General features: G+C 45.1%; 2 protein-coding genes across 5 annotated transcripts; both read right to left on the reverse strand.

Annotated features, from left to right (window-relative positions):
* Positions 1–2300: 2300 nt before the first annotated feature.
* On the reverse strand, positions 2301–27189 carry NSFL1C (NSFL1 cofactor). Its single transcript, XM_004061668.5, has 9 exons — positions 26876–27189; positions 24517–24614; positions 18367–18441; positions 15146–15311; positions 14391–14483; positions 13206–13315; positions 12668–12805; positions 5805–5969; positions 2301–4047 (listed from the first exon to the last, which is right to left on the reverse strand). Exons 1-9 carry the CDS (start codon positions 26978–26980, stop codon positions 3885–3887), a joined length of 1113 nt encoding a protein of 370 aa, XP_004061716.1. The 5' UTR covers positions 26981–27189; the 3' UTR covers positions 2301–3884.
* Positions 27190–30929: 3740 nt separating this feature from the next.
* SIRPB2 (signal regulatory protein beta 2) lies at positions 30930–51623 on the reverse strand. 4 transcript variants are annotated; one of them, XR_008674360.2, is made up of 7 exons: positions 51423–51565; positions 39887–40252; positions 38453–38794; positions 37524–37589; positions 32892–34058; positions 31995–32168; positions 30930–31313 (listed from the first exon to the last, which is right to left on the reverse strand). XR_008674360.2 is itself a non-coding variant. In XM_004061673.5 (5 exons), exons 1-5 carry the CDS (start codon positions 51505–51507, stop codon positions 36353–36355), a joined length of 1029 nt encoding a protein of 342 aa, XP_004061721.3. In that variant the 5' UTR covers positions 51508–51568; the 3' UTR covers positions 34112–36352. The 4 variants fall into 4 exon arrangements, 2 of the variants coding, with proteins under 2 accessions (XP_004061721.3, XP_018872372.2); XR_010132293.1 differs by having other exon boundaries at positions 31995–34058; positions 51423–51623; XM_004061673.5 differs by lacking the exons at positions 30930–31313; positions 31995–32168; positions 32892–34058 and adding an exon at positions 34112–36522 and having other exon boundaries at positions 51423–51568.
* Positions 51624–52173: the final 550 nt, after the last annotated feature.

Consider the following 52173-nt stretch of genomic DNA (forward strand, 5'->3'; position numbering starts at 1 on the left):
GCTCTAAGCCTCAGTAACTTCTTCCATAGTGGGCTAACCACGGTACCCTTGGGTTGTTAAGGCACAAACGGCCTGGCACAAAGTGAGTGCTCAAATGATGGCAGCCGCTATTACGATTAGTAGTAGCAAGTCCTAGTCCTGGCATTGAGGTTCTCAGGTGCTCAATACGGAGGGTAACTGGCCGTTAATAAACCTCTTTGTCCAGCTGAGACAGGGCAAGAAGGGACTGGGGACATTCCTGTCACACCTGCTTCCTACCCCAGACACATCTTCTTAGCACCTGTTGCAGGAAGATCCTGCGGCTCCAGGTGCCCTTTAGGACGCCCCCTCATGGCTGAGAACCTGCTTTGGGAGGAGGGACTGCAGTTCCCAAGCAGGCACCACATGGGGGTGCTTTAAAAGCCTTCTTGCCTTCCATCCTTTTATATAAGGTCTGGTCTCCATTTCACAGGTTCATCCAAGCACGCACTTGTTGAGGATCTACTATGCGTCAGACACCATGCCACCTGCTCCGGATACAAGAGTGAGGAACAGGCATTTCTGCCCTCATGGAGTTTATAATCTAGTGGGGGGACCAAGGAAAGAAGCACGTTAATAAATAGAGTACATATTAGATGGAGCAGAGAGAAGAAAAATGAAGCAGGTCAAAGGGATGGAGGGTGGTGGGAAGGGGCCAGGGCCTATGGGGCTCTGCAGGTCTTAGAAGTTTCCAGGGGTAATGGAAAGCTCCCAAGGACGTTAAAGGATGGGAGTGGCAGGCTGTGGTTAATGGTGCCAAAGAAGCCCTTTGCCTGGGTGGGGCAAGGGCAGAAGCTGGGGGACTGATGAGATTCTGCAGTCATAGATGAGTGACTATGGAGGCTGGCCCAGATGATCGTACGGGAGGGGTGACCAGGGGCACCCAGAGGATTGCTGATGGACTGGACATGGCATGAGATGAGGCCACTGAAACAGAGAGGCACAGTCACAGTGCAGGAGCTCAGACTGGGACCTGGGTCAGATGCTACAAGTCAAAAAGTGTTTTCTACTCTGCTTCCCTGTCCTGGCCTGGGAAGAGTGTGGCCTGGAAGAGGGGGACTGGGATCCCCAGCCACACACCCTAAACACAGGAGCCCAACCCCATTTAAAGAAGGAAGGCCTTTTATTTGGGCCTGGGAATCAGGAGTTGGCAGTTCTCTCTGAAATGCTGGGAGTTAGCAGACAGGGAGCAGCAGGGAACCCTTATTTCTGTACCAGCTGCTTCCCCTGAATGAGCTCTAAGTCATCTTTAAGCTCCTGGCAGGGAAGGGCATGCTTTGTCCTATGGATGGGTGTGAAAAGGGCCGCTGCCCCTCTGGAAGACACTTTGGAATGCCATTAAAGCCATGCCTAGCTCTTGACCACATGCCTGCTTCTTCCCTGGCCTTCTGCTGAGGAAGCAGCCAGATCTGTGCAAGACTCTACCTACAGGGTTGCTGGGCATGATTGTTAACAAGATCAAACAACCCACATCCCACAGCAGAGACTAGTCAAAACTGCACTTTTAGAAAGGGCATCATGACAATTACTTTGCCTATTTTTCATTTTAATGAGTTTTGGGCATCTATCAAGGCATGTCCAATGAACTGACATGCATCCTTGGCCTGGCCCATTTAATGCCAGGAGTTTCTCTTACCAACCAGTTTTTGGGGAGATCCAAAATGCCCCAGTTGAGAACTGAATTCAGAAGCCCCGGAACCAGTGGCTGAGTATCCTTTTTCTTTTAAACCTGTGAAAGCCTATCTGGGTGGATGGGCCTTTCCATCTGGACTGCCCAAAACAGAAAACTAGGGCTGGGAACATCCTTCCCCAGCCTGGAACCAGACCAGTGTGATCCCTGGTCCAAGGTCAGAGGGACTGTCTCTCAACTGTGGTGGCTGCATCAACAATATAGATAAGAGTTAGATCACCTGCCTCGCTTACTTCCCAGAGGTGCTGGGGGCCCTTTGCAAACTACCGTAGATGATACAGGTTTTAAGTGGGTGTTTTTACAATCTCTTCTGCAATATACTAATTAATTAAGCAGACACTGTGAGAAGGAGGTAGGGGGAGGTCAAGTTATGTATACGGGCCTGGCAGTTAGGGATGGAGTGTATACTGCACTCCATGGTGGCTGAACGTGGGCTCTGGATGGGAAGAGGCAGTACCTTACCACTGACTAGCAGTGTGACTGGGGCTCAAGGTTTTGCACTGTAAAGTGGAACCTTTGTGAAGCACTTAAGTACTTCTGCTGGCTGCTGTAGTTTCCATCAAAGCAACCCATTAGAAAGTACAAAACTCCATTGTCCTCATTCTGGTTTTTAATGGTCAAGGTGACAACAGTGTACAGTTTTTCCAGACCCATATGTAGGTTCCATAATCTCCACCTGCTGGAGAAAACACCGTGACAGATGCCATTGCCCCAGCAGGCCACTGCCGGTGTGGGAACTTTGGGATCAAAAGCACCAAGCCAAGTCCCTTGCTCAGGATGGGTCTTGGTTGAAACCACAAGCCCTTCTGCAGTTCTAGGTGGATGTAGTGTTGGTTCTTGGCTCATTGCAGGGGTGAAGCAGGAAAGAGAAAGAGACTGGTGAGGCCTGCTTGGAAAGAGGATCGAGGCACATTACGATTCCAAACCAGGAGATCCTGAGTCAGCACTGATTCTGTCTCTGGTTTGTTTAATACGGGAAAGGGTTCCATCCAAGAGCCCGATAGGCCTCCTCTCCCAAACCTGCATAGCAATCAAACTTATAGGGGTGGTGGAGGGTCTTTACCAGGCTAGGACTACTGCCTATGTTTCTGCAAGTCACAAGTCAGCAGGTCAAAGAACAAGTGTGAAGCAGAACCTGCTAAGCAAAGCCAAGTAGTGACACTCACTTCCAAAACATACCCAGCAGAAGCCTCCTGCAAGTACCAACAGTGACAGGTGCTTGTAGCACAGGAAACTCACCCCTTCCTTCAACAGTTGATTTGATTTGCCACACATCACTAGTGAACAGCTCAGTGGCATTTTGACTGTTTATCTTTTAGGGCAAGATACCCTGATTCTGAACTCACTTAGGCTGGGTTGGCATGAGCTGTATCCTAGTGAAAAGAAATATCCCACCTACCTCCTAGGTCCACTCAAGACTTCTGCACGTGGAGTCAATCAAGCCATAATGGAGCCCATGAGAATCCCCAGGAGGTGAGCAGTCTGGATGGTAACGGAGGAAAGGGCCAGGCAGGCAGGTGGAACAGAATCTCAACTGGCCAAGGCCTGGCAAGATTAGATATCCCAGGGGTTGAGTAAAAGGAGCACAGGGAAATATTTATTTTCACCTTCTGAAGACACTGTGTGCATGTAGCTCTGACTTCCCACTTTAGGGAACTCTGGCTGCCGCCCAGTTTTATCTGGGCAAGTGATATATTCTCGTGGGAACAAGTGGTGGCGAAGCCTCTTTCTACACATTTCCCCTCCTTCCTCCAGTCATCTGTGGGGCTGGCGGGTGGGACACACTAGTGAATAAGCATTGTGTGCCACAAGTTTTTATGCAGAGAAGATGGAAGGAAGTTTCCTCCCACAGGCCCCAAGACAAATATAATTTTAAAGCAATTAAAGCCTGCTTCAGTGGGAGAGTTTCCGTACAACATGCTGGTGATATTCCTTCAATTTTTTTGGTTGTTTTTATTTTTTTTTTCATTAAAGTCCATTGATCGTCACAAAAACCCAGGAAATGCAACTAAGGAGAAAACAAACGTCCAACCAAGATCTAAGAACCCAGAGCTATGGAGGAGACGTTGCACTGGACTGCTGGGTGTGCACAAGGGGGCAGGAGGGGCGATCCCCATGGGGCATGGCCACTGGCCATGGGAAACACAGGAGGGAGGCCAGGCAGCTGGCTGGGCGGTTATGTTAACCGCTGCACGATGACAGCATTGAGCAGGTTGGCTTCCTTCAGGGTCTGGCTCTCATCAGCCAGCTCTTTGTTCGGGAAAGTAGTCATGAGGATAAAGCTGGTGGCAGCCATGGCTGGCCGGGCATCCACGATGAAGAGTCGGATGTCGCTGATCCTGCAGGAGTTGGGGAAGCGGTGAGCAGTGCCATCCTCTGCTGTCCACACCCCTGCCCTGTGGAAAGCTAAACACCTCACGAATCCCCTTTCCTGACTTTCTCCACAGAACAGCGAAAGCTACGCGCAGGCATGTGGGACCGAGTCCCTTCCTTGCCAAGAATCCTTCACTGTTGTTTCCATTTTCCTTGAGCTAAACACCAACAACCCTACTGTGTTCCCAAGGACTACCTAATTTCATACCACCCTCTTTCCCTCGTTCTCTTCTGCCCACTTTTAGTTCATCAGGCCATACTCTCTTCCCACATGTGGGTCCTTCTTTCCAGAGGCTCCCCTGCCTGATCCCCTTTCTGTAATCCTAATCACAACTCAGGCCTCGGATCAAATGCCACCTCCTCAGGACAGCCTTCCTTAGCTCCTTGTCTCCATCCCTGACCCTCCTTCCACGTTTCTGGGATGATCTAATTAGTGTCTCCTCCTGCAGCTCATGAATTTCACAAGGACAGTGTATGTCTGTTTTGTATGTCACAGGAGGCACTTAAACTATCTGTCAGAAATTAATGGTCAACTTCTCAGGGCCAGGAATCGTTTCTCCAGACACTGCCTGCCTTCTGAACCTGGAGATCGTATGACAATGAAACCACCTGGAAACAATGCCTCCTTCCCTAGAGCACTTAAACATAAGTTTCCTTTTAGCCCCAAACCCCTAAAATCTATGCAACTTACAATTTGGCACATCTAAGGGCGTGGACCTGCAGGATTCTGCCTGTGACTTTTAGCAAACCAAGCTTTTTCACCTAGCAAAGCCCTCTGCATGGGCTGTCCACCCTGGGAATGGGCAGCAGTGTGCTGAGCCTAATGAGTGAAATGAAACTGAGGCAGATAACTCACATCACTGGGATGGGTCACTCCCTTACCCACCAGGCACTTGAGTGGAATGAACGTTCCTCATGAAGGAGGTATGAATAGGCTCTAGATGCACCTGGCTCACAGCTGGCGCTTGTCTCCCGCTTTTACCCACAGGTGAGCCCAGTCAATACTCAATGATTGACAAACAATTCACTGATCCCACATGTGGGTGCTGGCTTAGTTGGCTCATGACCAATCAAATTTAGACACTTCTGTTCTACAGAAAGGAGGTACCAAATATATTTACTGGCAACAGTCCTCTAGCACCTCTCCTACTAGTCTCTTCACTTTGCTGTGGCTCAGTTTCCCCATCTTTAAAATGAAGAAGGCACTGATCCAGCCCAGATGGTCTGAGATGTAGAGCAGGCATTCCCAGAATTCTTGACAGCCAGATCTAGAAGAGATCTTCCTGGCCCAGTAATTTTCACAGGCCCCTTGTGGGGAGGGAGGTGGAGGAAGCCAGGTGAGTGGGACACTGACACTGCACCCCCTTCTCCTCCATCAACCACAGCAGTTCTAATTTGATGTCTTCATAGGACTTTAGCACGGGACTTACTCTGAAGTCTGGTAGCTTAAAAAAAGCCCTGAGAAATCTAATACTCTAATTTTACAGATGAAGAATGAGACACACAGGGGGAAGTGAACAGTTACTGGCCACACTAACGGAAGAGTGGGGACCAGAACTTAAGGCTTCAGACTTGTAGTCCTTACCACCCTCGTGTCTGCTTTGGGGAAAGCATGGAGTGCCTGCTGGTATTTAGGAGGAAGAACGGCTCTCTGCTTCCCACACATTTGCGTGAGGCCCAGAGGACACTCCTAGAATAAGCTAGGCCACACAATGCAAGGTACCTGTGGCTGTGGTTAAATTTCTGCACCAGCCTCCCGCCGTCTGCAAGCCGAATTTGGATGTTTGTGGTAGGCTCTGATTCGTCGATTAAGATGGAAGAGCTGGCTTTGGCTTCATTTTCTGCCTGTTGGGCTGGAGAGCTGGTACTCAGCACCTGGGGGGCAGTGCTGAGGAGAGAGGATGGCATCAGAACACAAGCAGAAACAAGGCCCCTAGCAAGAAGGGAATCCCTTCTTGGACTGTTACTGAGCATTTGCTATGCGCCTGGCATTGTTTGGTGCTGCTGATCTATTGACCCAGACAGGGAAAATCGTGCCCTTATGGAACTTACAGGTCCAGCAGAATTCACCTCAAACCCTGAGTCATATATTTCATACGTTATTGCTAGCTCCCTCGCTCCTGAGTAATGTGGGCAAGTTACTCGGCCTTTTTCCTCCTTGGTGTCTTCAACTGAACAAGGGCTTGAAGGGAGGAAAGCAGGACAGCCTAGGGTGGGAGAGACAGGGTCATAAGGCTGGAAGACACAATAGAACAGGGTCAGTTTTAGCCTCAATGGAGTGGTGGAGGGGAGTGTTCCAAGTCTGCAGCTGAGGCAGCCTTGGCACAGCCTGGCAGGTGAGTGGCAGGATGCAGGCAAAGCAATCCAGATTCTTCTTCTGTGATGGAATTTTCAGGCCTGCATTACCTAGTGCACCTCACTCACATGTGTATCTGTACTCATACATCCACTATTGAGGGCAGGGGAGAGAGTTCTAAAGGGCACTGAAAAGCCAATCAAGTGCTGGGTTCTGCTGGGATTCATCATACAATGAACAGGACATGGTGTCAGCCACAGTGTTAGATTTCATACCTCAGAATCACATGGACCAGGGTTTGAATTACTCAAACACCCTTAGTTTCAACAAAGGTAGTAATTAGATTTTTAAAGGGTTAAGGCTATAGGCCTTGCTCAGTTTTTGTTAGGATTAAAGGGGAAAATTGCATAATGCACTCAGGATGGCTGACAAACACAAAATGCACATAGGACTCCCAATTCTCCACAACTGTATGGAGCCGCCTTCTCTCCTCCAAACTACCTGTCCACTTCACTCCCAGTCTTTCTCTTAGCAGATGACCTGACCTAGACCTTTGCAAAGAAGAAAGGCCACTAGATGAGCGTTTGCTTCCCCTCAAAGCCTCTAATTAGATCAGTTCTTGTAACTTACTCTTCCCCCTTCACAGCCCCAAAAATGGTACTGAGAGCAAATCCAACTGAAAGTGCTTTCCAAAGTGTGTTCCATAGGAAGGAAGGTATAGGAAAGGCCACATATTACACCAGCAGCTTCAGAGGCCATTGGCACATTAAAGGTTTTGAGAGATTGCACAGTTAAATATTGCCCTGAAGCATATAATTAAAGAATGACTGAAAAGTGAACTTACTGTTTTCTGTGAATGTGAAAAACATGGACTTACAGAATTACAAAGTAGAGCTCAGAGGAGAATGTCACCCACATTACTAGCACTAGAGAAGCTGCTTCTATGCATCAGCCTCAAAGCATGTGGGACTCAAAAAGTGTGGGCTGGGACACACAGTTTAAATGACACTATGATAGGCCACAAGAGTTGCTTGGAAATAGTGAATAGGTAAATCTCATACACCTGTAAATGCCTAAGCTCTGCACCAAGCTTGTCCAACCACCCATGGCTCATGGGCCGTAGGCGGCCCAGGACAGTTTTGAATGCAGCCCAACACAAATTTGTAAACTTTCTTAAAATGTTATGAGTTTTTTTTTTTTTGCTTTTTGTTGTTGTTGTTAGCTCATCAGCTATCATTAGTATCAGTGTATTTTATGTGTGGCCCAAAGCAATTCTTCCAAAGTGGCCCAGGGAAGCCAAAAGACTGGACATTCCTGATCTACACTATCTCGTTTTGTTCATTAGTTTCACAGACATTAGGTCAACTCTCCAATTAGACTTTAGGCAGCCTGTCCCTCAACTATTTATAATAATTCAAAGTATATGTACTCATTGAAACCACCGCCTGCCAGAAAGAGAACTATAACATTTTCAGGCAGGCCTAAAATGAGAAAGAAGCTGTTAAGCCAAAATAGCTGATATCTATTCAGGCAAGGGGGTGGGGAGTAGAAAAAACAGGAGTGACATTTACACCGACTTTGTGCAGGTATTGTCTAAAGGGGCTTTCACAGCCACGACCTCACTGAATCACCACAACCATCCTTTGAGATGGGTGTATCTCCATTTTATAGATGAGAAAACACACACACATGCTATGGATCATTTTTAAAAACTAATGCAATAAACAAGCCTTCTTTCAGTATATATTCTGTGTATTCCCACCAGCCAGGATTTTGTCAAGCTTTACAATTACGATGGTTTATTTTAGAAAAATAATATTTACATTGAAAACACTTTCTCAAACTTCTCCTTGAGTTTCATTCCTCACTTATGAGCTGATGACCCTCAGCAAGTTACTGAGCATCTTGGCACCTCAATTTCCTTTTCTATAAAATGGAGATACTCTCCTTACCACACCTCCACGCCTTTTAGGGGAAGCAGTCTCTACTGTCCCTATTATCAAGGAGAGTTGGTGTGATGCTAGAGAAATGGCACAAGCTTTGGAGCTGTGCCACCTACCATTTGGCCTCCGCTCTGCCTCTAAACTAAACAAACAGTGTGGCCTTAAGCAAGTCACAACTTCCCAGGGCTTCAGTGTCTTTGTGTGTAAAATGAGGAGCTGTTCTGTTGTGAGGATGAGACGAGATAATGTGCACACAAGGCCTGATATTTAGGAAATCCTCCACACAAGGAAGCAGCTGCTGTTTGGGTTTGCTTCCCAGCATGTCCTGTTGCAGACTGCTGGTGGGTCATCACTGGAAGAGATGAGGAAAGCCTGATGCCTGGACTTGGCTGTGTAGCCTCTGACTGGCTGTTTCTCTTACACACTCCCTAAAAATTAGGTGAGGCAGGGTGGCCTGATAAACATGGTGACTATTTATGAGGGACCCATTCCTCCATTCCTAAGCCAGGCCCTGTGCTGAGTACTTCACATGTATTAACTTACTTAACCCACAGGCTTAACCCCCAGCCTATGAGGTAGGGATTCATTACAGATGAAGAAACTGAGGCACAGCAGGGTTAAGCAACTTGCCCAAAATCCCAGTGTTGGTTCACGGTAGAGGCAGTATACAATCCAAGCTATTTGGCTCTCCATCCTGTGCTCTTCACACTGTCCCACTCTCCTGTTGGGCCTTACACTCAGACAGATATAGGCCTGGATTTCAAGACCCAGTTTCCTCATCAATAAAACAGAGTTAAAACTTCCCAGATAGTTGAGAAAATAGCTAAAAACATGCACTGTACCCAACACATACTAAAAGTACAAACAAATGTCTATGTGGCTATGCAAGACTATCCAGGATGCTATGCAGGTTGGCAGGTAAAGGCAGAGACTGGAGGGACCCAGCTCTGCACTGGCCAGCAATATGGATTTCACCAAGTCTCAGGGTCCTTCTTTGTAGAATGGGGATTAGAACAGGATTAAAGAAGATAAAATATATGAAATACTTAGCATAGCGCTTAGCTAACAACATAAAACACTCGCCTAACTAATTACTATCATTCTTCAAGGTCATGCCCCACTTATATTTGCCTCAATTCTGGACCAAAATCGACTAGAAATGCTATCAGCTGCCATGGGCTGTAAGTGGAAGGTCACCTGACAGGCATTCCCAGTCTGTACTGCTCTCAAGGAGGATGGGGAGTGGAAGAGGAGGGGAAACCTGAAGACCAGGCCTCCTGATTTTTCAAATAATAAGAGCACATCATTCAAAGAATATTAGTTCCATAGTGCTCTAATCATCCCGCAGGGCAGCCACATGCATCTGTTCAAAGGAGCTGGCCTGTCACCTCTTCCTGAGAACTGCCAACAGCTGGGCTACTGCTCCCAGTGAGCGGCTGGCCATCTGCAGCTGTGAGGGTGCTTGATTCACAGGCAGGAAAGGTTAGAGCAGACGTCTATAGATAGTGTTTTTTGGTGTCTCCCCGCAAACATCGTAAGTTATGGGGAAAATGAGTCTCAATTCAAGAGCCCGAATCACCCAACTCCTCCTATCTTTACAGGGGGAATAAACTGGCACTAGGTACTTTCTTGCCACAGTTACAAATCCTGAGACCAGCCATCTTCTCCACAAAAATAACCACTACAGAAGGCACGGGAGCAGCTAAAGCTCACTTCCAGCAGCAGTGACCCCTCCTCCCAAGTGCACTCTTGCTGTTTGCAATTTGAACCTTCAGATCAGCTCCCAACTCAAACAAACTAACGTAAAACCTAAAACAACAACAAAATTCTCCGGTTTCTCTTCAGATTGTATACATCTTTTGCCTTTTACTAAAACAACAAAAAAAATTTAATACAACTGAATTTTCTCAAAATATTTTAACTGAGACAACTTATTCATTCACTTGAAGTATTTTCCCAGATAATTAAGATTTCGAAAAAGCCCAGTACTGACTGATTTTTGAAGCAAATCTGAGAAAATTTTCAGGAAAAAATTTCAAGAAAAGTTCAAGACTTTTGGCTTCTGATCATTTTGGTTCACAAGACAATGAAAAATGTAGTAAAATTTATGAGAAAAACTAAAGCAGCTGTCCTGATTTAGACTGAAAAGCTAAAGTCCCATCTCACTTAACTTTATAAAACTGTGGCTGTTTTTTTTTTAAGCTAAGTTTTCATAAAAAGCCAGAACTGAAATAAAATGCAAGTGGAACTGGCAGTGAACACTTTGTTGATAAACACCATGGTGATATCAAGTTCTATCTTGTGCTCATTCTCCACATTAATATTTATTCCTATCATGCTAAAATAGACTTTAAAGATATTTTAATTTTCTGAGATGCAGAGTTTCACACACATAATATGGTTAGACTTTCCAATAGTAGAAACATTTCCTGTTAGTATTATAAAATCATACCCAAAGTGCATGGTGTTCTGAAGTTCTGAGCCCTCCCTTGTAACTGGTGGTGGGCATAAAAAATATAACCTTTTTGAAGGGCAATTTGACATCTTAAAAATATGAAGCCCTTTTGAAACAACAATCATATGTCTAGCCCAAGATTAAAAAGTATACAAAGATTTAATCACAGAGATATTCACTGCAATGTTGTAATTCTGGTAGCTGCCTAAATGTTTAACAGCAAGGACTGGTTAAATTATGGCACATTTATGGGCTACAAAATTATGTAAGCATTATAATTAAAAGTGTAGAAATCAGCTTACTGATAAAGGATGATAGCTATACTTCACTGATAAAGTAAAAAGCAGGTGATACAACAGCATGTTTACAAATACATGCAAATGAGTAAGAGAAGAAAGATACACTTGCCAGATATTTCTGGGTGTTAGGTTCAGGACAGCTTTTATTCTTTACCTGCACTTTCTATTAAGATGAACATGTATTACTTTAATAATCAAAGAAAAAAAAATTAGGTGCCCTATAAAGCTCATCACAACTGACAGGGACACTCTCTGTGAGAATAGCTGTCCTGGGCTAGTCCACAGCCCTTGATGCAGTAGATGAAATGATGAGAACAGGGATGACTTAACTACTTTGGGCCTGGTAAATCTAATACCCTGAACTCTGACCCTTGCTCCTGATGAGGCATGAATGGTCAACAGGCAGGTAAGGGATTCTAGGAGAGGGCCAGCCAGAAGCTCAGAGGGCATGGTTGTTGGAAGACCAAGCTTTGATCTCTGAAGACAGAGAGGTGAGCAAGGGCAGTAGCTACTTTGAGAACTGCCAGATCTAGGTTAGAAAGGATGTCTCATTGTGCAGGAGTGCAGGAAGGAATGCCAGTCAGAAGGCCTGGGGTCTTGGCTCTAACACACACCAGCCATGTGCCCAAGGAAAGGCCCCTAATATCCAAGAGCCTCAGCTTTCTCTCTACAAAATAAGGATCATATTGGCAAGGAGGGTCACTATGCTCTAAATGCCTATCATGTGCACAGTTCCCTCCGAAGAACACTAATCAGGTGACCCCATGGCCATGGCCAAAGCTAAGTGGATCCTGAGAGAAGGCAGCCTACCTATGGGCTGGCCAAGAGTCTGGTGGGAGAACCGTATGAGGGATACCAGTAACTATGAACCAATCAGATATCATCAGAGGGTTTGAATGGAAGATAGAGAATGTCTGTTAGTAGAGGGTACAGGAGTGAGAAGGCAGTAGCAGAGGACACAATGCAGAAAAAGTCACAAGTGACAGAGTGAGTGTCAGGAAGGGCCAAATAAGTAGAAATAAGAGCTGCTGAGCTGTCATAATGGTGGCACACCAGCCTGCAAAGGGGCAGCAAGGTTCCTGAGTGTCCCTGCATCCTGAGCAACACACTGTGAGGCCTGGCTAGGCGAGAGTCTGTAATTTCTTATTCCCCTTGGAATCCTCATTTCAGCCTTAAGCCATCAAGGAGATGACACCTTCCCTGAACACCCTAGATTACTGAGCCACAGCAGCAATTACATACACTTTCTGCTTACATTGACTGCTCACTATGGAACAGTGTTCTACATGCATCAGCTCACTTATTCCTTGCAACAATAATCCTAGGAGGTATGGACTCTTATTAGTACCAATTTATAGTTGAGGAAACTGAGGCTATACAGTCCAAGGTCACACTGCTAGAAAGTGAAGCAGAGATATAAACTCAGGTCTGTTAACTCCAGTCCATGTTCTCCACACTCTTCCTCCCATACAAATAAAATTTGAAGTATTTTGTAAACAGTAAAGAGCTAATAACCAAAATGAGTGATACACAGGGTCTGCTGGGCTTGGCAGGTGTGATTGGAGTCTGGCTCTCACCTGTGCTGCCCCTTACCTGCCCAGTTTCTGACCCTCGCCAGTGAAGGCTTTGAAGGCTCCTTTGGGCTTCACAAAGTCCTCGTCCCGATGGTCCTCCATATCCAAGTTCACCTGTCCACCGTGAGCTAGCCTCCGAAGCTCTGCTGGCACCTCTCTGTGGAAGAAAAGGCCATGCTGGGGTCCACAGAGAGAAGATGGAAATGACAGTGATGGGAAAAGGGGAGAAGAAACCTCTCAGTCCCGTGGTGAAAAATCGCTGGGCCTCCAAAGGGAGCAGGCTACTCTGGTGGCTACCTGTCTGCCTCCACCTTTTCTCTTGTTTGTTTAGCCATGGCCGACACCTATTTCTTATTTGGCCACTTAGGTCTGCCTCAGGCCCAAAGGGGAAAAATGGACATACAAGGTTTTTGGAGCAGATCTATGAATCCGTATCTCAACTATGCTGAATCTGCTTCAAACAATTTACTTCTCAAATAATAAACATTCTGCCTCCTCCTTTCCCAACTGCTATCCACTCACTGATTTGGGACCTACAGGAGGGCTTTTTCACTCACCCTCTGCGGATAGACTCCAGAAACTGGGCATTGGATGGGTCTTGGTAGCTTCTGAGTTCTCCATTATCCAGGCTGAATCCACTCTTCCAGAGTTTCAATACTACATGAACCTGTGATGACAGGGAGTAAACAGTTACCAGGGATCTGGCAAGCATACCAATTTGAACTTGCAAATTAGCAGGTTTTTACTATTTCTCAGTGTTGCTACTATTAAAACACACATAGAGAGACACACATATATACATGTGTGCACAAGCAACTCAACAAGCAAACTAAATAAGCATTAACCTAGAATAGGAAGGTGGCCTAGCACGGACTAAGAGCAGGGGTTTTGTTTTAGGACACCTGAGGTTGCATCTTGACTGTGCCACTCACTAGCTATATGGCTCTGGGCAGGTGACTCAATTGACGCTTTGCTTGTGCTTGGTATGCCGTGAGTGTCCGACTAAACTACCATGGCAAATCTTGCTCATGGACTATTCCACAGTCATTAAAAATGTTATCTACAAGTTCTGTTCACAACAACTCCCATACACATTCACAGCAAAGGGTCTAGAAGGCTAAAAACCAATGCATTAGCAGCTGCCTCGGAGGATAAACTTTTTATTTTCTTCTTGCTTGACTTTATTTTGGAATAAAACCCAAAATGATTTAAAACATATTATAGAAATTAATGATCACAAGACTACAAGAAAATGTTTGTGGTATAATACTGAATAAAAAAGACTCAAAGTTGTGTGTATGATTACACTTCTGGGGAGGGAGACCCTATGCACAGGGCTAAAAAGTAGTGGACAATGAGGAAAACTAAAAAAAAAAGAAAAGAAAAATTGGTGTTAAGTCTTCTCTGGTGGTCTGAAGACCAAGTTCTTCAGCTATACACACATCACTAGAGAACCCCAGATACACTGTACCTCTGCCTGAGATCCATTGGCTGCTCAAAAAACTCCTTCATTTGCCCATCCCCTTTCCCCACCTGTTCTCACCAGCTCTCTCACCCAGCACCCATGAAAGCTCCTTTGATTTTCCAGTAAGCATCTTTGTTTGTGAACCACAGCAAGGGCACTGTCTCTGTTAGCTTCCCTTTCAGAGGCTGCTGGTTAATGCACAATATGTAACCAATCCCTTCAGAAAAATGGCAGAACAGTCCACAAGCTTCCCTCATGGGAAGGTGGATGCACTCACATCTTGGCTGGAATGCTGCCTCTTTTCTCCTGCCACATAGGCAGACTCTTCCTCTGGTGCTGCCCCAAGGCGGTAGCCACCTCCTGCAAATGGCTATAAGGGACAAGTTCATACACATTTAAGGGGTTGGTCCATGGTACAAGGGTTACTCAGATACAATGATATATATATCTTAGGTAAGAGGAAGAAAGAGGACAGGGTTCCTGATCAAGCTTGTTAGCTACTAGATGCACTTTCTCTGATATCAGACTCAGTGCCTACATGCCCAGGCAGTATGGTAAATGAATTAGGTGGCCAGAATTGGGGTTAAGAGCTGGAAGGGGCAGTGCCTGGCTAAAGGAAACAGATGCTACTAAACTCTCATTAACCGTGACCATGTAGGAATTTGGGTATAAGACAATATCAAAGACTTTTTGATTTTCTCAAAGGAGACAGAAATCCCGATTTTATATAAAACAGATGACTATTAATTCAAGTAAAACAAAATAAAACACTAAGTAAGTCAAATTTGATAGGCCAAACAAAACATGTATGCAGAACCCAATCTAGACCATAGGCTGTAGGTTTGAAAACTCTGCCCCAAATCTTGGTTTCACGTTAAAGGGTGAGATAAACTACACTCGTGTTCCGCACAGAAGACCAAGTAAGTAAATGAAAAAAAAGAAAAAAATCAGTCACTACCGGGGTGAAGAAGGTGGCATTCCCAGTTCTGGAATCTCAGTCCTGTGGGCACAGACAATGACCCTTATACTCACTCTCGGTTTACTGGTCTCTCCAGGGCTCTTGGTCACTCGCTCCACAGCTACAGCTCCATGCTCTTTGGCACCTTTAAAGAGATCATCCACCAGCTCGTTGGGACTTTTCTTCCTGGGAGGGCCAACAATCTGCTGTCCACTTCTCTCTGAGCCCCCAGCATAAAACCTGTGTACAAAATACACCTCTAACATGAAACACTCATGGAAAACATGAATAGAGCATGTGCCAGGTTGGTGCTGGGCACACTGAGGCAAAGGGTACAATGCTTGTCTTTAAAGAATTTACTGGCTAGCTGGGAACACATGGAAGGAGGCAAGCAGGTAAAATGCAGTGTGAGCAGCAACAGAAGTCAGTGAGGGAACACTGGGTGGGAAGGACAGCCAAGGCTTCCTTTAAGGGTGTCTTCTGGGCTGAATCTTGAGGATAAGGATGAGTTTATCAGGTGAACAAACTGGGGAAAGGCATTCCAAGCATGCAAAACAGCTTATCAGCTCAGGAGAGAGTCTCAGCTGGGAATATCAATCTGGTGGCCAGGCTCCTCTCCAGGAGACAGTGACTACAGTCATAGTCAGAAGTAGCTACCACTAGTGACTTGGGGTTAATGGTGGCACTGGCATGGTTAGTACAAGCAGCTAGGCTCCAGTCTTGGCTGTGCCACTGTATGTCCTGGGTAAGCCAGTGCACTACTCTGTAACTCACTTTCCTTGTCTTTGAAATGGGAGGGAAGGACCACATGCCCTACCTACCTGCTCCTTAAGTCAGAGCCGTGAGGTTCAAATCAGCAGATGTATGCAAAAGAACAAGCACAGAGTAATGCACACAGGTAAGGTGGTGTGACACAGCACCAGGAGCTCCCCCAAGCCTCACCTCACCTTGCCATTCATGTGACACACACTGTGGCCCCTGAGGAAAGGGTACTGGAGGTCAGAGAAGCTCCAATCTCAAATACAAGCCCCAAGACACCCACACTGGGCTTTGCAATAGGCCAGGCATGGCTTGAGATAATAAAGTTAGTACTTTTTTATATGGGCCTGAAAACCAGTTGTCATGCAGCCTGGCCCACTGCCTCCTTATTACTCCTATTCAGAGCTAAGTCAACAGCTTGTCCCCAAGCGAGAAAAATTGAGAGCCTATAAAAATTAGTCTCAGCCCTCTATTTCCTGACATTCACCAGGGAATGAGAGGCAAAGCCACAGGCCCCGACAAGGACAACAGTACCAGTATCCTTTCAGGTCTGAAATGCTGAGGGGTCAAGGAAGTAAGCGGAATGTGAAATGAAGGTCACTGCCTGGAGGACGTGACTGGGTGGGAGGAGAATGAGAAAGTCATTTAGGAGCTGGGCATTCACGTACTTGATGACACTGCCTTTCACTCAGGAGTGTGAAACCCTAAAATTAACATATATTTTTATATCCAGGAGTATCTAAAAGGAAGGTTTTGAGTCAGTGTGAAGGTCACAATAGGAATGAAAATAGAGAATAGAACACATGTAATTTCTCAGCCCACTTCCCCAAAGACTGACCATGATGAGATAACTGCATTCCCGAAATAGTTATTATACAATTTTCCTTAGGAATGTCTGACAGACTGAGGCAGATCCTGTGGAGAACCAAAACCCATGAAATGAGGCTGGCGTTCATTCTTCTTCATTCCAGGTAGATGAAGTTCTGCTAAATGGACTATAAAGTCTTTATTAAGGGATCTCAAAGCCCTGGCTTCAGAACTGGGAGCCTGTGATCAATAGCCTTAAAAATATGCATGCCCTTGACCTGGTATTTCCATTTTTAAAAACTATCCTTAAAAAAATCTGAAATGTGGTTAATCCACAAAAATGTTCATAGCACTGATATTTACAGTAGTAAAACATTGAAAATAATCTAAATGTCAGGCATCCCATATAACGGATTATTATTATAGCATATGAAAAGGCATATGAAGGATTTTAAGGACATGGGGAAACGTCTGAGACGTAGCATTGATCCAACAAAACCATATTTATATACAGAACAAAGACTGGATGGAAATATGCCAGAATATCAACTGTAGTTACCAAAGGGTAGATGAGTTTAAGACTTTTTCATTATACTAGTCTGTATTTTCCATAATGGATATTTTTATTACAATGTTCTAAAGGTTAAAAACAAATAGTTGATGGGTACATGTCTATTGGGGGAAATATACACTTATAAGCCTATTATTCTGTTTTTTACATGATGTTTTTTAAATTAAAAAGAAAAAGCTGGAAAGAAATATACCAAAAAATGGATACCTGGTTACGTATGGACTGTAATATAATGAATAGCTTTTTCCTTCTTTTCCTTATTTTTTAAAATTGTAAATTGGCAATTTATAATTGTATATACTTATGGTGTACAAAGTGATGTTATGCTTTAACAATATGAAGTGGATTAAATCAAGCTAGTTAGCATATTCATCACCTCAAATACTCAAAATTTTTGTGGTGAGAACACTTGAAATTAACACTTGGCAATTTTGAAATGTACAATGCTGTTTTATTAACTATATTCATCATGCTGTGCAAGAGATCTAACAAAGAAAAAGCCCCAAACCATATTCCTCCTGTCTTAAGATTTTATACCCTTTGACCATCATCTCCCCATTATCCCCTCACTTCTGCCTCTGTAACCACACTCTGTCGATTGTTCTAGATTGGAATTGTTCTAGATTCCACACGAGAGCATGCTGTATTTGTGTTTCTGTGCCTGGCTTATTTTAGTTAGCATAACGTTCTCTATCCATGTTGTTGAAAATGACAATTTCCTTCTTTTTAAAGACTGAGTAGTATTCCTACTGTGTATATACACCACATTTGCTTTATGCATTCATCTGCTGGTAAGACACTTATGCTGATCCATAACTTCGCTACTGTGAAGAGCACTGCAATGAGCATGGGAACGTAGACACCTCTTTACAAATTGATTTCAAATCTTTTTAGTCAATACCAAAAAGTGGGACTGCTAGATCTTTTGTTTCCCTCCCCTAATATTCCTCAATAAATACATTAAGTAATGGAACAGGGGTCACTTCTAAGCCACAAGGAGTAGAAGAGACTTCCTAAGATATAACCCACACAGACCAGCCCACAGTAGTAATGGCTAACAATAACCAAACATGTTTACCAGGTCCTGTTCTAGGTGATTTACACATTACCCTGGACTTCCCTGTGAACTGTCCCCCTGACCCCCTCTAGAAGACTCACCTCTGGCCTTCCTCCTCCTCCTCATCTTCATCTTGGTCATGAATGAGGTCTCTGAAGGATGTCACTCTATTATCACTGGAGACACAGAAAGGAGCAAAATGATCTCAGGGAGCATTAAGAAAGGTAACCCTCATCACCAGCTGCTAAGGAGGTGAAGACACTGAGGTTACATTTTTGGTAGGTGAGAGGAGGACGTTATGTGGAGAAAGGTTAATCCCCTAAGATTACACATAAAATAATGTGGCATTTATTTTTTCAAGATCACACAGATTTGAGTATAAATTAGAAAGTCCTATCGTGAGGTAAAATGGAATCCCAATTTAAGCTGCCCTGGCTTTAATAAAAACTAGAAAGTATTTATTAATATTTAGGAAAAAAAGCAGTGTTGTGTGGGGTGGGCACAACTAAAAATGAGTACAGGCTTAAGTAGTACAGACAGCGGGGAGTAACAGGGAAACTAAGAAAGGCTTCCCAGAAAAATGAAATATTTGGACCAACCGCCAAAGAACTAGTGGACGATCATGGTGATGGGGCTGCTGGGGAAAAGGGGTTGGTGTAGCATCACAGGAAAGCAGCATACACAGTGCACAGAGACCAGAGAGTTGAAGGAAGGACACATAGCCAAGAAGTAGGAATGAATGAATACGAGGGTGACAGCACTGGAGGAAAAGCAAGCCCCAGTCTACTTCTGCTGCAGGTTAGTCAAGAAGTAGTATTTATTTTTAGAAAAATAGCAGTGTTGTATGGGATGGGCACAACTAAAAATGAGCGTGAGAAGGGTTAATTCTCTCTGAAATTATCTTCCACTGCCACTTTCCACCTAGTTTAGATCTGTCCTCAAGGAACAAGCTTAAGTTTTTCAAGGATCATAAGACAAGTTTTATCAAGATTTAAAAAAATTCTGTATTTCTTAGGGGAAAAAAGCAGCTTCCATATAATATGGGACAAAGAGGGTGACATGGTTTGGCTCTGTGTCCCCACCCAAATCTCATGTTGAATTGTAATTCCCAGTGTTGGAGGAGGGACCTGGATCATGCAGGTGGATTTCCCTCATGCTGTTCTCATGATAGTGAGTGAGCTCTCACAAGATATGATCGTTTTAAAATGTGTGGCACTTCCCCCTTCACACATGCTTTCTCCTGCCACCATGTGAAGATGTGCTTGCTTCCCCTTCGCCTTCTACCATGATTGTAAGTTTCCTAAGGCCTTCCAGCTATGCTTCCTGTACAGCTGTGGAAATGTGAGTCAATTAAATCTCTTTTCTTCATAAATTACCTAGTCTCAGGTAGTTTTTTATAGCAGTGTGAGAAAAGACTAACAGAGAGTAATACAGGTTTAGTGAGGCTTTAATGAGCTGTTTACTAGGAAGAAAGCTCCAGTTCAGTCTTGAAGATTTATTTCAAGGAGACAATCAGGGGACAGAAGAGTTTTGAGGTTCCATCAACTAGAAGTGAGAAGACAAAAACCAATCAACGTAGCAAACAAGCTCCCTGCATGAGCTGGCTCCTGAGAACAGTCTGTTGGGCATTCCTTGATGCTTGATATGACATGGTTCAAAAGGATCCAAGTGATGAGATCTGTACTAGTACCCTGAGAGTACTAGTTCCACTCATTCATCTTCCCAAAGGGAATTTTCCATACATGCTCAGCCTAAAGTTTCTTCCAATGACTAGGCTAGGATGAGCATCTATGAAAAAAATATTTTCTATCTCCCTGTTGTTAAACCTTCAAATATATGTGTATACACTTGCTTGGGCAAATCACTTGCTCTGCTATGGCTTTGTGTCTTTCCCCCAAAACTCATACACCCAGACTCTGACGGTATCCGACATTGATTCTGGTATCCATGTACCAGATTCCAATCCCAATTCTGCCTCCTACCCTTGGGATCTTGGACATGCTATTTAAATTCTCAAAGCCTTCATTTTCTCACATGTAAATAAGACAATCACAGCACCAACTTATGGGCTTTCTGTGTGCAGGTGGGGTACTGATGCACGGAAAGTCTTTTGCATGGTGTGGCACATTTAAGTACTACTCTTGAGTAGCAGTTCTCAAAGTGTGGTCATGGACCAGGAGCATCAGCATTACAGTGAACCTGTCAGAAATGCAAATCCCCAGGCCCCCTCTTAATTCTCCTGAATCAGAGCCTCTGGAAGGGGTATCCAGCAATCTAGCCTTAAGGAGCCCCTGAGGTAATTCCGACATATATTCAAGTTCAGAACCACTGTCTGGAGTAACGCTTTCAGTTACCTTATGGCATGGATGTCCTAGGGATATTACCAATTGCACAATACTTTTGTCCTATGGTCTCTACAAATTGGCTAAATATCTCAGAAAGTTCAATTTTTCAATATTAGAACTATCTCCCAGGCTACTCTGGCATACTGAAGTGGCACAAAACTCCTTCATCAGATGACATTTTCTGCTTTTAATCCGGTTACCCTAGCTCTGCCTCTCTGTGATGATGGAAATGCTCTATCTGCACTGTCCAACAGAGAAGCCACTAGCCACATTTGGCTATTAAGCATCTGAAACGTGGTTAGAGAAAACGAGTAACAATGTTTGTTTAATTTTAATTAATTTAAATAGCTAGTAGCTACCTTGTTGGATAGTGTAATTTTAGAGAATCAGACAATCATAGTTCCCGGAAGTTTAAAGTACAACTTTTGCTGGATGAAAGAGGGGAAAAAAGGAAGAAACTGTTACCTCTTGCTTGACCCTGCATACAGGGGTGCGAGGTGCTGGCAGGGAGGTAGCATGTGGCAGCAGAAGCAGCTTTGGACTTAGGCAGACTTGGCCTTGAATCTGTGGTAACAGCAGCTGTAAGTTACTTGACCTTTCTAAGAATTAGCATCCTGACCAGCGAAATGGTGAGCACCTTACCTATTTCAAAGCTGTTGAACAGTATCAGAAGAGAACACAGGTGAGAAACATGGCAGAGCTTTGGTGACTGCTCCTGAAATACTAGCCCTCCCACTTCCAGGAATTTACAATTTACTTGGGGAGAAAAATTAAGTTAAATATCAGGAAAAGAGCTCAGGGCAATGTGGGAGAGATGCCACCCAGTAGTACGTGGATCCAGTCAAAGAACTGAAGGAGTGATAGTTGTGACTGGAGTTCTGTGGAACAGAATTATGGCGTGCAGCCTGGTCACAGGGTTAGCAGTAACACGCTCAGCAGAGTGGGGATGGAGGTAAACACGGAAGGACGCATGAGATTTGTATAGGCAGAAAGCAAGAGAGCGGGCACACCTGCTCAGGTGAGAGGCTCAAACAAAAGCAGGAGAACCAAAAATAAGGAAGAATTAGAGCACCAAAGAAATCAGTTTCGTTGGAACAAAGAATTTAAGAAATGAGGAAAAGGGAATCAGATTAGGAAGGTGGGTCCAAGGGTAAACTCTGGAGGACTTTGAATGTCCACAAGAAGAGGCAGAACATCGTTGGGGCTGAGAGCTGAAATGCTGAATGTAGAAAACAGCCCCACATTTAAATCCTTGTTTTACTAGCTCTGTGATCTTGGAAAGATACCCAACTTCAGTGTCCTCATCTGTAAAATAGGAATAGTACTAACCTCAGTGGTAACAGTACTAACAACAGTACTAACCTCACAGGGTTGCTGTGAGGACTAAAAAGATGTTCATGTAAAAGCTTAACCCAGTGCCTCACTCCTAAATACTCCATAAATGGCAGCTGTTATTATTGAGTTTAAACTGTCTCCTATAGCAATGGTTAACATTTTTGTCTGTCAGCCCTTTGAGAATCTCATAAAAGCCATGGACTCTCTTGCCACAAAAGATACCTGCTAACATGTACACAAACTTTTGCCAGTAATTTCAGGTATTAATAATTTAGAGACCTTCTCACGCTCATTTCATAGATTCCTCCTAGGGTTCTCGGGCTCCATATTAAGAATCCTTATTCTAGAGTTGGGTGTTGCTCTGAGGCAGCAGTGACAACATGAAAGGGTATGTGAGAAGTCAAAAGTGGGGGATGGGAGAGGGCAGCAGCTGGCTAAGTGTCCTGCAACTGCCAGGTCGAAGCAGAGGCAGGCCCCACGCAGAATTCCTCTGAGGTGCTAGCACAAGTTTGGTTTTTCCTGAGAATGTAGTCCTAGCATTTGCTTTCCTCCTCAACAAGGACAAACCATGCGACACACTGCGCCCTCCTCCCTCCCTTTTTCTTGTCTTCAGTTCTTTTCTAAGCCTACTACCAAGTCTGAGCCTTAACCAGAGCAATAAAGCAATGCCTCTTGGACCAAATGTGCGTCCAGTCTTTTTACTCACTTCAGTTCTAACGTTAAACTCTATGTCCTTGATTCTTTTACTTTTATGCCTTTTTTTTTTTTTTTTTTTTTTGAGACAGAGTCTTGCTCTGTCGCCCAGGCTGGAGTGCAGTGGCGCAATCTTGACTCACTGCAAGCTCCGCCCCCCGGGTTCACGCCATTCTCCTGCCTCAGCCTCCTGGGTAGCTGGGATGACAGGCTCCTGCCACCACACCTGGCTAATTTTTTTTGTATTTTTAGTAGAGACGGGGTTTCACCGTGTTAGCCAGGATGGTCTCGATCTCCTGACCTCGTGATCCACCAGTCTCGGCCTCCCAAAGTGCTGGGATTACAGGTGTGAGCCACCGCGCCTGGCCACTTTTATGCCTATTCTTAAATGTACATACTTGTTGGGGAATAGATAGAGTAAACAAAACAGGTCAATTGAGAATGAATGCTAAAAATGATAATACTAAAATTATAATAACAACACATGCTGTGTTCTATTTGCTTTGTAAGTATTAACTCATTCAGTCTCCCATGTGGTAGGCACTATCATTACCATTTGACAGGCAAGGAAAATGAGGAACTGAAACGTTAAGTAACCTGCCCAAGGTCACAAAGATTTTACTTAAGTGGCAAAGCTGGGATTTGAACCAACGCAGTCAGGCTCCTGGGCCCATGCTAATAAACCACTGCCTTAATAGAACTTTGGGATTACTGGAGAAAAGAAAGGAGTAAACATGTAACTGGCATTAGAGACTAAGTTTAAATCTCTCCCCCTCTATAATTCTGACATGCCAACATCCCAACAACACCCTAAGGTGGCTGTCAAAGACTCATACCCCAGAAAATCAGCCATCTCTACTAGCAGCTGCAAGAACAGCACTTACCCTAACAACATGTCCCAAGCAGTAATACCCAGATGTGCCATCACCAACATCTCATAGGTTAGCACGTGCAAACAGTTACAAGATCACTTTCCTCCTACCTCTTTTCTCTGGATGGGAGTTAGGGAAAGAAGAAAGCAATGAGATCTGGGGTTAGTGCTCCTTCTTCGAAGGGAGGAAATATAGTTTAAACCTCAGTTGCCTTTAGAGAGAAACATAATTTACCACTTCATGACAAAGAAACACTGTTGGTTATATTCTGGGGTTGAATTCAAACCCAAATAAAATTTCCTGGCTAAAACATACACTAGAGAGTAGGAGCAATAAGGCGAAAGCAGAGAGGGGAGACACCTCTGCTTACACACTCTCTGTAAAGGTTCAGACACCTTTACAGGAAGCACCCCTGCCTGTCTCCTGGAAGACCAGCATTGTCTCACTCTGCAGAGCACAGGAGTAGTCTGCTGTGGGTGCTGTGGGAGGCAGCGACAGGGGATGCAAATGGGATTGCAAAGGTTAACACTGTTTTACCTAGTAAGACAAGGTCTCCCTAATCAACTTGGCAAAGGGTGGGTTACACAGGTTTATTTTGTACAAGACTTCTTAATAAGGTAACGGGCATCCTAAAATATCAAAACAGCTTTCCTAAGTCATTTCGCCTAAACCTTCAGATCTATAGCACCCTTGAAAGGAAGTTTTTTGGCTTTTACTTAAAAACTTTAGAGTTGCAGTGGTCATTCCTCATACTACATAAGTAAAAGTCTTAAAAGTAGGTTTGTGGTTTCCCCCAGGATTGAACCATAAACCACACCCAGTTAAAAGTCATGCATCTCTGTATAGGAAATGACTGAGGCCTGCTGGGAAGTACTACCCATTGACTCAGTCTAATCTTCTCATTCAGACCTGGTCCACACACCCAGGCCTGAACCCTCTGGTCAGAAAATAGCTCCTCTTCACTGCTGGAAACACTCATGTAGCAATAATTGAAGCTGGCCCTTACCTGGGGGCTGTGCCTCTGGACACTGAACTGGGGGTTGCCTGCGAAATGGTCACAATGTCTTCATCCCCTCCGTCCTCATAAAAGCTCGCTAGCGCGATCTGAAACAGAGAGGTAGTACCTTGGGACCCTTAAACAGGCCTTCACCTAACGCATATCTCCTTTGAGCACAAAGGAATACAGACATGGCCAACACTTACAAGGCAGCTTGCATCCATAGGCCAAAGAAAATTAGACCAGAAGGTTAACAGCTCAGCTGTTAGTCTTCGTGTCAACTGAAACAAATTCCACCCACTAAGGTGAAAAGAAGGCAGTAAGAATGGCTGGAGTGGAAGACACTCTTTATTCTCATTTTATGAAGAAACGTGATCTAGTAAAAGTAGCACACATTTAGTGAGCATTTACATGCCAGGTTGTTCTGAGCATTCTACATATGTTAATTTGTTTAATCCTCAAGAACTCTATGCTATTAGTACTCTTATCATCTCATTTTATAGTTGATACAGAAGCACTGAGGATTAAAAAAAATTTGTTCAAGTTTACACAACTGGTAAAGAGTGGAGCCAGGTTCCGTCCCTGCTAGTGTGCTCAGGCCCTTACTCTTAAGCGCTTCCAGTACAGCCCGGAGTCAGGAACTGTGGAGTCAGTCCAGGTTGCTACTTTTCCTTTCTTTCAAGTTGTTTCCTAATCTGTGAAATGGGGGTACCTGTCTCACCAACCTGCACACTGGATGAGATAATCCATTAAGATTTATGCATACTCGCATCTTAGGTCTACACATACAGAAGGAATATGGGAATCCTTTGGTCATTTGTGACATCTCTGTCACCAACTCAACGGACAGGCATTTACTAATCACTTGCTTTGCACAAACACAAGAAAGCATTGAGGTCACAGAGATGAAATAGACATGGCCTCTGTCCTCAGGGTCACCAACTTCACAGGAGACAGTGAGCTGTCATGGGATAAAAGTAATCTGCTGGGAGGCAGTGTGCTGTCTCAGGACATGTAGTGAACTGGCATTCTCAGGGAGCCTACATTCAAGTCCTGTTCCTGCCAGGCAGGTCACATGCATGAGCCTCAGTTTCCCCACTACAATGTGAGGGGAACGAGACAGAAGATCTGTTGGTCACAACACTGTGTGCTTTTAGGTCTTTCAGGTAGAAACTTTTTATTTCTGCCCAGCATAGGGGCTTCCCATTGTGTCTAGATGTGATCTAGGTGTGATGCTTTACCGAATTCTTATGTTTGGGGAGTAATCTACGTTTGGCAGCAGACTCAGTTCAAATTCCAACCCCGCTACTTACTGGCTATGTGACCCTGAGCAAATTCTTTGCCCTCTGTGCTTCCAATTCCTCATCCATAAAATGGGTCTAGTCTTTACCTCATAGTGTTGCTAGGATTAAACGAATCATATCATGTGAAGTGCTTGGCACATGGTGGTTTAAAGCTTGGGCTCTGCCTGCAATCAGACAGAACTGAGTGCCACTTCTACCTCTTCTGCCTGGCAGCTAGTGAGGCCTTGAGCAAGTTACTTAACCTCTTTAATCTCAGCTGCAAAATGCGAAGGTTAAATGACAAAAGACATGTAAAGCAGTCAGAACAGCGCTTGGCTCATGGTAGGTACTCAATAAATATTAGTCATCACCGTCATCATCTACCTAAGACGAGGCTGGCCAAGAATATTTATGCAATTCTTTCTACAGTTAATTACCGAGTGCTTATTATGTGCCAGGCATTGTTCTAGGCACTGGGAATTCATCAGTGTACAAAAATCCCTGCCTCGTGAAGCTTAAGTCTTCTTAGCAAGTATTTAGTGAATACTCAGTACGTGCCAATGAACTACACAGCAATTTCCACGAGACTCCCATTTTACAGATAAGTTACGCAAGGTGAAGAAGCTCCAACCTTGCGCCACCACCCCAGAGGTATTCTCCCAGCAATTAGGAAGGCTGGACTTCGGAAGTGGAAATGAGCGGCCACCTAGTCCCGAGTGGGGCTTCACCCAAGAGCTGCTCACTCGGACCAGCCTGGCCTCCAGCAGATACTCTGCGCGGCAGCCACGCCCCCAGGCGCTCCCTCTCCTCGCCGGCTGCTGCAGTGCCCGAAGTCTCGCTGACGCCGCAAGCGGGCGAGGCAGAGTGAAACCGGCACGGCAGAACTGGCTGGGGCTGGCCCGCGTTCCCCCACTCCCAAGCCGAGCAGGCGACGCGTGACCAGCGGTCCCGGGACCATGAGGCCTGGCTCGGGCCGCGGTAGAGCGGGGATGACTGTGCGCTTCGGCCGCCGCGGGCTTAAGGCACCAGGCGCCCGCTCCCAGCAGTCCCCGGCCCACCCGACACAGCCCGCCTCGCGGCGCTACCTGCAAGTCCCAGCCGGCCGACTCGAGAAAGAAGCGGGCCCGGTCCTCCTCGGCGCCCGTCACCGCCACGAACTCCCTCAGCGCCTCCTGTCGCTCCGCCGCCATCTTCGCCCCGTGCGCCTTCCAAAGCGCTCCGGCGGCCGCCGCACAGTCCCAGCCCCGCTGCCGCGTTCCGCTTGCCGGTCGACGAGGCCCAGCCGATGAGGGCCCAGCAGCTGGGAGCCCGCCCGCAGCCCCGCCCCACGCGGTGCCGCACGCAAAGCCCTCCGTGCGGGAAGCCCCGCCGCTCCGCGCCCTCTGGCGACTGCGGCGCGAACCGCAGCCTAACGGCGGGGGTGGGAGCCCGAAGGATGAGAGGCGGGGCGGGTCTTACATACACCTGTGGGCTGAAGGCTCTGCAGGAGTCAGATTCCCAGTTATTCATTGACGCAGCCCTCATTTCATTAATTGTGCATTCGTTCATTCACTTACTTGTCAAGCATTTACTGACAGCTATCAATGGCCCGATGTTTTTCTAGGGCTGTGGATATGGCAGGGAGCAAAACAAAGTCCCTGCTCCCATGCTTCTTACATTCTAGGGGTAAAAATTCAGACCTTGAACAGGCTAGGCCTCCGCTCACAACACGTCCATGCCTCGTTATCTCGCCCCGCATAAAAGACAGTCTCATGGCCTGCCTGCAGGACCCATGAGAGATGGGCCAGTTCCTCCATCTCATCTAGGGATCCGCTAGCTTCCTCTGCTCCAGGCGCCTTGCCCTCCTTGCTGTTCCTGGAACTTGCCAGTTATGATGCATTTGCCTCAGGGCCGTTGCATTAGCTGCTGCTTTGCCTGGAGCACCTTTCCCTTACCGATGGGCAAGGCACTCTCTCCGCTTTCTTTGGGCCTGTGCTCCAAGGCCACTTTCTTAGGCACAATCCTGTCTTCTGGGTCCTCAGCTTCTTTGCCCTCTTGCCTCTTGCAAGAGGTACAGTAAGTTCCTCTTTGGAGAGGAACTTACTTGTTCAGCCTACTTGCTCTTTGTTCTCTATTTTCAAAGCCTAACTTCCTTGTTCTTTGTACCTCCTTACCCCTAGTTACGGTAAACAACTTTCCCGCGGGTCCTAATCTATAACTCACATCTGTTCCCTTGGATACCCTCGCTACAATTGCCATTCCCGCGGAAACTCTTCTTCCTGCCGAAACCGCTTGCCCTACCACTGTAGCCCACATTTCTGCTCCATTTGAACTAGCCAATCGGGATTAGCTTAGATTGTGCAGTCCAGCCCCAGCCAATGGGAACAGGACACAGAAGCAGAGACTAACCGCATTAGGGATAAAAACCCCTTCTCTCTTTTGTTCGGTGTGCTTTCCTGAAGACCAGATGTGCGAGTGGCACCCTTCTGCAGAAGTAAATTGGCTTTGCTGAGAAATCTTTTGTTTGAGTGCTGGTTTTCCTTGCGACTTCGAGCTTTAATTTCCAACACCACCGTGGGACACTCTTCCCTTCCTCTTCCTCTGTCGGCCCCTGCTCATTCTTCGGCTCTCAGTTCAGGTGTCCCTTTCTCAAGGAGACCTTGAGAAGGTGCCCAGGCTTAGTCAAAACCCCTCTTAATCAGGTTATGAACAGCACAAAGTCCGGTCTTCCCTCAATTGACACAGTAGTTGCTTTCCTGGAAAATTTGGTGTCTTATTAACACTGTGCAAGAAATCCTTTAAGTTTATATGACAAACGAGTTAGGGCTTGGGTTAGGTTATTAGGAGCATGGTTGCAGCCACAATAGGCCCTGGCAGGAGGCATGGGAGGAGGGTCCTTTCTTTGTGGTGTGAGACTCTCCTTTCTATTGCAAGGCCACCCAGCACCAGCCCCGGTCCCTAGGCCTTACCCCTTTCATCATTGTGTCAACTCGAAATGCACCCCGACTTTCCAGGAAGTCCAAGAAGCTAGAGGCTCACTCTGGACCTCACGATTGGCAACCAGTAAGGTCTTTCTACCCTGGAAACTGACAACGACTAACCCCAGCTTAAAGATCTGCAGGCGATCAGCTCCTCAAGGTCCAGTTCCCTGGCTGGTATTGGAGTCATTGAAACTCATTGTCACCCCCCTCTTCATTTTTGTGCCATCAGGGAAAGCTCTTTGTTCGGCCAGAGGGTCCCTGAGCCCTCTTCTAGAGGCCTTGAGGGCATCCTTTCCCAGAACACTACCTGGCAGCTAGTGTTTACTGAGCACTTACTATGCCCCTAGACACTCTACAAAGAGCCTTAGATACACTAACTCATGCACCCTATGAAGTGAGTTCTATTGTTATCATTTCCATTTTGCAGATGGGGAAACCTAGACTTCTAAAGAGTTTTGAATCCAGGTATTGCACAGCTCCTGAGTCTGCTTCTAACCACTACACCATACTGTCTCTCCTTAGACTGCAGGACTGTGCTGGTCACTTCCTATGGCTGCTTTCTGGAGGCAGCTCCAGATGACCCAACTGGAGTTTAAGGCAGGGGATGTGAGGGCATGAACTTGAAACTACATTTACATAACACTTATCTAAGTGTCCTTAACAAAACTAGAGAAGGAGGTGCTGAAGGCTCAGCTTTAGCTCCACTCTCCTATGTCCAACCACACCGCCCCCCAACCTCCAGCCCCATCCCACCCAAGCCCCATCCCCAAATTCTACCACCACTACCACCTCCAGCCTCACCTCTACCTCACAGATCTGCCACCAGCACCTGACCCACCCCGCCCCACTTTCCCTTCTAACTCCACCCTCAGTACTAAATGCACCCCACCCTCCAAAGCCCACTTTCACTCCATTTCACCCCCAGCCCCCTCCGGGCTCATCTCCATCTTCCTTCCCACTCCAGTCTCACCCCAGCCCCTCCCTTCAATCCTGTCTTCCACCACCTCCCTGCCCCACCCCAGCCTTCCTTTGGCACCCCCTCTGCTGTGTCCTCACTGGTGGTGACTTCACTTTGGGCAGGAGCTGTGTGTACCCAGGACTGGTGTCTCCTCTGACCCCCTACTCCAGTCCCCTAAGCGCTAGACCCTCTATAGCTTAGGGGCCCAGGGGAGCTGCTAGGTGGAGCAAATGATTGATTTCTCAACTGACATTCAGACCTTCCAGAGGCCCCTATACATGGAAGCTGCCGGTACCACTCACCCTTCTCTACTACCTCAGCCTCAGCACTGCCTTCTTCTACCACCCTTCTTCACAAAAGGTGACAGAGCGAGACTCTGTCTCAAAAAATAATAATAATAATAACAACACTACCACTGCCTCAGCAAAGTTGGGACTATTTGTCTCTCTTTTCACAGCATCTTCAACTAATGACAATAATAATAAAATAACAGTACTGCCAGCCGGTGTATGGAAAAATGCTTGGTTGCATTAGTCAGCAGTGAGAACCAATGAAAACTGCAATGAGATTCCCTTTTGCCTTATCCAACTGGTAAAACATTTACAAGTCTGACTGTTAGAGTAGGCAGATAGCCAGAAATAAGCAGGCAAGGGAGCATTTGGGAAAAGAAGTCCTGGAGACTCCATTCACTGACAGTCAGCGCCACCCACTGGCAGCCAGCAAAAAGACAATGGCTACACTGGCAACTTCTGGTCTTGTGGTTGGGCTCCTCTGGCCCTAAAGGGGACTTACGAGGCCTTACCCAGAGATAACCGTGGTAGGGACTTTCCCACTGACGAGCATGTGCACTCCTCTAGTAACTCGCCCTACAGTAGCCTTTTGCTCATTATAATAACAAGCCGGGCACAGTGGCTCATGCCTGTAATCCCAGCACTTTGAGTGGCCGAGGTGGGCGGATGACGAAGTCAGGAGTTTGAGATCAGCCTGGCCAATATGGTGAAACCCCGTCTCTACTAAAAAAATAGAAAAATTAGCCAGGCATGGTGGTGCGTGCCTGTAGTCCCAGCTACTCAGGAAGCTGAGGCAGGAGAATCGCTGGAACCTGGAAGGCAGAGACTGCAGTGAACCGAGATCACACCACTGCACTCCAGCCTAGGTGACAGAGCGAGACTCTGTCTCAAAAAATAATAATAATAACAACAAAACACACTCTTGAGTGGAGATTTTAAATGCTAATGAGACAGGCAATGTGTTTACTAGCGCGTACAAACACAGAACATTCACAGCCAAGGGGACCACCTAAAACATGATTGTAAGTGACACTCCCTCATGCCCCTTCACGAATAATCATGTAAGATTCTCATAAAGAGGGTCTCCCGGCACCAGCTGCTGCTGGCTCGTTCTTTCAGAGTGTACTGTCTCTTTAAATAAACACTGCTACTGCTGTTTTTTGCCTGATGCTCTTTTCCAGCCAGGTCAGCCCACTCCTTTCTAGGAACGTACTTTATCTTTCTTCAATAAACTCTGCTACTTCACCTTTGCTGTGTGTCTCCTGGCTGAAATCTTTCTTCCAAGCAGACAAGAACTGAAGATGCCCGCACTTCCCTGTAATGTGACCATAGGAAATATTGGCATAAGCATGAAACAACAGGAATTTTCCTGTGTCTAGCAGCAGTATATGTTGGCTTAATGGCATTGGGGCATGATTTGGCCAATCTAGTGGAGTTGAAGAAGCACAGAACCTGTATAACCCTCCGGTTCTACTTGTGGGTGTGTGCACTTGTGCATGCATCAGGAGACACAATGAAACTGTCTCTGTTTGGGATAGCGAGAAACTGGAACAACTAAGGTCTCCATCCATCAACAGAAATCACAAATGTAATATGTTAATACAATGGAATACTATACAGTTCTGAAGATGAATGAATTAGAGTTACAGGTAACCAACCTGGATATAACTCAAATGTTGAGTCAAAAAGCAAGGTTGAGAATGATCTGTGTAGCAAAGTGCCATTAATCAGTGCCATTTAGATAGAATTTAGAAATGTGCTTGACTAGGCCTGGCACTCCCCACTTTCTCAGGCCAATGACATGTAGCTGCTCTCTGGGCAGTGTGTCTTGTGGAGAGGACAGACTATTCTTGACCTGGCTGGCACCTCCTCTCACCCCACCCCGATACCGCCACCCCAATACTGCAGCAGGGCTGCCATCCTTGGGTTGTCAGGTTATAGGAAGCTCCTGTCAAATGGTGTTTGCTTCTTTTCTTCCTCCAGCTCTAGGTCTTACCTGCAGCGGGAGATGGAGGGTCCTCGAGCCCGAGGAGAGTGGCGTGAATAGGCCCGTCTCTCACAGGGAGCAGTCACAGAGTCTGGGACTTTGGCAGCCTTGATGGGGGTTCCTTGGGGCAGGAAGAGCATGGGACAAGAACCATGGGAAGGGAAGGAAAGAGCTAAAGAAGAGCTGCAGGAAGGAGAAAACAGAAGGGGAGGGAGAGAAACAGATGCCCTGATTCAGGGATCTTGGAGTGTAGCCACTGACATCCAGGCATCAGATCTGAAGGCCCAGGCAGGACATGTAATAGTGGCCTGTTGGCCCTTAGTGGGGGCTGTGGCATGCCCCCTGCTCTGTCTTTGGTGGGTCATCTCACCTGTGCAATGCCTGGGGCCCCAAAGCAGCAGAAGGGCTGGGCTGAGGAGTTCTGTCTCCCATCCATTCCCCACCCTTTCTATCTGTGGTCAGCAGGTTTCCTAGAGTCCCTAAGAAGGGCCTTAAATTGTTCATCTTTTGTTATATTTGTCTTCTTTAGTGGACTTGCCTCCACCTTGCTCCCCTGCCATGTCCCTATAAGTCCTTGGACCCAAGCAGGGCCAAGTTTCTATAGGATTTTCCAACTGAGTCTGTGGTGAGTAGGGTCATCTGGCATCTGAAGTTGCCCGATAAGGGGCCCAGGCACTGTAGGCTGCCATGCTCCTTGTCATGGGGAGGATAGTGACTACAGTTTATAGTTAGAATTGCATAACAGTAGCCTAATGAAATAATGTAACTATAATAATTATTTAGGGCTTCTTATGTGCCAGGTGCTGCACATATACCAATGCATTTTAGCCTCAAAACTACCTAATAAGGGAGGCACGCATGTTATTACCAGTTTATAGACAAGGAAACTGAGAGAAACAAACTCACCCAAGAGATAAGTAGGAGAACTGGAATTTGAACCTGCACAGCCAGATTCAAATTCAAACCTGCACAGTCAGATGAAGACTGTGTGCTTCATCTCTGCCATGTATGTAGTTCAGGCGTTTACGGGGTCTAATACAGGCCAGGCATTCTGCTTGGTGTTTGCTGTTCTTGTGCCAAGTCAAGCACGCTCCTGCCTCAGGACCTTTGCATTCGCTGTTCCTTGTACTTTTCAGCTCTTCCCCTGGGTATCTGCAGGGCTCTCTTCCTCACCTCCTTCAGGTGTCTGCTCAAATGTCACTTTATCAGGAGGCCTCTTCTGTCCACCCTGCATAAAATAGTGTCACTTCCCCTTTGCTCTGGCAACTTCCTTCCCCCTCCTCCTGCGTTGTGAAGGCCCTCAGCACTCAGTATAGTGGGGCCTGTTACTCACCTCGGGTTACTTGCTCATTGTCTGTCTTCTCTCAGGAGGAGGTAAGCTCTGAGAGAGCAGACTTCTGTTTCATTCTCAGCACACTGATTAGGGCCTGACACAGAGTCAGCTTTCAACCACGTTTCAGGATTGAATGAGGGTGGCTACAATAGTGGACCATTAGGTTCCTGTCCCCAGGGAGCTCAAATTCTAGTGGGGACAACTAACAACCATCAAGGAAGCAGACACACAAACACACACGCACACACAGACACGCACACACACGTGCACATGCAGGCACACACAGGCACAGACACACACATGCACACATGCACACACACCCACATAGGTGCACACACACATGCATGCGCGCTCACACACACACACCACACACACGTTTTCAGGTAGCAGTAACTACTATGAAGAAAACTTAAGTGGCAAGCAGGAATGAGAGTGATGGAGGTGCTTTTTTGGATAGAGTGGTCCAGAGAGGCCTCTTGAAGGTAAGAGTTAAGCAGAGACTTGAATGAATCAGGGAGCTTTGTGTGGTCAAAGCCCAGAGGGGTGCTGGAGCAGAGTCAGCTTACAGGATCTGGGGAGATGAGGTCAGAGGGGGCGGCAGGGACCAGCTCATGCAGGGCCCTACAGGGCTAGGGGGCTTGCAGGGGCAGGTGGGACCCACCTCCAGTTAGTGGAGAACCACCTCCATGCTTTCCTGCTGTTTCAGCTTCCCGTGGCCGCTGTAACAGATCACTGCAAACCTGATAATTTAAAACAACAGAAATTTATTTTCTCATATTTCTGAAGTCCCGAAGTCTGAAATCAAGGTATTGGCAGGGCCACACTTCCTCCGGAGGCTCCAGGGGGAGAATTTCTTCCTTGATTCTTCCAGCTTCTGGTGGCTGCTGGCATTCCTTAACCTGTGGTCACATAGCTCCAAACTCTGCCTCTGTGGTCACATTGCTTTCTCTTCTACATCGAAGATCCTCCCGTGTCTTTCTTGTAAGGATACTTAACATCTCTTTTAGGGTTCACTTAGATAATCCAGGGTAAACCCCCACCCCCATCTCAAGATTCTTAATTTAATCACACCTGCATAGTCTTGTTTTCTTTTTTCTTTTTCTTTTTACTTTTGCCATACAAGGTAACAGTCACAGGTTCTAGAGATTAGGACATGGATGTCTTTGGGGTGGGGGTTAGTATGCAGCCTACCTTCCCTACCCTCTCTAATGTCTGGTAATTCAATAATTTATTCCATTCTCAGACTAAATTACTGTTTTCTCTGGCTTAGTTCAAGCTGTTTTTCTGTTTGTGGTAATGAAAAACATCTAGACTCATCTACTCCCCACTATAGTGAGTGCTAATAAATGTTTGCCTGGAAAGAGAACAGGGAATTTACATGTATCGAGTGCACGCAGTGCACACAGCACATAGTAGGCCCTCAGTAAATGCAGAATTGAATTGGTTCTTTTTTTTTTTTGAGACGGAGTTTTGCTCTTGTTGCCCAGGTTGGAGTGCAATGGCGCGATCTCAGCTCACCGCAGCCTCTGCCTCCCAGTTCAAGCAGTTCTCCTGCCCCATCCTCCCAAGTAGCTGGGATTACAGGTACACACCACCACGCCTGGCTAATTTTTTGTATTTTTAGTAGAGACGAGGTTTCACCATGTTAGCCAGGCTGGTCTCAAACTCCTGAACTCAGGTGATCCACCCACCTCGGCCTCCCAAAGTGCTGGGATTACATGCATAAGCCACCGTGCCTGGTCTTGAATTGGTTCTTACACAATGCAGAGAAGTCCACATTAGTATCCTGGATGTTCTGTGATGGGAAGGGACTCTGATTAGTCACTGAGGGTGCACAGGGAGGAGGCAGAGGCCTCAGGGTTAAAGGCAGGTGTGTCTGACTCCTGGGCATGCACACTCTTCCCCATGTCAGGGCTTCTCAGTCCACTAGATGGTGGTAGCACCCGCCAGGTTGTGCCAACCCAAAACATCTCTAGACATTGCCAAAAGTCCAGTGGGGGCAAAATCACTCATCTTGGGAACTACTGCCCCACATCATGCTGCCCCAGGGGAGGTGATAGTGGGAAGAAGTGCTGGCTAGCTAGCTGGGCATTGAACTCAGGTGTCCCACAGGGCAGGTGAGAGGCTGTCTGTATGCTGCTGTGGTGGAGATAACTGGTTATCCCCTGATATCTGCCATCTGGTTTCTCTAGTGAAAACTTGCAGCTGGGAGCATTGCTGCCAGAAATAAAGACTACATCTCCCAGTGTTTCTTGCAGCTAGGTGTGACCATGTGACCACATTCCAGCCAAGTAGAGATAAGTGAGGTGGCCAAGTTCCTGACTGTGCACTTAAAGGGGAGGGTCCTGCTCGCCTTTCCTGCCTTCTTTTCCAGTCTGGCTGCCTAGAAGGTGGACCTGGTACCAATGAGATCAGTGAATCCTGGGTCTCAATACCAGGGAGTCTCTGTATTGCTTGGCCTGCTGATGGTCAACTTTCTGGTTGATTTCCACTGGTTTAAGCCACTGTTATTTAAGAGCTTTGTTATAGTTGCTGAACCTGCATTCTAATATTACACCTGCCCAAGCCAGCCATGAGAGGGATGGAAGGAAGGCAGGAAGGAGTGGGGAGAGAGGTGTAGATGGAGGGGCACAGATGGTCTGGCTGGTTGAGCTCAGAGATTCTTACAGACATCTCCTGGGAAGAAGACTCTGAGTTGGATGTTGGAGGCCAAGAAGGATGTAGTGAGGTGGGGAAAGGGGCAGGGCACACCAGAAAGGGCTGCAGCAGGGGCAAGGGTGTTGAGGAGAGACTGAGCCAGGGACTGAAAAGCAAGGAGGTCTTGAACAGGCCAAAAAGAGAAAGGGAGACATTTTAGAGGGAAGCCCGGGGCAAAGAAGGGAATTTCACTAGGTGGACCAAAAGCAGATGTAGGGATCTAGGAGTTTGTCATGAGGCCTGGGGGCACCTAGAGTCTGGGACTGGAGGTAGGGAAATGGTTGAGGAGCCCTGGCTCCTCTCCAACTCAGAGGGTCCTCACTCTGGGGCTGACCCCTCACTCTTGACCCTTGCTCCATGCTAAGGTGTTCATGGCTCCTGCTGGGCCTGTGGTCTTGATATCTTCTTGCCCAGGGCTCCTCCGAGAGGTAGCCAGGGCCAGTAGGAGTGCAGCCAAGGTAATTGCCTTCAGCCCCAGGACCACAGGTGCGAACACAACCAGGAGGCCTGGGAGGCACAGGAGAGAGCTCAGGTGGGACCCGTGGTGAGGGCCCCACAGCCCACGCCTCAGTGCTGCCCATGGGCAAGGTCACATCCTGCTGCTGTATAACCTCTGGAGCTGTATCCTTTCTACATTGAAAGAGGAGATCAAAGACCACCCTACCCTCTGCCCTGGGCCCAGAGAACGGTTGCCCAATATTCTACCTGCATCTGTAATCATCTCAGTCACATCCCTAACCTCTGCTATTCCTAATTGCCTAAAGCAATCCTCAAGGTAATCCTACAGTGTAGGATAGTGATCCAATTTTTATAGATAAGGAGACAGACCCAGAGTGGGGAAATGATTTTCTCAGGGCCACATGTGTTAAAGAAGTCACGGGACCCAGGCCGTCTGGCCCCCATGAATGGCAGGAGCAGGGCCGAGCATCAGGAAGGCAAATCTGACCACGTCTATCACAAGCTCCCACCAGATACTGAGAGTCCTCGAATGTTAACATGAGATGTGCTAGGCACAGTTCTGGACACTTGGCATGTGTGATCTCCTTGAGTGCACACACAACCCCATGAAGTAGGGTCTCTGATTCTTGTCCCCTCCCCCCTAGTTCATAGAGTCAGATACCAGACTCAAGGGGCAAGAACCTGCCCATTACACTAGGAAGGGGCTCCGTCCAGGAGGCTTAGCTACAAAGCCATGTTCTCCAGTGTCGCTGTGCACAGCCTCACAGTGTGTCCCTACACTCAGAATCACAGGGAGCTCACCACCTCTCAAACAACATTTCCCACTAAACACTTACATGGCCCTGGCTATGAGAAAGTTCGTTATAGCTGAGCTGTTATAACATGGTTCTCTGGGGTCCTAGTTCTGCAGTTGAGATGAAGTCCTGGGAGCATTCTTGGTGGCAGGTTAGCCCCAGGAGTCTGGGACTGCTCCCTTCCCATGACCAAGCCATTCATGGCCCCCTTGCCTGTAGGGGACTCATTGACTCCACTGAGGTAGGTACACTCACCTGTTGGAGACATCTCAGTTGCAGGTTCACTGGTGAATTCTGCCTCTTTGGAAGAGGTAGATTTTGCTGCAAGGGAGAGAGGCTTTGTCATGCTTCCCTTTATCTTTATCTCCCACCACTTCCTAAGTCCCAGGAGCTGGGATCTCTGGGATGAGTCTGCCAGTTTCTATGTGGGTGCGGGCTAGAAGTCAAACCCTGCAGCTATGAAGGACAAAGTTAGACTTTCTACTGGAGCACGTTTAGGGTATGGACATGTCTAATTCATTGCAGTGTCTCCAGTACTTAGCATAGTGCAGGACGCTCAACAGTCATGTAGTAGATGTTTGTTGAATTATTATTGTTACTATTATTTTTTGAGATGGAGTTTTTGCTCTTGTTGCCCAGGCTGGAGTACAAGGGTGCGATCTTGGCTCACTGCAACCTCCGCCTCCCAGGTTCAAGAGACTCTCCTGCCTCAGCCTTCCAAATATCTGGGATTACAGGCATGCACCACCACGCCTGACTAATTTTGTATTTTTATTAGAGACGGGGTTTCACCGTGTTGGTCAGGCTGGTCTTGAACTCTTGACTCAGGTGATCCACCTGCCTTGGCCTCCCAAAGTGCTGGGATTACAAGAGTGAACTACGGTGCCTGGCCAATGTTTGTTGAATTATTAATGATCTATACAGAGTTCTGTGGAAACCAGAATGGGGAGAAATTAACTCTGCTTGAGAGGAGGAGAAGGTTTTACAGAGGAAGGGCCATTTGTGCTGGGCCTTGAAGGATGAGTAGGAGTTTTCAGAGAAAAGGAGAAAGCATTTCAGGTAGAGGGAAAAACTTATGTAAAGACATGGAGGCTGTGAAGAACTGGCTTGTTCGGGACATGTAGAAAAATTCCTGTTGAATACCTGCTCCGCTCTCCCGACAAGTCCAAAACCAATTGTCTCACCTTTCACTTTCAGCCTGGTGCCCTGTCCAGACAGGTATTGCCTGTTGGGTTTCCTCTGAAACTTTACACAGTAATAGGTGCCTGCATCCTCACTGGAGACGTTTTGCAGAAGAATGCTGAAGTCATTGTTGGAGGCCTGCACCGCTGTCGCCTTGGGGTGGGAGATGCCTCCAAAGTTGTAAATGGCCTCCCGGCTCAGACCAGCTCCCTGGAACCACCTGATGGGTCCGGGGGGACCATCTCCAAGCACTGTGCAGTTCAGAAAGACAGTGTCTCCAGTGGTCCCCAACACCAATTCCTGGGGCTGGATGATCCACAGGTCTGGTTCAGGGTCCCCAGCTCCTGAAGCCAAAGAGGAGGTCCTTGTTGAATTCCCTCTCCTCTTCCATCATTCACTCATTTCCTCCCTGGTGTTTTCCCTCCCTTCCTTCTTTCCAGATTTCTTCACTCAGCCACTCCCTCCTGCTTTCTTTATTACTCACCAGTTGACTCATTCAGTAAAAAAGCTCTGAGTACCTACTACATACCAATGGTAGGATTGGGGAACATGAAACTCAGGAAGACACAAGTGCCCGGCCCTGAAGCCATTCTCTGTCTTCCAGTGGAGATGGTCAAAAAATTGCCCAGAGGTGGAAACCCAGAAGACGGCAGGACTACAGAGGAGGCACCATCATAGCTTGGAAGAAGCCAGTGAAGCCTTCCTGAATCTGGCATCAAGTTAAAATGAACTCCCACGTACAGATACTCTCCATGTCACCAGTTTATGGGGTGTTTCCACAAGCATCCATTCTATTTAATCACCTGAATGACCCTTGAAGTACAAATTGTTTTGCCTGTTTTTCAAGCAAAGCACTTGAGGCATGTAGAGCCAGGGTAACTGACTTAAGAAGGAACTACTATTCAATGACAGGCCCAGGATTTGGGTATTCAGGTCACCATAGGTGGACTTACAGATGCCATGATTGAGTACTTGGGGAGTGTGGTAGATGACATGAGCAGCCTCAGGTTTTGACTCTGTGCTTGTAATAGGGTACATCCACGCTCTTACCTTTGGTGCATGGTGGAAGACTATTCTTCCTTGTCCCTTCACTTGGAGCTGAGCCATGTGACTTGCTTTAGTCAGTGGGCTGTTAGCAGACATAATGTGAGTAGATGCTTGAGGTGTACTTGAAGAGTTGGGACTGGGCTTCTGCTTCTGCCATCTTTATGAGAAAACATGCCCCACGTAGTTGCTACCTCTCCAGCCTGGGCTCTGGCATGAGATATGAGGAGTGGAACCACCCAGCCACATGTAAATGTGCATGTAGAGATACAAATATGTATTGTTGTATGCCACTGAAATTTTGTGTGATACAGCATGATACAGTGGATAAAGGTGACTGTGCAGGGAAACAGACTGGAGCAAATGTGTGGTCTGCAGGGCCTGATCCTTACCCTTCACAAGCACTGAGGTGCCTTCATCCGATTTCATTTCTGAGTGTTCACTCAAACCATCAAACCTCACACAGTGGTAGGTTCCAGTGTGCTCCTTGGTGACATTGTGGATATAGATGGAATAATCGCAATTCAGTGGTTCTGATGTCCGTTGGATCATGGGCATTACCCCAGGGAAGGAGCCACGTTTAAAGTTATAAATTTCCTGTTGGTCCTGAGTGCTCACCTTCACCCATTTTATCATACCATCAGTGCAGGAGCCGACCACCATACACCTCAGTAGAAGTGTCTCGCCTTCTGCCACCAGCATGGGGCCCTCGGGCTGTAGCACCTGCCAGTCATTCCTGCTGCTCTGCCCAGAGGCATCTACAAAAGAGGAAGAAAGACCTTGCACTGGGCAGGAAGGACTTGGAGCCCTAAATGACAAGCTTAAAACAATCAAACCATTATCTGGCCAAGAACAATGGCCCAGGATAAGACAGGAGTGTCATTAGACAGGGAAGGGAAAGAGGGGATGAGATGGCTGGCTGCAAAGAGAGAACTGAGCTATGCAATGGCAAACCTACAAACAATAAATAACACTCAAGTGCTCACCATGTGCTGGGCCCTGCATGCATTATGTCACTTATTCTTCACAATGCTTCTGTAAGGTAAATGGCATCATTCCCATTTTTTGACAGAGGAAACTGAGGGTCTGGAAAGGTTAGGCAGCTGTCCCAGGATCATCGGCTAGGATTGTGTCTCCCAAATGCACATGTTGGTGTCCTAACCTCCAGTACCTCAGAATGTGACGTATTTGGAGATAGGGTCTTTAAGGAGGTAATTCAGTTAAAATGAGGTCATTGGGGTTGGGCCTTAATCTCATCCAACTTGTGTCCTTATAAGGAGAGGAAATTTAAACATACACATGCAGGGGGAAGACCATGTGAAGATACAGGGAGAAGGCGGCCGTCTATAGGCTGAGGAGAGGGGCCTCAGACAAACCAGCCCTGCAGACATCTTGATCTCAGTTTCCAGCCTCCAGAATTGTGAGAAATTACATTTATATTGTTCAAGCCACCCAGGCCATGCTACTTTGTTATGGAAGCTCTGGCACACTCATGCATCACTCAGTAAGAGAGTGACAGGCTTGATTCAAGCCCTCTCAACCTGTTTCTGGAGCTCTGACTATTAATCTTCAAATGCCACCCTTCAGAGACATAGGTTTGTGTGTTGCAGGGTTCAGTGTAAATACCCTTTCTGCCTCATGTGAATTATCAGCAGACTGCAGTTCGTGTCAATGTGTTATGAAGTGAGTCTATTTTGAAGATAGGTTGAACTGTTGAGTTTATCCTCAAAGTGGATACAGAGAAAGAGGGCTGAGGCCTCCCATGGATGTTCTGGGTTACAAACATCATCACATGTACTCCTTCTAAGAATTCTGTGAGGTAGATGCTGTTATAATCTCAATTTTAAAAACTTCTCCATTTATTATTTATTTATTTTTTAATTTTTTTTGTAGTTATGGGGTCTCACTATGGTGCCCAGGCTGGTCTCAAACTCCTGTGCTCAAGTGATTCCTTCCCCTTGGCTTCCCAAAGTGCTGGGATTACAGGTGTGAGCCACCATGCCCAGCCTATAATCTCCATTTTCGAGATGAGAAAGAAAACGAATGCTCACAGTGGTAAAGAAACATGAGGTGAACCATGCATTCAGTAGATATTGTGTCCAGGATTTGAACTCAGATCAGGTGACTTAAGATTCTGCTCAACTCAAGGTCAGCAGCTTTGTACCCTGAATTTCCTTTTGGTCTGTATTCCCTTCAGCCTTTGTGAATAGCTCAGTCTCACTCCACACATTTGTTTGCAGTATATCATGGTGTTTCTCAGTTGTGAATGAGGCAAGGAGAGTAAGAAGGTGAAGCAAACATTTCCTTCTAAGAGGGTCTAGGAAAGACTTACGGAATTCTAAATTCTATTTCTACCTATCTTCAGCTAGGCATGTGCTGTTAACCACCAAGAATAACTTTCTCACAATTGTGACCAAGTGATAACCGCATGTTGAATCCTAGGGATTGCTTTTGTCCTTGATGTCCTTAGTTCCAAGAAATTCAGCGACATCCACTCTCAAACATTATTTGAGCCAGTCAGATCTGCTATCACTGATCCTTCCTGTTTTTTTCCCTGGTCTCAGGGAATTTCCTCACACACACGTACAGGACTGTGCCCATCACTCAGCACAGGGCTAAGAATGGTGCCTGTTCCCACCAGCCAAACTGGTAAAACCCATGATTGTCAGGGCACTGGGGAAACTCCACAGAAGAGAGATGCAGCCCAGAAAGAAGCGTTCTGGTCCACCCAACAAATCTTAAAAGCAAGGCCCCAAACTGATTTAAAAAAAAAAATAACATTCTATTGTGAGGCTTCTAACACATGTATATGTAGAAGTTATGACATCAATAGAATAAAGACTGGGAGTGGAGAAATGTGAGTTTACTACTGTAAGTTTCTTTTTTTTCTGGTATCCATCACCTGAGTATTTATTATTTCTATGTGTTGGGTACATTTCAGGTCCTCTTTCCTAGCTGTTCTGGAAAAACAATACATTGTTGTGAATTATAGTCCCCCTACTCTGCTATCAAACATTAAAATTTATTCCTTTTACCTAACTGTGTGTTTGTACCCATTCACCAACCTCACTCTTAATCCCTCTCCCTGAGACTCATCACCTTTCCTAGTCTTTGGTATCCATCATTATACTTTCTACTTCCGTGAGATCATTTTTAGCACCTGCATAGTTGTCTTTCTGTGTCTGGCTCACTCCTTCCCTCCTTTCCTCGTTCCTTCCTTCCTTTCTTCCTTTCTTCCTTCCTTCCTTCCTCTCTCTCTTTCTCCTTCCCTTCTTCCCTCCCTCCCTCCCTTCCTTCTTTCCTTCTTTTTGGAGTGCAATGGCACTATCTCGGCTCACTGCAACCTCCGCCTCCCAGGTTCAAGCAGTTCTCCCACCTCAGCCTCCTGAGTACGGCTTACTTCACTTAACATAATAACATAATAATCTCCAGTTCCATCTGTGTTGCTGTGAATGACTACATGATTTCATTATTTTTTTTCATGGTTGAATAGTATTCCATCGTGGGTGTGCTTGGGGACACTATATATATGTATTTTTTTTTTATCAATTCATCCATTGATTGACGCTTAGATTGATTCCATACATTTGCAATTGTGAATATTGCTGCAATAAACGTAGAAATGCATGCACTCCTTTGATATACTGATTCCTTTTCCTGTAGATAAATACCTGTTCTAGGATTGCTGGATCATATGGCAGCTCTATTTTTAGATTTTTGAGAAATCTCCATACTGTTTTCCATAGTGGCTGTGCTAATTTACATTCCCACCAATAGCGTATAAGAGTTCCCTTCTCTCCTCATCCTCATCATTTTTTTTTTTTTTTTGAGAGGGAGTCTTGCTCTGTCACCCAGGCTGGAGTGCAGTGGCACCATCTCAGCTCACTGCAACCTCCGCCTCCTGGGGTCAAGTGATTCTCCTGCCTCAGCCTCCTGAGTAGCTGGGATTACAGGCACATGACACTACACTTGGCTAATGTTTGTATTTTTAGTAGGGACAGAATTTCACCATGTTGGTCAGGCTGGTCTCGAACCCCTGACCTCAGGTGATCTGCCCGCCTCAGCCTCCCAAAGTGCTGGGATTACAGGCACGAGCCACAGCACCTGGCCTTTTTTTGGGTCTTTTTAACAACAGCCATTCTAACTGGGATAAGATGATATCTCATTATGGTTTTGATTTGCATTTCCCTGATGAGTGATGTCGAGCATATTTTTTCATATACCTCTAGGCCATTTGTATGTCTTCTTTGGGAAATGTTTATTCATTCCTTTCCTTTGCTCATTTTTAATTAGATTATTTATTTGTTTGTTTGCTTTTTTAACTGTTGAATTGTTTGAGTTCCTTGTATATTCCAGATATTAGTCCCTTGTCAAATGGGTACTTTGTGAATATTATCTCTCATTCAGGAGGTTGTCTCTTCACTCTTTTGATTATTTTTCTGCAGTGCAGAAGCTTTTTAGTTGAATATTGTCCCATTTGTCTTTTTTTTTTTTTGCCTTTGTTGCCTGTCTTTCAAAGTCTTAGCCACAAAACCTTTGCCTAGAGCAATGTCTTGGAGTGTTTTCTGATTTCTTTGTATTGTTTTTCAGAATTATCTTGTATCTTACTGATCTTCCTTAGTATCAATATTTTGTGTTCTTTTTCTGGGATTTTGTAAATTTCTTCTTGATTGGGATGTGTATTGGTATAATAGACCAATGGCATAGAATAGAAAACACAGAAATAAATCCATGTATTTACAGCCAATTGATTTTTGGCAAAGGTATCAAGAATACACATTCAATAAATGGTGCTGGAAAAACTGGATATCCATATGCAGAAGAATAAAGGTAGACTGCTATTTCTCACCATATACCAAAATCAACTAAAGATGAATTAAAGATCTAACTGTAGGACCTAAAACTATAAAAACTACTAGGAGAAAACAGGGAAGGGACTCCAGGACACTGGTATAGGTAAAGATTTTATGACTAAGACCTCAAAAGGGTCAGGCAACTAAGACAAAAATAGACAAATGGGACTATATTAAACTAAAAAGCTTCTTCATAACAAAAGCAACTATCAACACAGTGAAGAGACAAACTCTTGAATGAGAGAAAATATTTGCAAAGTACTCACCTGACAGGGGACTAATCTAATATCCAAAATATACAGGAAACTCAAACAACTCAACAGTTAAAAAAATCTCATTAAAAAGTGGGCAAAGGACATGAATCAACATCTCTCAAAAGAAGACATACAAATGGCCAACAGGCACATGAAAAAATGCTCAACATTACTAATCATCGGGGAAATGCAAATCAAAACCACAATGAGATATCATCTTACCCCCGTTGGAACGACTGTTAAAAAGGCAACAATAAAAAAAAAACAAAATAAATAAACAAACCACCACAAATATATGCTGGTAAGGTTGCAAAGAAAAGGAAACTTTATACATGGTTGGTGGGAATGTAAATTAGTACAGCCACTATGAAAAACAGTATGGAGATTTCTCAACAAACTAAAAATAGAAATGCCATATCACCCAGCAATACCACTACTGGATGGCCAGTATGGAATACTATTTGGCTATAAAGACAAATGAAATTCTGTCATTTGTAGCAACATGAATGAAGGTGGAGTTCATTATGTTAAGTGAAATAAGCCAGGCACAGAAAGACAAACATCACATGTTTCCACTCATACGTGGAAGCTAAAAAAATTGATCTCATGAAAGTAGAGGGTAGAATGATACCAGATGTGGGGAAAAGTGAGTGTAGGGAGAGGGGCATGAGAGAGATTTGTTAATGGGTACAAACACACAGTTAGATAGAAGGAATAAGATTCTGCCATTTGATATCAGAGTATGGTAACTGTAGTTAACAACAATGTATTGTACATTTCAAAATAGCTTGAAGAGAGGACTTAAAATGTTCCTAACACAGATAAATGAAAAACACATGAGGTGATGGATATCCTAAATACCTTGACTCATTTATTACACAACCTATGCATGTAACAAAGTATTACATGAACCCCATAAATATGTACAAATGTTATGTATCGATTAAAAAAGAAAAATTGGAAAATATTTTGAACTGAAGGAAAATGAAAACATAATATAAAAATTTGCGGGATCCTGTTAAAGCAAGGGGAAATTTTTAGTATTAAATGCCTATATTTGGAAAGAAGAAAGGACTCAAATAAATTACCCACTTTCCACCTTAAGAAACTAGAAAAAAAGGCCAATAAACTAAACCCAAAGTAGTGAAAGAAAGGAAATCAAGCTGGAAATGAAACTTAATACAGTAGAACACACACACACACAACACACACACACACACACACACACACAGAAAAAAATCAATGAGAAGAAGAAAATCTTTGAGAAGATCACTAAAACTGATAAATCTCTAGTCAGATTGAACAGAGGGGACACACACAGAAAGAACCTAAATTATTAAAATAAGGAATAAGTTTGGTGATACTACTACAGATTTTACTCTTATTAATAGAATAATAAAAGAATATTATGGAAAACTTCAAGTTATATATATTTGACAAATTAGGTAACATGAACAAATTCCTTGAAAAAGATACACTGCCAAAGCTTTCTCAAGAAGAAAAAGACAACCTGGTTAGCCCTATTATCTATTAAAAAGTTCAATCTGTTATTAAAAATCTTCCCAGAAATAAAGCTCCAATCCAAGAAAGTTTCATTTGTGAATTTTCCATATCTTTTTTCTTTTCTTTTCTTTTTTTTTTTTTTGAGACAGGGCCTCACTCTGTCACCCAGGCTGGAATATGGTGGCGTGATCTCAGCTCACTCCAGCCTCTGCCTCCCAGGTTCAAGCGATTCTCCTGCCTCAGCCTCCTGAGTAGCTGTGATTACAGGCATGCACCACCATGCCCGGCTAATTTTTATATTTTTGGTAGAGGCAGGGTTTCGCCATGTTAGCCAGGCTGGTCTTGAACTCCTGGCCTCAAGTGATCCGCCTGCCTCAGCCTCCCAAACTGCTGGGATTACAGGCATGAGTCACCATGCCCAGCCAAATTTTCCATATCTTTAAGAAAGAAATAATACCAATTTTATACAAATACTTTTAGAAAATTGAAAAAAGGAGCATACTTTTCTAATTATTCTATGAGTCCCAGTGTTATCTTGAAACCGAAGCCTTTTCCTTACGAGAAAGGAAAACCAATATCTCTTATGAACATAGATAAAAAATTTTACACAAAATTTTAGTAAACCAAATTCAGCAATCAGCAATATTTAGAAAGTATAATACATTATAATCAAATTGAGCTTATCCCTGGAATATAAAGTTGGTTTAACATTCAAAAATCAATCAATGTAATTTACCATATTACTAAACTAACACACTCACACACGCATATACATGCACTCATATAATCATCTCAACAGATGCAGAAAAAGCAGTTTTCAAACTTGAACCTGCATTCCTAATAATAACTCTCAGCAAACTAGGAAGACAAGGAAGGTTTTTCAAGTTGATAAGGGGCACCTGTGAAAACCCTACAACAACTCTATCAAGCTTAGTGGTGCAAAAATGAATGTTTACCCTGCAGATCAGGAACTAGACAAAGATGCCTGTTTTTACTATTTCTATTCAATTTTGTAGGATAGGTACTAACCGTGCAAAAAGGTAGTAGGAAATAAAAGACATCCAGATTTGAAAGAAAAAAGAAAACTGTCTTTATGTGCAGATGACATAATTAAAATTTAAATGAAAATTTCTTAAAAAGGCTACTAGACCTAATAAATGAGCTTAGCAAGCTGGGCAATAAAAGATCAATGTACAAAATTATATGTATTACTATATACTAGCAATAAACCACTTGAAATTGGAATTTTAAAATTTCCAGTCATCAATGTTATAAAAATAGAAAACATTTAGCCAAAAATGTAAAGGAACTGCAAACTGAAAACTTATAAGACATTGCTAAGATAAAAAAAATCAAGCCTAAATAAATAGAGAGGTACACACTGTTCATATGTTGGAAGATTCAATATTGCTTAGATGTCAATTCTTCTCAAGTTGATATATAAACTCAATGCCATTCCCATTCAAATCCTAGCAGGCTTCACTTCAGCATTGATAAACTAAATCTAAAATTTATAGAATAGCCAAAACCATTTGAAAAAGAATAAAGTTAGAAAACTAATACCACCTGCTTTCAAGACTTAGATAATGTTACAGTAATCAAGACAATGTGGTATTGCACAAAGATAGATAAACATACCAGTGGAACTGAAGAGAGAGTCTAGAAATAGTCCATGCAAATAGAGGCAACTGATTTTTTAAAAAGAGATGAGGTCTCGCTATGTTTTCCAGGCTGGAGTGCAGTGCTATTTTGGGTGTGATCGTCATAGTACACTGCAGCCTCAAACTGCTAGTTTCAAGCAATCCTCCTGAGTAGCTAGGAGTACAGGTGCATGCCATGGCTCCTAACTATAATTATTTGATATTTGACAAAGGTGCAAAGACAATTCAATGGAGAATGGGGAGTTTTTTCAACAATGGTGCATGAACCATTGGAAATACATGTGCAAACAAATGAACTTTGGTTTATATCTCAAACTATATAAAAATGAACTCAAAATAGATCATATAACTAAACATAAAATGTTAAACGATACAACTTCTAGCTGCAAACATGGAAAAAAAACTTTGTAACTTTGGATTAGGCAAAGATTTCTTAGATGTAACACCAAAATCATGATCCATTAAAGACAAACTGATGAATTGGACTTCATAAAAATTAAGAACTCCTGCTGTTCGGAAAACACTTGTAAAAGAATAAAAAGACAAGTCACAGAGTAGGAGAAAAATCTTTGCAAAGCATATATCTGGCAAAATATTTGTATCCATAATATATAACGAACTCTCAAAACTCAATAATAAGAAACACTTAAAAAATGAGAGTCGAATAGACACTTCACCAAAAAGGATGCATGATGTAAAAAATGTTCAGCATCATTACATATTAGGGAGTTAAAATCACAGTGAGAGGTTGGTAATCCTAGGACTTCGGGAGGCTGAGGCAGGCGGATCACTGGATCCCAGGAGTTCAAGACCAGCCTGGGCAATGTGGTGAAATTTTGTCTCTACCAAAACAAAAAAACTAACCAACGAACCAGACAACCACAAAAATTAGCTGGGTGTAGTGATGTGCGCTTGTAGTCACAGTTATTTGGTAGGCTAAGGTGGGAGGATCGCTTGAGCCAGGGAGATGGAGGTTGCAGTGAGCTGAGATCAAGCCATTGCACTCCAGCCTGGGCAACAGAGTGAGACCCTGTCTCCAAAAAAAAATCACAGTAAGATATTACTATGTACCCATTAGAATGACTAAAATTAAAAAGATTGACCATAATAAGTGTTGGTGAGGAAGTGTAGGAACTGCCATCCTCCTACATTGCTGATGAGAATGTGAAATGGTACAACTCCTTTGAAAAACACTTTGGCAGTGTCTGAAAAAGTTAAACGTATGGCAACCATATGATCCATTTTATTCTCATATATTTCCCTAAGAGAAATGAAAGTATATATCCACACAAAGACTTGTACATGAATATTCATAGATGCTTTATTTATAATAGCCCTAAACTGCAAACAACCCAAATGTCTGTCTACAGGTGAATGGGAAAGGGTTTATCCATACAATGGATAGACATGAGAAGAAATGAACTATTGACATATGCAACAACATGAATGAATCTCAAAATAATTATGCGGAGTAAAAGAAGCCAGCCAAAAAGGAGTATAACTTTGTGATCCTTATTATATACAATTCTAGAAAACGCAAACTATAGTGACAGAATACAGATCCATGGTTGTTTTGGAGACAAGGAGGAGTGGCAAGGACGAATCACAAGGAAACTTTTGGGCGCTGGATACGTTCATGATGCTGATTTTGGTGATGATTTCACAAGTGTGAAATACACCCAGCACTTACAAAAAAAACTTATCAAATTGTGTACTTTACATATGTACGGTTTAATGTATGTCAGTTACACTTCAATAGAGCTGTTAAAAATAAATTATTTGTAAAGATGAAGCCTGCGTGTGTGAGGAGAAAGAAGCAGTGGAGGAGAGGAAGAAGGAAGCACTCAGAAAGTCTTATCTCAGCTAGGGGTGAGTCTGGGGAAGTGAACACCAGGGAAGAAGCTGGAGCCTGGACCCAGTCCTGGTGCCCACACCCCTTCCCTCCCTCTCCCCTTCTGAGTCCCCTTCTGTGTCGTCACTTGGGCTTTAGGAGGTGTCCTAGTGCCTCTGCCTTGTCAGTGGAGCTGGACCTTCTCATCTATTTTCCATCTGCATCCTCTGCCTTTCATGGTTCCTGTACGGGGCTCCCTTTAAAAGCCTTATAGAAAACGTGTTAGCCCCAGTCTCCTCTACTACAAAATAGGGGCACTCATATTTTTCTCTGGGGCTGCTGTGAGTATTAAATAGAAAAGTGGTGAGGCTCAATCCTGGGGCAGCTACGTAATTTGTGAGGCCAAGTGCAAAATGGGAATGCAGGTCCCTTGTTCAAAAACTATTGAGCAACACAGCAGAGCATTAAACCAAGCATGGGGCCCTTCTAAGCAGGAGGCTCTGTGCCACTATATAGAGGGCACACCCATGAACCAGCCCTGACTCAGCTTGAGATGCAGCTGGACTCAAACCTTCCAACTGACTGGTTTAAGCAACTTCTCTTATTTTCCATCTATTCTATTGCAACCATCATTGGGAATATTTTTTATTCTGAGTAGTTTAGATTTCTGATTTCCTAGTCTAGTGCCTAAAACATAGCAGACACTCAAAAGTACCTGTGGAATGAGACCTAGCAATTATGATTCACATCTTAGAATTGAGGAAATCAGCTCAGAGAATTGAAGTGGTGTCTTGAGTCATATGGCCAATGAGTAAGGGAGCACCTAGGTCCGACCCCACACCTGGGTTCTGCCAGGATCTCTCCTGGGGATGGCCACCCTGGAGGACCAAAGATGTCGTGGACAGAATCTAGATTTCAGTAAAGCCTGGAGCAGAGGCCCAGATGGGCAGGAGATGGAATGAGCCCACTGAGAGCCAAGTATTCCTGCCTGGTAGATCAGAGAGTTCTGGACTCAGAGGCTGAGCTATATATTCAGGGGTCTCAAGACTCTGGAGCTAAGCTGGCCTGCCCCTGAGTTAGAGGAAACATGGGAATGATAATAATAATTGCCAAGAGTTATCAAATCTTTGTTATGCCAGGCACTTATGGGTATTATCTTGTTAAATTCTCCTAAGAAAGTCCCAAGGTGGTTCCTATTTTTAGCTCCATTTTACAGTTGGAAAAACTGAGGCTCAGAAAGAAATTACTTAAACTGGTTAGTGGTGAGGTTTGAGCCTACTGCGTCTTAAGCTGAGCCAGGGCTGGTTCATGGCTGTTCCATCTATATAGTTGCACAGGGCCCTGTGCTTAGAAGGATCCCATGCTTGGTTTAATGCTCTGCTGTGTTGCTCAATACTTTTTGAACAAAAGACCGCAGTTTTCATTTTGCAGTGGGTCTCATAAACTATGCAGCCGGCCCAGGGCTAAGCCTCACCACTTTTCTATTTAATACTCACAGTAGCCCTAGAGAAAGGTCCCATGAGCGTCCCTGTTTTGTAGAAGAGGCTCCTGGGGCTAAAAGAGCTGCAGCATCTGACGTGGGCATAGGAGCAATCAAGCTGGAAGCCAGTGGGAGTGAGCGCAGAGCCTGGGAGCTTATCACTTCACTACGCTGCTTCTTGGGACACTGGGTGTGCTCTCTGCCGGAGTCAGGCAAATTTTCAGTGGACCCCTCTTTACTCTATCTTCATGGGGTCAAGCTTCTCCAGGCATGGCAGAGCACTTAGTGCCCCTCTAGGGACTGACCAGCTGGGGGTGGAGCCTGTTCTGTCCTAGACCCCACTTACCTGAGGGGACAAGGACCAGTGCCAGCAGCAGGAAGCAGGGAGGCAAGTGGGCCAGGCAGGTGGGGGCCGACATCGTGGAGCACATGGCATCTTCTGTGGTCCCCAAGACTTGGGGCTCCTCTGCTCTTTTGTGAGTGTTGGAGTCTGAGGCGGGGCCCGTGGACAAGGCAGTTTCTGCGTCTCTTGGCCACAGCTGCTTGGGGAAGTGTTTTCATTGCAGCAACACCAGGCTGTTGGTGCAATAGGAAGGAGCCCGGTCAAAGGGTTTCCTGCTTTTGTGTCTGGGCTGTGATTCCTGTAGTCACTGTGCTAAAACCTTGATGACCGCTTGCCATAGGCTCCATCCTAGGTGCCCGGGAGGGAGGTGGGCACTGAGGTCATAGGATGCGCTCCAGAATCAGGTGGAATTTGAAGCAAACATTGGATCTTCCTCTTCTTGGCTGTGCAAGATTTCAAAGTCACTTCCCATTTCTGAGCCTTTTGTTTCTTCATTTGCAGCGTAGGAACGACAGCAATCCCCTCCTCAGAACAGTTTTGGTAAGATTATGAGAAATAATGTGAGGGCACAGAACAATGTAAATGCTAAACATATTAACCATTATTATTCATGATGTGCAGAAAATAGAGGAGGTGACATTGCTTAAGAAGAAGGATTTATTATAAAGCAAGCCCCATGGGGGCCTCCTTTTAGCACTGCAGGGAGGGTACAGGCCTAATTCCTAAAAGTATAATCATGTGTAACTCTCTCAGC

This window comes from Gorilla gorilla, chromosome 21 (assembly GCF_029281585.2).
Source record: "Gorilla gorilla gorilla isolate KB3781 chromosome 21, NHGRI_mGorGor1-v2.1_pri, whole genome shotgun sequence".
In the NCBI taxonomy this organism is placed as follows: Eukaryota; Metazoa; Chordata; class Mammalia; order Primates; family Hominidae; genus Gorilla; species Gorilla gorilla.

Coding starts and splice junctions, on each gene's coding strand:
- SIRPB2 (XM_019016827.4), bottom strand. CDS start 51,507: ATGTGCTCCACGATGTCGGCCCCCACCTGCCTGGCCCACTTGCCTCCC. Junction 38,795..39,886: donor CACCTCAGTGCTTGTGAAGG/GTAAGGATCAGG, acceptor CTTTGGCTTCAG/GAGCTGGGGACCCTGAACCA. Junction 37,590..38,452: donor CACCAGGCTGAAAGTGAAAG/GTGAGACAATTG, acceptor TCTCCCTTGCAG/CAAAATCTACCTCTTCCAAA.
- NSFL1C (XM_004061668.5), bottom strand. CDS start 26,980: ATGGCGGCGGAGCGACAGGAGGCGCTGAGGGAGTTCGTGGCGGTGACG. Junction 13,316..14,390: donor GGCAGCATTCCAGCCAAGAT/GTGAGTGCATCC, acceptor CTGTCATCACAG/GTTCATGTAGTATTGAAACT. Junction 12,806..13,205: donor CTGGAGTCTATCCGCAGAGG/GTGAGTGAAAAA, acceptor TTTCTTCCACAG/AGAGGTGCCAGCAGAGCTTC.